Source organism: Brugia malayi, assembly GCF_000002995.4.
Source record: "Brugia malayi strain FR3 genome assembly, contig: Bm_v4_ChrX_scaffold_001, whole genome shotgun sequence".
NCBI classification, from domain to species: domain Eukaryota; kingdom Metazoa; phylum Nematoda; class Chromadorea; order Rhabditida; family Onchocercidae; genus Brugia; species Brugia malayi.
This window is the reverse complement of record NW_025062479.1, coordinates 12,299,048-12,370,145: the sequence shown is the minus strand read 5'-3', so window position 1 is coordinate 12,370,145 and position 71,098 is coordinate 12,299,048. Positions and strand designations below refer to the sequence as shown.

At 35.5% G+C, this 71,098-nt stretch overlaps 11 protein-coding genes and 1 non-coding gene across 27 annotated transcripts in view; 4 read left to right on the top strand and 8 right to left on the bottom strand.

Annotated features, from left to right (window-relative positions):
* Positions 1-1,160, bottom strand: part of Bm2587 (Uncharacterized protein) — a gene marked incomplete at both ends in the record, with an annotated part of 6,218 nt that extends 5,058 nt beyond the window's left edge. Inside the window, 3 exons of the mRNA XM_043074608.1 lie at positions 133-297; positions 635-922; positions 1,010-1,160. Of these exons, the coding sequence (XP_042930542.1) occupies positions 133-297; positions 635-922; positions 1,010-1,160 (604 nt within the window). The remainder of the gene's footprint in view (positions 1-132; positions 298-634; positions 923-1,009) is intronic.
* Positions 1,161-2,897: 1,737 nt separating this feature from the next.
* Positions 2,898-7,985, top strand: Bma-ptr-15 (Uncharacterized protein; the record flags this gene model as incomplete). The annotated part of the gene is made up of 13 exons (XM_043074607.1): positions 2,898-3,056; positions 3,320-3,469; positions 3,791-3,961; positions 4,057-4,263; positions 4,521-4,717; positions 4,892-5,149; positions 5,278-5,404; positions 5,561-5,665; positions 5,735-6,031; positions 6,244-6,459; positions 6,637-6,798; positions 7,115-7,315; positions 7,680-7,985. The coding sequence occupies 13 exons, from the start codon at positions 2,898-2,900 to the stop codon at positions 7,983-7,985; spliced, it is 2,556 nt and encodes an 851-aa protein (XP_042930541.1).
* Positions 7,986-12,684: 4,699 nt separating this feature from the next.
* Bm4600 (Uncharacterized protein) lies at positions 12,685-13,976 on the bottom strand (the record flags this gene model as incomplete). 2 transcript variants are annotated; one of them, XM_043074606.1, is made up of 5 exons in its annotated part: positions 12,685-12,771; positions 12,906-13,065; positions 13,264-13,384; positions 13,517-13,686; positions 13,972-13,976. In XM_043074606.1, the coding sequence occupies 5 exons, from the start codon at positions 13,974-13,976 to the stop codon at positions 12,685-12,687; spliced, it is 543 nt and encodes a 180-aa protein (XP_042930540.1). The 2 variants fall into 2 exon arrangements, with proteins under 2 accessions (XP_042930540.1, XP_001897634.2); XM_001897599.2 differs by lacking the exon at positions 13,972-13,976 and having other exon boundaries at positions 13,517-13,673.
* A 3,846-nt stretch (positions 13,977-17,822) lies between these two features.
* On the bottom strand, positions 17,823-21,406 carry Bma-pdk-1 (Uncharacterized protein; the record flags this gene model as incomplete). 7 transcript variants are annotated; one of them, XM_043074602.1, is made up of 13 exons in its annotated part: positions 17,823-17,966; positions 18,063-18,215; positions 18,585-18,740; positions 18,787-19,056; positions 19,147-19,312; positions 19,384-19,501; positions 19,576-19,738; positions 19,905-19,978; positions 20,053-20,164; positions 20,277-20,360; positions 20,422-20,547; positions 20,803-20,882; positions 21,328-21,406. In XM_043074602.1, 13 exons carry the CDS (start codon positions 21,404-21,406, stop codon positions 17,823-17,825), a joined length of 1,725 nt encoding a protein of 574 aa, XP_042930536.1. The 7 variants fall into 7 exon arrangements, with proteins under 7 accessions (XP_042930536.1, XP_042930535.1, XP_042930534.1 ...); XM_043074601.1 differs by having other exon boundaries at positions 18,522-18,732; positions 18,794-19,056; XM_043074600.1 differs by having other exon boundaries at positions 18,585-18,732; positions 18,794-19,056.
* Positions 21,407-24,402: 2,996 nt separating this feature from the next.
* On the bottom strand, positions 24,403-26,502 carry Bm6852 (Uncharacterized protein; the record flags this gene model as incomplete). The annotated part of the gene is made up of 6 exons (XM_001897602.1): positions 24,403-24,594; positions 24,689-24,825; positions 24,965-25,165; positions 25,449-25,668; positions 25,767-25,853; positions 26,230-26,502. The coding sequence occupies 6 exons, from the start codon at positions 26,500-26,502 to the stop codon at positions 24,403-24,405; spliced, it is 1,110 nt and encodes a 369-aa protein (XP_001897637.1).
* A 1,635-nt stretch (positions 26,503-28,137) lies between these two features.
* Bma-lep-2 (Uncharacterized protein) lies at positions 28,138-30,316 on the bottom strand (the record flags this gene model as incomplete). The annotated part of the gene is made up of 8 exons (XM_043074599.1): positions 28,138-28,249; positions 28,331-28,526; positions 28,688-28,845; positions 28,956-29,216; positions 29,296-29,443; positions 29,656-29,741; positions 29,869-30,031; positions 30,283-30,316. The coding sequence occupies 8 exons, from the start codon at positions 30,314-30,316 to the stop codon at positions 28,138-28,140; spliced, it is 1,158 nt and encodes a 385-aa protein (XP_042930533.1).
* A 2,508-nt stretch (positions 30,317-32,824) lies between these two features.
* On the bottom strand, positions 32,825-44,897 carry Bm3169 (Uncharacterized protein; the record flags this gene model as incomplete). Of its 5 annotated transcripts, none has more annotated exons than XM_043074597.1 (22): positions 32,825-33,122; positions 33,279-33,449; positions 33,655-33,953; positions 34,053-34,253; positions 34,441-34,516; positions 34,846-35,094; positions 35,310-35,526; positions 35,656-35,893; positions 36,008-36,139; positions 36,219-36,346; positions 36,430-36,518; positions 37,631-37,734; positions 40,167-40,317; positions 40,444-40,545; positions 40,945-41,018; positions 41,329-41,473; positions 41,571-41,723; positions 42,029-42,108; positions 42,259-42,343; positions 42,520-42,624; positions 43,257-43,423; positions 44,874-44,897. In XM_043074597.1, the coding sequence occupies 22 exons, from the start codon at positions 44,895-44,897 to the stop codon at positions 32,825-32,827; spliced, it is 3,288 nt and encodes a 1,095-aa protein (XP_042930531.1). The 5 variants fall into 5 exon arrangements, with proteins under 5 accessions (XP_042930531.1, XP_042930530.1, XP_042930529.1 ...); XM_043074596.1 differs by having other exon boundaries at positions 33,832-33,953; XM_043074595.1 differs by having other exon boundaries at positions 36,017-36,139.
* A 3,016-nt stretch (positions 44,898-47,913) lies between these two features.
* Bm17978 (Uncharacterized protein) lies at positions 47,914-48,337 on the bottom strand (the record flags this gene model as incomplete). The annotated part of the gene is made up of 2 exons (XM_043074593.1): positions 47,914-48,101; positions 48,241-48,337. 2 exons carry the CDS (start codon positions 48,335-48,337, stop codon positions 47,914-47,916), a joined length of 285 nt encoding a protein of 94 aa, XP_042930527.1.
* Positions 48,338-48,497: 160 nt separating this feature from the next.
* Bma-mir-5866 lies at positions 48,498-48,602 on the top strand. The gene has a single exon (XR_006228150.1). It is a non-coding gene; the product is annotated as a pre-microRNA Bma-mir-5866 (primary transcript).
* A 1,398-nt stretch (positions 48,603-50,000) lies between these two features.
* Positions 50,001-52,284, top strand: Bm8569 (Uncharacterized protein; the record flags this gene model as incomplete). Of its 4 annotated transcripts, none has more annotated exons than XM_043074590.1 (7): positions 50,001-50,018; positions 50,447-50,586; positions 50,790-50,888; positions 51,055-51,182; positions 51,363-51,484; positions 51,601-51,699; positions 52,174-52,284. In XM_043074590.1, 7 exons carry the CDS (start codon positions 50,001-50,003, stop codon positions 52,282-52,284), a joined length of 717 nt encoding a protein of 238 aa, XP_042930524.1. The 4 variants fall into 4 exon arrangements, with proteins under 4 accessions (XP_042930524.1, XP_001897641.2, XP_042930526.1 ...); XM_001897606.2 differs by having other exon boundaries at positions 50,001-50,030; XM_043074592.1 differs by lacking the exon at positions 51,601-51,699.
* A 1,239-nt stretch (positions 52,285-53,523) lies between these two features.
* Bm18578 (Uncharacterized protein) lies at positions 53,524-57,496 on the top strand (the record flags this gene model as incomplete). Its single annotated transcript, XM_043074589.1, has 11 exons — positions 53,524-53,690; positions 53,812-54,024; positions 54,133-54,361; positions 54,746-54,960; positions 55,106-55,252; positions 55,679-55,860; positions 55,929-56,076; positions 56,326-56,437; positions 56,556-56,741; positions 56,925-57,093; positions 57,357-57,496. 11 exons carry the CDS (start codon positions 53,524-53,526, stop codon positions 57,494-57,496), a joined length of 1,908 nt encoding a protein of 635 aa, XP_042930523.1.
* Positions 57,497-60,809: 3,313 nt separating this feature from the next.
* On the bottom strand, positions 60,810-64,652 carry Bma-mdl-1 (Uncharacterized protein; the record flags this gene model as incomplete). 2 transcript variants are annotated; one of them, XM_001897608.1, is made up of 4 exons in its annotated part: positions 60,810-61,211; positions 62,272-62,416; positions 64,205-64,412; positions 64,559-64,652. In XM_001897608.1, 4 exons carry the CDS (start codon positions 64,650-64,652, stop codon positions 60,810-60,812), a joined length of 849 nt encoding a protein of 282 aa, XP_001897643.1. The 2 variants fall into 2 exon arrangements, with proteins under 2 accessions (XP_001897643.1, XP_042930522.1); XM_043074588.1 differs by lacking the exon at positions 60,810-61,211 and adding an exon at positions 61,548-61,571.
* Between the last annotated feature and the right edge of the window lie 6,446 nt (positions 64,653-71,098).

Genomic DNA, 71,098 nt, shown 5'->3' with positions numbered 1-71,098 from the left:
TTATCATTTACATATTTTGTTGGGCACACAGATTCCCTAGTAGATCTCTCTTGCAAACATCTTCTCGAGAGAATTTAAGTTACGTATAAACTAATCTTTAGTCGATACAATCAATTAAGAAACTAAACTCACGCCCGGATCGCTCACAGCAAACCGTTTCCTCTCGAGAAACTCCAATGTGACAAAAGAATCCTTTAGGGCACTCCATTGAATTTGGTGGATTGCACATCAGTGGTCTTTGGTTAAAACCCTTTGCTGGCTCACCGTATTTACATGGATTTATATCTTTTCCATAGGCTGTAAATTATTTCTAAAATTATTTCGAATTTTTATACCACCTATTAATTTAAGTTTCGAACGCTAATTTTTTGATTTATTTTTAATTTGAAAATTCTGCTGGCAATTACCACTGGCTGACATTTCATACTTTCCGGTTAGATGATGAATTATATTTTTGCACATTTAGTGTCATCGTACTGGAAGTAATTTCTTTGGATTTGATAGATGGTGGAAAAGAAGAAGAATGTTTTTTCACATTTCAATTGCTTCTTCTATCTAAACACTTCTCTGAAATAACATCATCAACTGTATTTTTCCTGAATGTGTGTAAATTGTAAATTCTGAACAGTCGTACCAGGGGATGAAGAGCTTGGAATTTCAAATGTGGCCAGTGAAGTGAAGGGTGTAGTATCTGTGATACGAGTAGTCTCCAGAGTTGCGACAGCAGTAAAGGTGGTAGTGGTGGTAGCGGTCATTTTTGAAGGTACTGTTTCGGACGATAGAGATGGTGATGATATGATGGCTGCTGTTGTTGATGGATGAGTTAATGAAGCAGTTTTTGTTGTTGAATCATCGATATAGTTCGTTTTGATTAACAAACGACGAGCTATCACTGATAACGGTGATATGGTCGATGGTAGATCTGGAAAATTATGGATAAATGCTGCTGATTAGACTGCAAATCATTGCTAAGAGAAATATTAAAAAGTCTGTAATTATATCACTGTACTATTCTGCCGCGATCGATATCTTTCTGGACATGGACGATAAATATTGAAACAGCCTGTCTGAATCACGATATGTTGTGGAAAATTTGGCTCGCCATGTAACATTACGCTAGCACATGCGGAAAGCAATGTATACCAAAGAGAATACGACATATCTTAAATTAAGTATACATAATAGTCTTGTAGAAGCAGTTGGCTTACATATTCATTTCTCTATTCCTTTTCGCTTACGACAGGAGTCTACTTAATACGGAATAAGAATGCTGCAGACGTTTATCGAACCAAAGCTTCAGATAAACTTAATAAAATCAGATTCTCAGCAAAATATTTCGGCAGCCTGAATCGTTAACCCGATTTATCTCATCAGCAGCTCTACGGAATTCAATGACTTTCAGAGATAATGATTCGTTTCGTTCTAAACTTTTACGCTAGAGCTCATCAGAACGAATCTCTTGAGGCTAAAATGTTCAAATCAAAATGATTCAAATTTGAAACTGAAAAATATTCACCAGATTGTTTAAAGCAATCAGTAGTGCTCACGAAGACTGAATGGAGAAGAACTCATGGCAAACTGATTGTCTTGCTACTGACCGGCTAACTATCGAAAGACAAAAATGCAGGGGCCATACCTTTACCTTCTTAAAAATGTGTACAAATAATGATTTTTTAATATTTACTTTTCCGAATAGTCAACTCTTTTTGCAGTTCATTTTACCCATTCCTCACTCACGCCACTTCTTTCCTTTAAGTGAAATTAGCAAAAGGAAAGTGGCAGATGTGAAGAAATTTCTCAACTGATCCGCAACCCATCTTCAATTCCGTTCTCTTCTCTCTAAAGAATACATCCTCTTCTTCTCATCCATTTCTTATAAGCGCAAACATACTTGGAGAAGGAGAATGGCGATTGGACAAGTGATTCATTGAAAAAGCACTTCATATCGTGGCATGCTGTACCCGGAAAATTACTTCCGCTTTGGAATAATTAAATGAATAAAATGAATATATATATATTTTTTTAACTTCTTCCCCTACTAATGCTTTGGTAATGAAAGTGACAAAGTTCACTTCTGATGACATTTCACCTTTGAACTTGACTATTGTTGGGTGGACATGTAGCACTGCAACTAATCCATCTGATGTCACAAAAAGAGTTTTATTGTCCTTCCCACTTTCTTTTCCCGGCGTACTTTAAACGACGATTCCGTTGCAACTTAATTTTTCTATTAGTTTGTTGAAAAATACTTTGCAGTAATGTCTTCTATGGCGATTCTTTTAATCTGCCATGAAACGTAACATATTATTATTATTTTCAATGCATGTGCAGTGCTGCTGTGACAACGATGTGTTTTTCCTTTCAACTGTAATTGCATGAATGTGTGTGTGTGTGTGTGTGTGTGTGTGTGTGTGTGTGTGTGTGTGTGTGTGTGTGTGTGTGTGTGTGTGTGTGTGTGTGTGTGTGTGTGTGTGTGTGTGTGTGTGTGTGTGTGTGTGTGTGTGTGTGTGTGTGTGTGTGTGTGTGTGTGTGTGTGTGTGTGTGTGTGTGTGTGTGTGTGTGTGTGTGTGTGTGTGTGTGTGTGTGTGTGTGTGTGTGTGTGTGTGTGTGTGTGTGTGTGTGACAATCAATTTTCCCATCAAACACTGGGGACAGGCCAGTCGAGACTTGCTTGACTAACTGCCAATGATATCAAAACAGGTAGCAAAATGACTGCTAGCACTATCTTGTCCTCTTCCCTTCCATCTATCAGTTGACGAAGTTATAAACAACTTATTTCTTCTCCATTCTTTCATAATGGATAATGGCCGTAGTGGCAACAGATTTCCCAACAGATGACGAAAATGTGGGTCATTTATTAAAGGAGTGTGGTAGTGTCGCAGTAAGTGGCAGTTTTTATGCTGCTGTCAAATCCTTTCGGGATCTTCCAAGATCATCTTTCCTTGCTTTTCTACAAGTATGGTCTGATTGTGAGTTATAATCCACGGCCATTTGTGCTAATACCTGTCGTGATCACCTTCTTACTTTCCTTCGGTGTATTTACTATGAAAGTTGAAGTTAGTGTTTCTTTTTCTTTTCGGTTGAATGGTAAGACTGTCTCGTTCAGTGTATTCTGATTAAAACACTGGTAATTCAAAACGGATGACCTGAATTTCTCCCCGAATGACCTTTAAAAGTGTCGCTTTTGCAATTCAATATATGCCAACATTGTAGATGAAACTACTTCCAAGTTAGAACCTAATTCCAAGATTTTCTTCGGATTTGCTGATAATTTTCATAAGAATCTACAAAATATAATATCTTTATTGACATGTTACAGGATGATCTCAGGTTTTTGTATTCGCCAATCAACTCTCCAGCGCGACTTGAATACAGCATACACAGGGCATTTACTGGTGATTCCGTCAACAGCACATATGTGGCGGTAGCTGTTGAACCAAACAACAATTTACGGAATCTGTTGAGAAAGGTTGCATCCAGAGTTTTGAATTGCAATTTTTGTAGTACCATGAATACAACTTAACACTGTCAACAGTCTTTTGAATTGACAAAGTTTAAAAAAGAACGTTGGAGGGTGAGTAGTATTGGGAAAGGGCATTTTTGGCATATGTAGCTAATCACATATCAGAAACAAAAACGCGATCGATACATGAGAAGTCTTTTAGTTATGCGCTGCCGGTAGCGCTTGCGAAGTGGTTCTGCTGGAAAAAGCGTTAAAGACAAATCATCTCCTCTGAGAGCGAAGTGACTATTATGTGTTAGTGAAAATGATCGAAATGAACCTTTTCAGGAAATTGCTACCGAAATTCTGAGTCTAAATGAGTTTGTTCTAAACAATTTAACTGTTAACTTAAATGGTCGAATTTATAATTTCGGAAAAGACATTTGCATACGAACAACACTTTGTCCACTCAGTAACACCATTGTACAATTTTTCTTCAACGCTTTCTGGAATGAAAAGGTTGTGCTGTTCTACATTGTTTTCATGATTCTTGAAATTATGCCAAGCAAAGGTTTTGTCGCACTTATTGTAAACAATCATTTTTTTGTTTGCAGTTATGGGATGATCCACGGGTACGTTTGGATTACCCGTTTCTGTACTTTTTCGACAATAAGTTCTTTCTTCCACTTCATTTGTACGGTGTGAAACTTGGAGGAGCGAAAGGTATTGAGTCGATCGAAATGATACATCTTCATTATCCCATACCATCTACAGATCATGCAAGTTCTATTTGTTATTATCAACATTTTACAGATTATTTTGTGTCTGAAATACAAATAAGGCAATAAGTGAGTTTGCTGTTCATAGATAACATTGAAATAGGCAAAATTTGAGAGCTATTTTTGAGCAACAAGGTATAACTTGAAAATGTGATTTTCAGCGTTGCTGATCAGAAATCGAAGATAAGGAAAATAAGATAAAAGAAGAAGAGAAAAGGAATGAAGAATTACTAATAAGTTTTAATTTAGATTACTAAAAAATTATGGCATAAGAATAAAATGAAAGACGGAAACTTCAGGAGACAGCCGAAGTAGTTGGCGGTGCACTGGAAAGCGCGTTGAAAGAGTATTTAGCGGTAAACGAACAAAGTTTAATCAAAACATCTATGTTCAGCTTTTCAATGCTCAAAAATGAGATGAACAAAAACGCGCTTTACACCTTCCCCTTCATCTCACTCACTCTCCTTCTGTTGGTCACTTTCACTATTCTCTCTTGGTTAGTTTAAAATGACGAGTTTACTAATTGCTAAAAATGGTTAATAAGATTACAATACTGATTACTCAAACAATTCCTTAATCAGAAAGATTCGTAATACAGAAACGCCTAAAATATAATAAAAGTCTAACGAAACTTCCAGAATCATGACAACATGATCTATATGTTTTACAGCATGACAGGTGACTGGGTCACATCCAAACCACTCGAAGCACTGATGGGTGTGCTCTCCTCATCTTTTGCAATTGTTAGTGCAGCAGGATTCATGTTCCTTATTGGAATACCTTTCGTCAGCCAGGTAACTGTGATGCCGTTTCTAGCACTGGCTATTGGCATAGATGACACGTACGTAATGCTTGGAGCATGGCAAGATACACGACGTAGTCTTCCGCCATCCAAGCGAATGGCACTATCACTTCAAGAAGCTGGCAGGTATATAAAGGCAATAAATTAATGTAGAGCATTACGAGCAAACTTGTCTGAAAATGGTGAATCTATTGTTGGAATTCAAAAATGAAGCCCAAAATTCAGATTGAAATTGGTGTTTTTGGATATTGCAGTGCGATAACAGTAACATCGATCACTTCAATGCTTTCCTTTGGCATAGGTTCATTCAGTACTACACCAGCAATATCCATATTCTGCCGATTCATTGCCATGGCTATCATTTTCGATTGGATTTATCAGGTTAACTGCTTCCGGATGATTAACATTATGTTTTCCATTTTCACACTTTCGCCGACTTTTCTTTTGATAGAATTAAATCGAAACTTCTTTATTTGTAGCTGAATTTTAAAATCTGTATCCTTTGAATTGAACCAAAAATATTTCAACTGTCTTAAGGTGACATTTTTTGCGGGTATAATGGCACTTGGTGGCAAGCGAGAAGCTGTCGGATATCACTGCATATTCGTTTGGAAAAAAATGCCAAAAAAGATCGTTGAGGAGGTTTGTTTGCTTCTCAAGATTTGGAAGTCTGATTTATTTCGACATTAATCTAAAAGCAAAATAATTCAGTCAAGACGAAACACAATGTTTTCAATAACGCATACATTATTCGCGGATTATATTGCGCCATTTCTATGCCACAAAGTAACGCGCATCACCTTAATCGGTATTTACGGACTGTACATCTTTGGCGCATTTTATGGATGTTCACTGCTACAACCAAATTTGACGCCAAGTCGTTTGCTAGTAGATGATTCGCCACTGACTCATTATTTGAAGCTGGCTGAAACGAAAATATGGTCGGAAGGAATGGTAGGCAGAGTCTATGTGAATAATGCGCCCGACTTTACTGCTGATCCAAAACAAGTATATCTATTGAGTAATTCAATTTCTTGCAAGAAATTTGTAACATATCTAAAAGCAAGTGGTATTGGCCACTTCTAATAAACTGTTCAAGGATTGAGAATACATGTCCGGTTTACATAGCTTAAAACAACATCGCCAATGAAAACAGATCTCCAGAAACTTTACCAAAAAATTCAACATTCAATCCACTCACTATTTATTTCTACATTTAGATCGATATTATGTTACGATTGGCAGAAGATTTAGAAAACACTGCCTGCTCACTGGGGAAAAATTCTACTCAGTTTTGGCTTCGAGAATATTTGAACTACCGACAATTCTTCGAAAGTAACGATGACGACTTTTATGATATTCTTGAGTCATTCCTCAACACATCCTTCAATTCACATTGGAGTGCATATCTGTCTTGGACGCAACATCCAATAAAGGTGACTCTAAGGTTTCTTCCATCAACGAAATCCAGTTTATTTGCTGAATTTATTCAAACGATGTTAATTATGTCACTTATTTGGCTCTTTGATAGGGATAAAAATCCACTGAATGGAAAAGTTTAACATAAATCTCCAAACCTGCTAAAGAAAGCTTTTCAAATACAAAAGTTTCAGCCTAGCAAGAGATACGTAAACCGTTTTTTCTTCACAACCGCTTTCAAAATAAAAGACTGGAAAGTTCGTACTGCGTTACTGTTACAATGGCGCAACATAACAAGTCATTATGCAAAGTATGAAGCTTTGGTGTTTGATGAAAATAATTTTTACTCAGATCAAGTAAGTCATTCGGAAAAAATTTTATGAAAATGTGACATTTTCTTAGGTCCAATAACTAAAAATTTCGCGCAGATTCTCCTTCATCAGAAACAGATCCGAAAGTAGAAAGTAGCGTGAGGTTGAGAATATTGCTGCAGTACACGTTCACTGATTCGCTGAAAGTGTCAAGAGCTAGTATGTTCGCTTTATGAACGTGATTAATTGCATTAAGAACACGACTACCATATCTTCTTTTCTTTTAAACTCTGAAATGCTGCTAAATCGCGACAAATTTAAAAATTCTAATTAGTGGCTTAAATGTTCTTTCCATTTGCAGATGTTAGAGCTCCAGTCAACAACCTTATCATCATTGGGTACTGCAATACTTGCTATGATTATTGTGTGCGTTTTGTTCATCGCTGATTGCACCATCGTATTTTGGGTTGTTTTCGCAATGATTTCAATGGATGTTGGCATTGCTGGCTATCTTTCTCTTTGGGGAGCTGATTTGGACCCAACCACTGTTGTTAATATTCTGGTTTGTATAACCAAAGTTACGATGTAAAATTATGTCTTCAGTTCACATTCTGCATAAACCTAGAGCAAAACTATCCAAATAATTGGAAAATACAGGGTAGACTAATTTAAAATCCTTCATCAAATCGCATGCTTTGCCTCATATAAGCTTAAGTTATTTCTTTTCGGCATTTTATAAAAGTGACAAACATCATAAAGCTATTATTACATTGTTACATGTAGTTACAAGTATCATCTGTCTAAAGTGGACATTACTGGCTTCTCGGTATTGACTACCACGATACTATTGTTATTTATAAACAAAAATTTCAGCTTCTGGTCATAAATCATTTATTACAATCAGTGGTTTCCATATTTCATTGTAGATGAGCATTGGTTTATGCATCGATTTTGCGACTCATGTTGGTTATAGAATCTATCGCAGCAAGTGCCGGAATCCCGATGAACGTATTAGAGATGCATTGGGAGCTGTTGGTTGGCCGGTGGTGCAAGGCGGTACTTCAACATTTTTAGCTATTATTGTAATGATGCTGGTACCATCGAATGTAGTGCGCATGTTTGCGCGTACATCCATCCTTGTTGTTCTTACGGGTCTATTTCACGGAATTGTTTTGTTACCTGTCATCATCAGGACATTTACTTCTTATCCCACTTGTAAAAAGAATTTTTGAATAAAGGAGATCCTTAAAACGGTGACAAATGAAAGTATAAGAAGTTGAGTACTATAAACAAATTGAGAGAATCAACCAAGTGGTTGCAAATGTTAACTTTCATATGGAAGAGGCATAATTAAAGGAATCAGATCGTATCCCACCGCTCGTGGTTTTATTTCTGCTACTCGTTTTCATCTAATATCACAGTATTGGAGTCCTGGAGGTCCACCGTCAGAAAAAAAAAATTTTGTTATGTTTGTTTGCTATAATCAACACAAAATAATTTTGATCATCTGTAACAGGAATTTGTATCAAAGAAAGACAGTTGGATTCTAATACCGACGACCATAATATATTCTCGAAAGATTGTCTAGAGCATAGTGATTTTTTGGTTACAAAACGAATGAAGTTCTAGATATCTAGAACAGTCTATAGCTTTTTGACAGTAAACCAAACATTTCGAAAAGTTCTTGGAACCTTCTAATTTAACCCGCTACATGCTGCAATTATACCCAGAACATCATTTTATATCTAAGATTTTTAGTTCTCTTTCAGAAGCAACTGAATAATTTTTTGTTGATCTTGGTAGCTATCGGAATAACATAACAAGGAGAACCAACTGGAAAATCCGAATCCCGGAAGAAATGACAAAAATCAAACCGCAATCAATGAAGAGTTCAACAAAAAACAAACAGAAAACGAATACAGTAATCTCCATTTTTAATAACACTTCCGGTTTAGTACATCTGTTTAAGTGTAATAACTCGAGGAGTAAAAAGCAATTAAAATATTCACAGGAAAACATGAAGCATAATACGAAAATTAACAAAACGTATAATTATTTGTTACTAATTCATTGACTTGACTTCAGCATATATGAAATTACTTTTCTTCCACAACAAAGTATTACAAATATGTGAAAAGTGTCCACCTAATCTTTGTAACTTAATAAAGAAAGATATGTTTTTACTCCTCCAAATATTTATTCCGTGAATAAAGAATGAATATCGCCAGTGTCAACTGATTGACGTCACCAGAATTCAAAAGCCTAAAATTCCAGTACCAATATTTCATCAAACAAAACAGACAGGATTACTCAATATTAGACAGATTAAATATTTCATCATCCATTGATGTCCAATTCCAACCATTCATTAGTTTCCACTTATGCAAATGTTGTGCCAACCCAACTTATAAAACTTGTCTCATCCTCTCAAATATCAAACATCGTTCCTTATGTTAAAATGTTTTTTCACAATGGTAAAAATAGCTGCAGTTGCATGACAGAAAGCAATAATTAATTACCAAATTTTAAGTGATCTGTCCATCTGATGAAGTTGATCAGTGATACTATCAGTAGGCATATAACATGTGAATTTATTAAATGCCAAATTAAATGCTTGAAAAATAATCAGAATCTCATTCTTCAAATGTTAGTCGTATACTGTGAAAACGAAAAATTACAACGAATATGTAACGCATAGGAAAAAGGGAGGTCAACCTTCACTTTAGTGCACCGTTGTGGACGAACATTCGGTCCTGAATCATCATTTCGCAATCACAAGCAAAGGCATCATTCTCATCCTTAAGTGTGAGGATTGTGCAGTTCTTCTCCAGTAGGTATACACTGCGGAAGTACAAGAAGAGCTGCCAAACAGAATTTCGTTAGTTTGCACATTTAGCGAAATTTTGAAATGGAAAGCGCGTGAAAGAAAGCAAACATGGAAAATTTGTGACCGCTGAGTGACAATACAAAAGAAAATTCACAATTAAACTTTTTGTTGCAACTACACGCGAAAATAACTAAACAGCTTTTTGTGATCGAAATTATTTGAAATGGGATTTGGTAAGATTCATGGGAGTGATATTTTTATGGTTTATTAGATTGTCGGAAAAGCGGAAAAAATATTTATTACACATTAAATGTTTAGAATAATGTTAAAGATTCATTTCTATGAACCAATTCGTTATTCCTTTGTTATTTCTCATTTTTGAAACAGCGAATCCTTTATCTAAACCTCAAATAGTAAATATACATCTGTCTTCATTATAAATGTTAATTTGCTAAGCTAACCCACTTCCTATATCTTTAAAAATCTTCTCTAATTAGTTGATAAAATAGACACGATCGGTGGCAGTCTTCTCAACCTCCTATTCAATAATACCATTTATTCCTCCGCTGTTTCGATTATTCAACTGCATATTGTCTCGACGCATTTATAAAGAAAATGAACAATATCTGGGTTGGTCTTGCTAGCAGATAAAGAAATAACGAATAACAAATTCAAAGTAAGTCAAATGAACTTAACTAACCCAATCATCAACTCTTCTGACCAAAAAGTTACTTGAAATTTATGGTAGATGTTGACCAATTTGCTTAAAAGGTGTTGGCAATGCTAACAGTAATCCTTCAAAGATACATCAACAAACTTTGTAAATATCGATAGAGAAATGCTGTATTGCTCTCTTGGCTAAATTCATAGATTTTCTAATTCGTGAAAGATATGCATTCCACCTGCTAAGCCATACTGCGACTGTTCATTTATTGTAGCTGAACAAAGCAGCATCTCAGAAATTTTTGTGGTCAGTTTATGATCTGATTTTATTCTCATAGTTGTTTATTACTAATTTATCATGTTTATCACTGCTTTAAAAAAAAGTAAATTGACCCTTGAGAAATAAATGTAGCAGAATTTCCGACGACTTCAGATCTCCTTAAAAGCAATTTATTAAATTCATAATACATTAAAAATTTTTCCTTCCATAATAAGATATCATTCATCAGTATTCACCTATATTTACGACTCAGCAAAAACCTGAATTTGAAAGACAAAATTTCTCTTTAAAATATCTGTTCAGTTAAACGATAAATTTTCGCTTAGACGAAAAAACTTTTCCTAATTTTCCGACATGGGAAAATTAAAAAAAATAATAAATCGCGAAGACTTCAAATCTTTTTAAAAAGAGTTTATCTACGAAGGGAATGAAGGGAAAATGATTGAGATAAGCTATATAATAAGAGAAATTTCGCTCAGCATTTATTATTCTAGAAATTGATAGAAAAGCCTAGCACTTGATATCATTGTAAAAATCCTGCAGTAATTTAAGCAAGGAAATAATTTAAATTATATTAGATTCTGTTTTAAATAAGTGCTAGTACGATTCTGAAAATTGCAGTTCATGAAAAAAAAAATTTTTTTTTTTTGAACACAATTGACATTTTAACTTGTAGTGCATATGATCTGCTCAGATCCTGACATTGTCATTTGACAACAGAAACAAAAAAAAAACTTTTAAAATTTCATTTTGGATTAAAATTTAAACGGGGAAATTGACAAAAGTGATTAGTAACAATTTCAAGTTATTTTTGACACTGAAATTAATTTTTATTATAAATTTAAATCTGGATCGCTATGACAATCCTACAAGGAAATAAATGTTAATTTTGTTAAATTATATTTTAATTAAGTGCAAATCTTCATTTAAAATATCTTGAACTTAACTGACTATCTTATCAATTACTTAATTGATTATTTAACTGATTAATGAATTGAAATTTTCTAATAAACATTTTAGTTTATTAATGAATGAAATGGATAGTATTCACATAATTGAATCTGATCCGATTTATCACACTCTATCAACACGATACAAATAAAGAACGAAGAACAAAATGCATTCAAAATTCTCATATTTGCAATAAGTATAGCCTGACGACTTTTAACACCCATTTTAGCGCCAGCATGTACGTCACATATTGGACAAATAGCAATTGAAATGCAAAACTTTTGACATTTTCATATTCAGAAAGGAAGAACGGAAGTTGACGGTTCGTCCCAAAAATTCAACAAATATTCTTTCTTTCACAGCGAGCAAAATGACTGCAACATTGCGACAACCGCTGCGAATATACTGGAAACCAGTTCTCCTTCCTAGAAACTGAACAACTCTCTTTTCTATTATTGAGGTCAACGTCGTTGATCCCTTCCTGTTCTTCCTCTAACTTCACCATCTACTCCTGTTTCTGTTACAGTAACCATTCTGCGTCTTTTGCATGCAGAAGGATGGATTGGTCTTACATTCGACATGCAATTTTAATCAGGCCACCTTGTTTAGTAGTCGAAGCTCAAAGTATCAGTCAAATTTGCTAGTTACTCTTATCCTTTGCTATCAAATTTAGAGCTGATGGCCAGTAACATGGGTAGTTTGAATCGATGTATTGTAATATAATGAGATTATATGGTTAAATTAAGCAGGACGATTTAATGAAGAGTAGTGTGCATATTAATAGCTTTCAAAAATTCCATATACTGGTCATAATCAAGGAGAATGTATTTCAATCTTTGTTTGGATTTCAAGCAGTTGGAAGCTTTGTTAAGGACAGATCTTAATGATGATTGATGCAGTTCAAATCATGTTTGAAGTTATTACGAATCACTGCAAGTGACAAAATTTTAGAACAGAGTCGCTGGTAGCACATTCAATGTTTGTGAAAAAGAGAAATCTCACAAAGTCTCTGTGTCACTTGAACCAATGTTATGGATGAATATAAAGTAATGATTTGAACATAATCCGATATGCATTTCGTATGTCTAATTGATTCTAAGATATAGGCAATGAAACAACATTTCTAAGGTGGAAAGCTGCCACTAATAAAAGTAGAAAAATGCGCAGTTTTTTATTCACCAGCATTTTATGAGTTTGATGTATGTACTATTCACATATTGTCCCATTCATCGTAAGCTGACGTAACTGCGGACGCCATTTCCGCACTTCCTCCTTTACCTTTCTTGATTATGGTACCCTGTAATTTCATATATAAGATCCATCATCTTGTTGCAATATTGCTGTCAATACAACTATCACCAAATGATGCGTTTGGTTCAAATTCTATTCTACTAGTTCCGGGTTTGTAATTTCAGGAATCAATAAAACCACCTGTTCACGATCAAACTGCCACGTTTCGTAGTCACGGAGGGCAATTTGTACATAACTTGTCACATAATGCTGTTCTTCCGTACGCTGGTACTTTTGCAAAACATCAAGTGCTAAATTTTTTAGTTCAACCATATTCAGTGCTTCACATTCAGCTACCAATCTAAATTTACAAATGTTTGGTAATTTCAAACAGAGTGCAAAACTAATGGTTTTTTTAAAAAGACAATGTTGACCTTGTTAAACGATGTCTCGGTAAGCTTGGAAATAACAGCTTAAGACAACACAAAACAACACCACCACGTTTTTTCATGACAACATATATATAACCCGTCACAAACAATAAGTTTTATCAACATACTTTGCTAAATCATCCGGTTTTGCAGGTAACGCTAGTGATAGGACAAATTTTTCTTTCTTTAATCGCAAATATGCAAGGATATGTCGAAAAGATTTTGGATCACGATCCAGGTAATAGTTGCCTGAAATTCGGAATACTGGTGAGGCATTAGCACATACGTATAAACATATTACTCCTGTTTGAGAACTTCATATACTTGACAAATGTGAAGTTTTCGAACGGTGTTATCAAATTCAAGTTCATGCCTACCAACCTCCTTTGTCGGTAGCAATCTGTTTCACAGTACCAGGTTTAAACCATTCCGCCAATTTACTTTTTGGATCTGCCAGTAGATCGGTGCGTCGAACTGTATATCGCTTACCGCCAACGTTGACATTGAGAATGTCATCGGTGTGTCGGTTACGGGCCATTGCCGGTTCTCTACTGAAGTTGATCTGTTTAATAAAACTATTGTGTGCAATCGTTGTAATGAAGAAACGAAAAGCTGGTATAATGCCATGCAATAACCATCCCATCAGTCTATATTCTTCTGATAATGAGACGCATAATGAGCATTGTAGAATTTCTACTTACAAAAATGCAACTTTTAATTGGCAGAAAGGCTGGACTCGTTAGGTAGTGCTTGACATTACATGTAGTAAAAAACTGCATGTTGGTAGATGAAACGAGTTTTGAAATGAGTTCAATAATGAGCTCAAATAGACCAACCTCATATTTGGCGTAGAAGTCTTAGAATCACAGTTGGTATAAGAGGTTTAAGTGAAATGTTTGCATGGTTGCATAGCAGGAATAGTAGTGGACAACTCTAATCGGTGGCAATTGGTGGCATAGAGGCAGTGTGCTGACTTCTGGAGACAGCAATTCAGTGGAACAGAGTTTCTGATATTTGAGACATTGAGCCACTTGGCTGGTTGTGTCCAGGGAAGTTCGTTCAACCAAAACCAGCAAATATTTTTTGCTTAACCAATTTATTTTTGCATTGATAGTCTCTTTTAAAATTGTCTAAAAATAGTTTTTGAGAGCTTTACATTCCATGAAATATATGCCCTTAAAAGATAAATATATATGATGCATTCTCAATATGTTCCGTTTATAATATGAGCAAATTTAGTGCATAATTTTTTAGCAAAAAGTGATGGAAGACTGAAGCTGTTGTTGCCTAATGGTTAGTTGGCTACAAATTTTTGAAAGCAGGTGATTCTAGCGATTGCAAAAATAAGCTGGTATTGAATGAGAAGTCTTTGACAATAATAGGGCAATTAATAGGAAGTGGGAAACAGCTAAAGTGAACTGCCGTTGGTAGGTCCAATTCAATTATTGGTTGAAATTTGAATGCTGTTATTGTGAATTTGTGGAGTTGGCATAGTGTAACGCAGTTTCTAGCCAATATTGTCTAGATAAAATGTTGGGGACTAGCTCGCGAGAACCCAGAAAGAAATGCTAGCTTTTAAATTGTCAATCCCGACAATTTTAACCAAATTTAAACGCTGAAGAAGTATGAAAAGATAAGTGGTCTTCTCATATTTTAGGTTTGCGAAGAATATTATAAATGGATTGCTTGGATAGATTCATCACAGATTCAAACAACGACAAAAGCTCTCTCACCATATTTATGAACAATTACAACATCATCAGAGCAAGGAGAAATTGATGAAGTCGCAATGGTAGTTGGTAAACTTCCACACAATGGCTTACCCTTTTTTTTGTTTTCGGATTAGCTGTATTATAAGTGCAGCTACTACTGCAGCCAAAATAAACTTCCCAGAACAAGACACTTTTACATATAAATCTGTTTCCTGTAAAAAGAAAAGAGAAAACATGTGATGTGACTTGAAAAATACTGCCCAAATGCTGCATCTGCAACGGTAAACTGTTCCTGCGCAACAACACCTTGGACAGTTGCTGCACTTGGAGTGCAGTGCTTGATCACATCTCTACTTGATTTAGATCACTTCTGTAGTCTCTTTCTGATCACGACTTCGAAGCATCTCCATTTTCTAATCTTCCATTCCGTATTCTGCTTTTTCTGTCTTGAGGATAATTGCAACTTTTATCGCACCACCATTCATAGCTAAGAACAGCAACTGATATTGCAAGTTAATGTTGGAGTGGATGTATAATTCAGCATTTCTGTGCTAAATTATTTCACTCTATCCAAACTAACAGTAGTGCAATCTACCTTGCCATTGCTGTCGCATGTGATGATAGCAGCAGGATAGCAAGCATTGCAAATGTGTGATCGCTGCATACCAACCAACCACTCTACCATATGCTCTTTCTAGCGGTAGGTAACTCCTCCATACATTCACCAAATTCATCAAAGCATTGTGTCCGTCCCTCAGCGTGTACTTCAGAGAGCATTTCTGAATTGATTTGTTCTCCCCTTACTTTCTTCCGTTCTATAATTCTTTATCTCAATGTGTTTTCCGTCACACATCATCCGTTTTACCTTAAAGCGAAGGAGAAATTTGCAATCTTTATTGGTTGCTATCATATGAAGAATGACACAGCCTGAAGTTCTAGGTGCATCTCACGTTTCATTACACTACTTATGAAAGCACAGTGACTTGCTCAAAACATCACATTTCCCTCATTTTAAACGAATTTCTATAAATTGACTCAAAAAAAATCATTAATCTCCACTGATTGTTGTTATTTTATGCTATTGAAATGTTCACAGGTTATTGTGTTAAGCAATTCTTCTACTTAGATTTTTCGACACGCACCACATGTACCATCCCAAGGTTAAATAACTATATTTCATTTTTTGGAAACTTTTCCACAAAGTGATGAGCATTTGAGCCACAATACGTCTTTCTAAAAGATCTTAGCTGATTTCAAATTCGGGACATTTCGGATTTTTGGGCATGTACGTGCGATGAGTTCCCTCTGTTTCATCCCTTGACACATCCTCAATGACTTTGAAACTGTAATGTCTTGAAGAGAAAACTGAAAAATTCATGATGGTTGCGTGACTAGGTATTACCATTGGGTACCAGTAACATTGGCTCCCATAAACAGTAAACCTGTCTTGCCTACCCACTCACTCCAGCAATTCGGCATTCCCATCGTTCTGCTTTGAATTCCCCACCACTGTCTCGTCTTCACTGACAGCAAGGTCAATTAGCTGCACAATTGATCCGATCACTGCACTGTTATTGATTTAACACCAATACTCCTCTCCTTTTCAGATAAAATGGCTGCGTTTTGTTCCACGTATTCGATCAGCGATTCTGCTAGGCTTTCTTACTACAATTTTCTCTTCTAATGTCCCTACACTATCTAATCATGTCCTTACCGAAAGAAACTGGGTACTAAAGCCATTTGTGGATTAAAATTTTAGGCCAGAAAAAGATTTGGGAGGTACTGGATTACATGTCATGTTTTCTCTGTAGAACTTTACACTTCCTAACACAATTTAAGCAATATACTCAAACACCTAAGTAATGTAGAAGGAGAGTACCCAATTAAGGGCATCTCTGTTTCATTGCCCCACTACTTTTTCCTTTGCTTAAAAACTTTCACGGACCAATTCGTTCACTTCACTGTACGGAACTTCAATATTTCGCATCTACTAAAACTCCTTCCTTAAATTAGATTTTTCGTGTTCATGGAGAACACCACGCGGAAGGAAGTATTTTATGAAAATTATTTCTCAAAAATCTCCCATTCTGTTAAATGTGAATGTTATCTTACTTGTATTTAATAATGGGTTGAACAACTTTCTACTGCAGAAAACTCCATCCGTTCAATAAAAAGTTCAATATAAAACCATTCATGTGACGATAGACTGTCATAATTTCTCGACAAATTCATCTACTGCGTCTCTTAGTCTAGATTATCGGTAACTAAATAAGCACCTTAAATGCAAGTTGACTGTTAGTTGGTTCTGAGCTTCATGTTGCCCTGCTTGACCACAACGCAAGAACGGAGAATTTCATAACAGATGACGCTAGCTGGATTAGGTGAACTAACAACAAAATAATTTCGGAGCCCCTGGAAAAAATGTATTGCAAACAATCAGGGAATGCTGGACCTAAATATGTTTGTCAATTGGTTATATGTTGTTTATTAACATTCATAAGTAATATTTATCAATTATTTATTAATATTCATATTCAAAAAACCATAACAAACATAAATGCCAGGAAAAAGCATTCTTCCTACTTAATATATCAATAAATATCAAAACTTCAGTGAAGCATCGACAAGATCAAAAATCTGTGGTACAAATAACAGGTATCTGTTGAAAGACAAGAAAAAAGGGATGCAAAAACAAAGATCTCCTGCTGGATTTTATAGATAATCAGATAACACAACAATAAACAACACCGGGAATATAAGTAAAAAATACTTATCACAATTTGACGCAGAACGTTTTTTTTTTCGTTCTCCCGTGTATAACTATACACAATCCTTCAATCATTCGACGCACAAGTTCTTTATATATATCTGAATTTCACGTAATGTCAACCGTTCACTCCGAATCATACCAACTTTGAAAATACTGTCTTCAAAAAAGTAGTATAAAACGGTCGGCAAACACCTAAGTATCGTTATCATCGTCGCTTAGTGTTTTTCGTATCTAAGCAATCCGATTCTTCTGGTAATTCATTTAGATATTGTTCACGCAAAGCTTCTATTGCTTTACACCATTCCAGTGCATTTCGCTCCGGATCAAATAAATAATAAGTACGACTTGGCTGAAAACATTACGAGTCAAAGTGTTTACAATATTAACTTCCAACTCATGAAGGTTATTATTCGTTTCCTTCACTAAAAAAAAAGGAAAAACAAACTGTATGCACGAAGAAAGTTCGAAAATTCTTTGCTTCAACTCGCAACTTCCGGCAGAACGGTATTTTGCCTTTTAGTTCCATACTTATGGGATCCACATAAAATATGTGTGGTCCTTCAGTCAGTAAAAACATTCTTCTTCTAGCAAACAATCCCTAAACGAAGTTTCAACACACAAATACATGAAATATTCTATCCTAATTTATTTGTTCTTCTATTTCTTCAATAATTCCTTAAATTTAAACTAAGAGGTCAAGAGTCATTTCCAATTCCAAATCACGTATCAGGGAATTAATAAGTAGAAACAATAACCGCATACGAAGGTACTCCCAATACATATGATCAATTCAAAACGTGGTGACATGCGACATGATCAAACGTAAACATTTGTGCATGAAAATGATGACGGGCAACAGCACAATGAAAAAAACTATGCAGTAGAATCACATAGAATCACAAACCCCACTTTTCCCCCTACCAGAAGACAAAGATAACGCAATTACTTCAGTACAGTTAAAACCAACCTTTTTTTTATCCAATAAACCACTTTTAATGATCAAATTGCCTTCCACAAAACGATGGTATTTATGTTCTTTTCGCTGAATGTTGAGTTTTTTTTCACGCAATCCAGCTAACTCGGGTTCTTCTGTTTCCAAATTACCTTTATTTTGACTAAAAAACTTTCATAATTGTTGAAAACTCATATCTTCGTCCGTCAATAAAAACAACAAACCTGGGGGAACAGAAGTCTTTTAGAGAAAGTCCTAGCAAGCGAGTTACTGCTGCATCATCAAGACCGGGTTCTATATCATCTGGAAAATGGTAATCGCTATGAAAAGCTGGTTCTCCACAACTGGCGGGCAAATATGGCTTAAAAGGCGGTGGCGTTTTTGTGATCAAATTGTCCCAATCAACTGTGGCAAAATATGGATGCGAACGAACAGCTTCACTACCACCTGTCTCTTCAGAACCAAGACGTTTATTAGGATCGGACACCTGGAACAAATACAGAATAATATGCTTATCGAAAGGGTGGAAGCAATGATTTATAAATTAAGAAAAATAAATCTGGTTATCAAAATATACCAAGAATTTTCGAACGAGATCTTTGGAAAGGTCAGGGAACCCTTCAGGGAAATTGTAATCCAGCTTCTGAATCTTTTGAAAAGTATGGTAATCATTAATAGCACGAAATGGTGGTAATCCAGAAACCATTTGAAAAATTATTGCACCCAAAGCCCAGTAGTCACATCTGCAAAATATCAAAAACTGAGGATCATAATCCTTGGTTGAGTCATTTCATTCAAGCACAATGAAACTAACGATGGGCCAACTTCTCCATCCACCAGCACTTCTGGTGAAAGATACTGAGCAGTGCCAACGAACGTTGATCGACTACGATAGTGTTCTTCCTGAAGAGCACTTTTCGTATCTGTTTCATCTGTAATTTCAAAACCAGTGAAGAAATTATGTTAAACAGTTTCCTATTCAGCATGTACTTAATATTTAACTTACCTTTTTCTGAATCAACAAATTTCGCCGTGCCAAAATCAGATAACATTATGTGCCAATTTTCTCCAAGCAAAATATTTTCTGGTTTCAAATCCCTGTGAATAATGCCACATTTATGGAGTATGTCGATCGCGCATACAAGTTCAGCCGAATAAAACAAAGTCACCTGTAAAATTATATATCAAGGAAAGGAATGAGTGGTTTCTGTGAATCGAATCACAACATACTATGAAATCATACCATAATTTGTAAATATTTTATTTTGTTTTTGGACACATCACTAAAAAAAAAAAAATTCTGCTCACATTACATATACAGGAATGGCAACTTACATCTTCATCAAAGGAACCAAGGCGGTGCAAATATGTCAACAAATCACCATTTTTTGCATAGGTCATAGCAAAGTCTGTAAATATTTCTTGAATAAATAGCATGCAATATGTGATAAGTGATTAAACAGTAAATACTGCAAGAACTTACAAAGACGAGTGGGATCCTGGAAAGTACAATACAAGGATACGAAATATGGATGTCCGCCATGCAAATAAGTCAACGAAGTCATTACGTCTTTCTCACGCATAACCGACACAACCTTTAAAGTAATCAACTATCTTTGATATTCATGCAAAATCTATATCATTTATCAGTACTCTGCAGTAAACTTTCGTTTGTTTTCCCATTAGTGAAAAATCCCAAACGAGTACCTTATCATGTCGTCGAATTAAGTCTTTGTTGAGCACTTTTAGAGCAAATTCCTTTCCACTGGATACCTCACGAGCACGATACACCTGTAAGCTTAGAATAGTTGCAGTATATGCGACATGTACGTTGAACATATGCTTTCCTTACCGTAGAAAAACAACCTTCGCCCAGTATTTGTAAAAAGAAGAAGTCAACGGCACTTTTCTGCACAGGCTGCATACCATTTTTTAACATTTGTATCATTACCATTTGCGAAATCGAAGACTTTTTAATCTGCAAAAATATAAAAAAATATCAAGAAATCTACCACTTTTTGAGAAAAAAAAGAATTAATAATCATTAGAATGTATAATCGCTTTTCTAAAAACAGTTTGATCGATAGGCACAAAAATAATCGTTAGCCGTACTCGTATACTATATACAGTGTTTGAATATGGTCCTAGGTAATTATTCGCTTATGTTAAGAACACGTAGCCTGAATCCGGTAGTTAAAGAGATGCATTAATAAAATTAAGAAAAGTAAAAAACCTGTCTGCCCACAGGCATATCTTTGCTGCACATCACTTTATTGTTTTCATTCGCAAAATGAACAAACACATTTGCCGTCACTGAAAATTGTCCAGGACTAAACCTTCAAACTGATTTTAATAACTTTTCTACCATAAAAGATCTGATATCCATTCAATTTTACACACATGGTACGATTTCTGCTATGATGAAAACAGCAAGCAATATGATGGTTATCTCGGAAAATTGTGTAACTCAAATCATGTGTAACATAAGATACGTGCGAACTAGACCTCGAATAATCAGGATGGAACTGCTAAGTGCTTTTCCAAGGACATTTACAAAATTTACAACATCGTTAGAAAATTGATGAGAATATTTCAACATAATAACTGCCTGAAATAAACCTATTCTCTTATCAATGTGCACTAAGTAACTATTCCCTCTTCCCAAATAATAAAATTATTTGTGTTATTGAAAAGAAGGCACATAAACAGTCCATTTATGACATCAGCACTGTTATTACAATTGTTCGGATAAACAAACCACTGGTGGATGGAGAATCACCAGCAGGTAAGTAATTGAGTGCAGCGACTACCATCAGATTACCGGAATACACAACCATCAGGAATCATCGGGTTCGGTATTCCTTCTTTGCATTTTCCTATGCTGACTTCATCCTAAAGAAATCTGAAAACTGGTTTGTTAATCATTTCTCAAGACGTCGGCTGCTCCAAATTACGATACACGCATCTACCTTTTCCCAAATTTCCCATAAGTTAACACTCCATACCAATGCATGAACACGTACGCAATCATCGCTACGGCAATGCACCGAACGTAACGAACACTCCTGTATGAGCGTTACGTTCACAAACTTCGAACAAAGCTATGCACGCCCTGAGCGCATGACTAGGAACTAATTTGGATGCTTTTTCATGCTCCACTTCAAATCCCAATATCTACCAAGTTTATCATTCAAGTTGAAAATGATGGATGGTGAATGCAAATGATTGTTGCAAATGCATCATGTGCCTACACCAAATTGGCACATTAACTCGACTAATACTATTTTGCTGCAGTCATTAATGATTAATAATTTGTCGTCTTGGTCGCGTAATCTTAACTTGCTATAAGTTAGTTTTGCGCTTTGATGGAATTTCAATCTCTTATTGTAAATCATACTTTGTTTATGCATATTGCTGGCAATATGAGGGAGATCACCCTTGTTGAAGGGGGCTTTGTGTGTTTTTACCAAGCACTATCGGTAACAGGTTTCGAAATAAAAATAGCTTAGAAAGAGAAAATATAGACATCCAGGTTGAACATGATATGATGGAAATCGTAAGAACTTAATCAATAAAGAAAAAGTAGGAAATCAACTGAAATTTTGAAGTGAATGATATATTGTTGATTAAATCATGATCATCTTTCTTTTCTTTTCCTAACTGCTATAAGGGTTTCTTTTATCAAACCAAATTTAAGCATGAATGTAGAAATGTTTTGTTTTTAAGAATAGCACACTAATCCGATGTTAATCAGTTAAGGCAAGTAACAAAAATGTTCCAATTTGACCCCTCCCCAAAATAGATTTGTTATGATATTTGCTCTTTTCTGTAGTTTAAGTAAGTGTTAGCACAGCTTATATGATCGTCTTATCTTTTCATCCGAACTATGCCAAGAATTTGTCACAAAAAAACTCCTTAATATTTGTGCCCAGTTGTAGGACTCTTCCTATTAAATTTACATGAGTTCTTGTACTTCTGAGATGAGGGATGAACTGCAATCGAACGAAATTTATGTCATGAACAGATACGTACTTAAATATTTTGATTTAGCTATTTGCTAATCGAAATGCTAATCAAATTATAATGAAATGGACAAACTGGTAGAATTTTACCGTCTGAAAGTGTCGCATAATCACAGAGAGACAGAATTTCAATACAGTTTTCACCTGCATTAACACACTAAAAACATCCATCACCCCCCTTTTATCGTTTATGCAATTTTCGACAGAGGTCTGAAAAAATGAAAGTGTTGAAAGGTCCCTCACCTATCCCTCATCTACGGTTTTCTATAATTTCTAATCATTTTATAAAGTCCTTCGTAGATTAAGGCCCTTCAATTTCAGGAGAGTTTTTAAGCCATTTACTCTTGCAAGAAAACTTTTTAAACGCTCACTATTTACATAACAAATAAGGGCTTCAAATTTAAAGTTGGAAGTCTTAAATAGAAACAAACACATTCCAGAACCATTGATAAGCAGCAGGTCCTGTTAAAAACTATAGGACCGTGTCGCTCTTCTGTATTGCATTTTTCTTCATTCAGAAAGGCCACTGAGTTGCGCTTTCGACTCCTAGCAAAAATAATTTTACTAAATTTGAACCAGTATGTACCATAATGCTATGCTTAGAAATTGAAATAAAATATTTTACAATAAACAGAAATTATCATCAGCAATTGTCATATATCATTTGTGCAGGAATAAATAACTTCGACTCAATTTTTTTTTTTTTTTTTTTTGGGAAGTATTCCAGGCAGGCCCGTTTGATCGCTAACTAGAGAGATGTATATGATACAAAGTAAAGAATAGAGAGAATTATGGTAAAAGTAGTCCAAAGCAATAAGGAAAAAGAAGAGTTGTTGAAATATGCAAAAAAATTTTATTTGGTAAATAATTAATACATCACTACGAGATAAATAAGAAATGCAGTAAATCTCAAGTATTATGATACTGCAACTCAAAAACATGGCCACCTTCAATTTTAAAGAGTATTTATGTTCTTCTTCAAATGAAATAACTCAAAAATGCTCCTTTACAATTCAGTGTTTTTTTTTTTCAGTGCACTATACGGGAAAAACATTTCGTTATAAGTGGTATATTCACTTATTTCGGTATAAACTACAAATAGTAGTTTGACCTACTTATACATAAAAACAGTACTTGAAATTCTAGGAATTTTATTACTCTGTGCAAATTTTCCGATTTATTTCAAATATTACAACGTTATATTTTTAGTTATAAGTTGCTATAATTTGATAAGTGCTGCTTTCGAAGAAATAGGCGTAGCATAATATCGAATAAAAAAGTCACAGATGCCTGATTCAAATGATATATTCCTCCCATTGTACATTACCTTTTCTTTAATCCACTTAAGAAATACAAGGATGTCGCAGAAAAGAGAGTTATTTTAATGATCTTTCGGAAATGATTAATCTCTGAGGAATCAGTGGAACAGCTCAATTTTTTTTCATCCTGAATCACCATTCATGTAAATATAGGCTGAAAGGAGAGAGACCTGAGATTTCAAGCACACCCTAATCAATCATATTTGATTGCAACTGGGAACTAGTATAACAGGATTGCAGTAATGAGACTTTCATGTTCCACTTTTTTCTATTTTCCTTATTTGGTTGAAAGAGACGAAATACTCAATTCGCGCTTCAAAGCCAACCACTCTGCGAACCAAATTAGACCACGTAATGAAGCCACGGAAAAATTTGCAAGAATAACAAGGGACGTCATGGCTGACAACAAATATTTCTTTTAATACTTAAATAAAGCAAGATCAAAACTGTGGTAAATTCCTATCACTTAAATATATTCTTTGGAACGGAATATTACAATGGAAAGGGTAAATTTCTCTGTTGTTCGGTGACCCGTTGCAGAAGTGATTCCGCACTGTGTCTCAACTCAACTTGTGTTTCACGAGTCAAAAGAAAAGATTTTACTGAGGTATATACTTCTTGAGTGAATTCACACCGTCTTATCACTTCCATATTTTTCATTATCTGCAGTATCATTGCCATTTTCTAAACAGTTTCACTTCAAATTATATCGAGAACGAGTAGAGTTAAATAGAAACAAATAGAAACAGATTTTATGAAGCCACCAGCATAATTATACCTGTGATTGGTTTGTGTCGATCAGATCCTGGCATAATATCCCATAAAGGACTTTCAAATCGTTATCATAAAAAAGAACCGAAATGAGGTCATCTGACACACAAAAAATGTTCATCAACAATTTAACTGCACGCAAATCTGAGCAATGAATCCAAGGTAAAAATAGTATGAAAAGATTGAGGATTGCATATCCAGATAATGGTCAGCGTTTTTTGGGAAATAAACAGCCAGAGTTTACAGCTGATGATTTATGTTTGGATCTAACTGTGGAACTTACCTTTATTATCAGCTCTACACCGGTTCAACTGTATTGTGAGTAATTGACCAAATGTAACTGGGGCATTTTTATGCAAAGTCTGAATAACAGTATTTTCATTTGACTCGAAATGGGAATTGAATGACAAAATAAACTGGAAAGCATCTGTGCAATCTTTTACTATCGAGACTATCTTTGTTAGAAATTCTAAATTCAAAGCATCTGAAAAAATGTTTGTAAAAATAATTTGCGAGGAATTGAAAAAGCTGCATCTTCATTCTCTTTTTGCTGGAAATATTAGTAGCTATCTCATTCCTGAAAGTTATTAGATTCAAAACGACTTGAACTTATTAAATCAAAGTGATTTAAAGTCAAAATATCGAAATAAAAGTGATCTAAAGTTATTTAAATCAAAATGATTATTTGAATGACAGGCAACACCATGAATATAAGGAAAATCTGTTCGAAAAAGTGTGAACAAATACGATAAAAAAAGGAAACTTACCATAATGTGACGTAGGAAATTTTTCACCAGTTGAAAATAATACAGAAAGCAACTGCAAAGATAATATATCAAGTTCAGTAAGTGGTAAAGAGAAATTATTTTGTAATACTAGCAAAACCGGCAACTGTCCACAAAGTAGTATTGTTATGACTGATCGGTCCAACAAGCAAAGTGAGTGGAATGTCGTTAGCAGCTCGATGCGTACTGATTTCTTTAGCTCCTAAAGCGAAGCAATGATATGATATTCCATTTAAATGAGTTTCCTCTTAATTTCTAAAACTTACTTTTGTATTAAACCGACTTATAATGAAAACCTACTATTTGGTAAAGTGAAACGAGCTGCTCAATGAAGATATAATCATCCCGACGAAAACGTTTCATGAGTACTCCAACATCAGCTTTCTTCTGTAATTTAAATTTCACGCAAACAACCCTAACCTTTTTTTTAAAAATCTTTTAAATATTTGAATAATTAAATTGAATTTGAGAGGGACTGAAATTCCTATGTAACCAAGGCCACAGACCAGTGCTGTATTATTAAATTACCATAAATCCAGAAAAGTGTTGCAAAGATTTAACCATCAAAGTTTTGTCATTCCGAATAGACCAGTCTAGCTGCAAAACATTGTTGAAATCAATATAGATAGAACATTCCTCTTCATACTACATTTCTACTTCAAATTTTATTTAAAGCTGTACAGCTTTTACAGTTAGTTGATGGGTGGAAAAATAGTAGTATTGAGAACAACAAAAAACAACTGTAACTCTATACTATGCATACCTGACCTTTATCCTCAATATAACTTGTTAAACTGACAATGACCTGTTCCAATACCCTCGCATCATGGCAATTTTCCACGTCGATTATATAGTCTTTTTCCAAAGCACTTTTTATAACACGAAGACCATATATATCGGGCAAATCTCGCAGTAAAGCACTCAAGATGATTGATACAGTATTTATACAGACCCCTATAGGAGCATCAGTCTGTTCCCGAACGACATCAACCAGCTCTCGAGCTTTTTCCTTACTGTTCAAGATCGGGACATACATGAACCACTCTAGCTCTTTTGTATTTCTAAGAAATGTTGAAATAATCTCAGAAAAGAAAAAATCCACATTATGTTCCAATTCTGTTGTACTTGAAGTCTCTCTCACAATTAATTTACCACTTTTTTTTGAAAGACATGTTCGCACTGAGCTTTGAAGATGATCATTGACCTTTACTATCTTTTTAACTTTAACATCCTATTTGCAGTCGACATTTTTGTCAAACTACAATACTTCCTGAGGAAACCGTGCAACGTCCGAAACTGATTGTGAAAAAAGATGTTCAACAGTGAATCACATTCACTATAACCAAACAACTCCAACACTCACGTCAGTTAAATGGAAGTTGAATTTAATTCTTGAAGCATATGTATATTCCTTCCTTAATAGATGGATGAAAGACAGTCGAATTGGCACAGAAGCTGTTAAAGTATTACCAAAACCTATTCATACTGCGTATCATTTCATTATCTCAGATTCTCACGCTATCACCTCATATTCGCTGTTGAAAAAGTTTTCGAAAATGATATATACATTAACACTAAGGTGTATCAAAGGCAAAAAGCATGAATTACTGACATCTGATAGCCTATTCATCACATTGTCATTCATTTACCACACACAGTCCATCGAAACAAATAAAATAAAAAAAAAAAACTCTTTACAGAAAACTGTTTTGATATGACCATAATTGACACAATGATTACAGAGGTGGAAGTGAAAATTTCCAGGTTGAAATTAATTCCAGTTGGCAGATGGTTTCTATCAAACGAAAGAAATAAGGTGTTCCAACTACGTCAAATTTCTTGCAACCAATGAAGCTATAATTAAACTAAGATATAGAATCAACGCCAGTTCAAACGGATTACTACCAGTCGTATAAGGTTAGCTCTTTTCTCATTCTCCAAACTACTAATAATGGATAAGCCTATCCATCTTGCTTTGCTCATTCACCTGTATAGTTGAAGATTCCACAATCCGAGAAAATCATTTCTATATTTTTACCAGTAGTTCGTTAAAGTGTAATGTAAAATATAATTTGCTTGAAGCTTTTGGAAATATATCTCAGCTTAATATTATTTGTTGCTATCCCATTCAAAGTTAGAAAACACTGGAGAAGTCCTACCAAAACTTATTTAAAAATACAAAAGAAAATGTTATCCCAACCTGAAAATATGGACCCCAAATTTAACTGAGTAACACTTCATTCATTAGAAACATTAAAAACCAGTAACAAATAATGAGACGTTAGTTTGGCATAAGAAATGAACAGAGAATGAGCCGGAAGGTACGTTCCAGATACCTAAAGATAGCCTCGTGCAATATACAGTCACTTTAAAGCTCCTATAAAAAACAATTAATCATGATTTATAGCTATGCTTACATTATTCCTGATAAAAAATTACAAATCGAAAATGCTATACAGAACCCAATAAAAAATAGGCAGACTAGTAGTTAAAACATGCAACAGGAACAGAACTCAAATACACAGTTGGTAAATGGATGTTGTTTGCATAAAGTATAAAAGGAAAGAAGCAAACAGAAATTTCATGACAATAAGCAATACTTTGAATTCGATAAACATTCAGCACTGCAACAGATTGGTACAATGAATGCATGGTAGGAACATAGTAGATTCTAGACGAGATTGAACGCTTGGCTAATAATGCCCTGTGTAATTCTCGAAAAATCATCTTCCGAGTCTGAATCAGAAAATGACCATACTTCGGAATATAACGGGCGTCTCCGTCTGCAAAATGCCACCATCACCTTTTATGAACATAAATTGAAACAACGCAGTGAAGTAACTATATGCAGCAAAAAAAAAAACCTTTGAAGAGTCCGCGGACTATCGCCTTCCACAATAGTGCCATCAGGCAGTTCATGTTTGTAGAAACACTTATTGCCAAATGGACAGTCATCGATATGCCCTTCTTTCACATATTTGCACTGTTTCCGTTTTGTATTCTCACGAAATCTAGCAATCAAGTCATTCTTATCTGCTTGGTCTTCGACCCAATATGTGGCTGCAATATACACACATAAGTTGGGCTTTTCTCTCCCAAAAATATGCAAAAAAGAAATATTTAGTTGAACGTTAGTCTAAATGTTCCTAAACATTGCTATTAAAAACAATCTTTTACTAAACATAAGAAAAGACTTCCTCAGCAGAGTGAGGATAACTAACCGGGAACGACGAAATCTGAATGAGTGCGACATTCAGGACAACTACGAACTGTCTTCTTCTCGAAATGGTCATTCTGATTTCGGCGCCACTGCCTAATACAGTCTAAACAAAAACAATGTCTGCAGCCTTCCAGGATTCCAAAACGACTCTTTCTTTCTCTAAAACTATACATATTCTCACGTTCACAAATGACAAACAGGAGTGATTATATTTTTATTTTAAAATAAGAAAGTATCTCTCCCTTTCCAGTCCCAGTAAGAGATGAGACGCATTAACTTGCCTAATATTTTCCATACATATACCACAGATTTTATCAGCCGAGCGCGCTTCAGCAAAAGCCTCCTCCATCGCAGCTTCATGAGCGTCTATACATTCACGTCGATGCTGTGCACGCTGCTCTGTATCTGTTGGATGTAAGCATGGCACATTACAAAGATCGCACACATCACCATGTACGAACTGACACTTGTCACCTTTGTCACAATCTCCGGTTTCAAAATACGGACATAATGGTAGCGAACCTAATGAACTGAAACCATCTCTATATTCCTTCATTTTATTTTATAAACAAATAATTCAGTCTTTGCAAAATATTTTAGTTCACCTACCCTGAAGCGACGGTATTAACTTCGCTTAATGCCAACACTTTCCAAGAAGGAATGAATTCGGTTGCATCCACGGAAAACACATGACCGCTTCGGTTTACTGTTGCTGCTGTTGTTACTCCTTCACTATTACTGCAACCATTTTCAACCACTGGAATGATGAATAATCAAACTATTTCCTATGTTACGCAATCAGTTATTAATGAAGTTCATCAACTGCTCTCTTGGTAAAATCTCACGCACCTTAAACATAACTATTTCTTTCCTATCGTATCTTATTTCTTAGTGAATGTCTGACAATTATAACAATGCATATCCAGATTACTAGCCAATTTTTTGAAACACCGTTGGGATAAAAACTACCTTTGGTTGCGTTAGGACTTCCTGTCGTACGAGCAACGCTTTTCACTGCTTTAACCCCATCCAACGGCGGTCGCTTATGGTCATACCTGAAAACATTTAAACGATTCCTTTGGCGTTTTGGTGGTTTAATGAAAGCATTCTAGCCTCAACCCGATTCAGCTGTAAGAGCTATAAATATATCAGTTGAATTAAGAAACAAATGAAATATTGTACCTGCAAGAAGTACCAAAATCACATTTTCCTATAAGGTAGTAACGGCACGTTCGATCCGGTTTCGAATTACGATCGTGAGAAAACGGACATGAAGCACCTTCGCGACAGATATTATTTGCAAAATACCGACATAAAATTTTACTCGTTAGAGTGGTAGTTGGTGCTAAAAATAAAAAAAAATGTATTTATGCAGAATTCAGCAACAAAACAACTCCCCAATCCCTATACCCTGAACAAATGCATAAATGGTCAAACTTTGCTTAACATGTTTGATACGTAGTGCAGACGAGACGTCGAACTTATATAAAATTTAATGATGAAAACAAATGATAATTAATAACAAACAGCACTAGTATAGTTGTAGAAGCAGTCGACTTTTTCATCTCTCCCCAAATCTATCAACGCTGGGACAACCTACAGAATTTGGAATAAACTCTCGGATTCTCATCTGCAAAAAATTATAAATTGAAAGCTTACCGACAGCCATATACTGGGTGTTCTGTCCCGTTCTTCTGGAAAAAAAAAAAAACATATATTATCGACAATTTCTTGACCATGTGTCACAATATGTGCATGGAATCACCTAATAAATACCCGTGTACCTAGTACTGCAATACGCAGACAAAGCTCACCATTCTCACACAACAAAAAGTCGACCTCATCATTTAATTAATGCATGTGTGCATTGTCCTGAAATGAAGCCAGTACGATCCAGTATTGTCTACCGGATGACTAACTTGCATGCAAATTTAAATTGCCCGCAAATCCTCTAAGACATATCAACTATCACCACGAAGTGCAGCAAAAAAACAATCGAGTCCTTCCCACTACCCAACAACGACACCACCAGCCACCCTGCCTGATATTTCTGTGACGCTGCACGACGGTTAGTAGCCAAATTGCCAGAACACTCCCGCGCTACCAACACGGCCGCGTTGCGAGCACTCCAGTGGCATGCAGCATTGTGTATTGCGTTTTTGGATCGGTGCTTTATTTATTGGGAGCAGTAGCCAAGGCTTGGATCTATCGTACTTAGTGAAGAGAAAAGAAAACGGGGACGACATCCTTATCCTTATAGTTAAGTTGTAGTGCAGTTCACTATTGATGTCCAGTGAAACTGTGGTATTTTCTGATTGTCATCAGTGTTTGGCAACAAACATTTAACTGGTTTTTAAGAGTTTTACTTACCTCTTTCTCTCTGTTTGTGCATTTGGTATTATTAATTACATATTTCTCGGTGTGTGACCACTCTTACATTTTTGTTAATTTCGCCTGAAATACTTCACGGGATGTGGTGGTGGCAGGAACGACAGCTTTTTCAGTTATAGATTTCCCAAAAAGGTTTCTTTCATAACGGAAGTATTTCCGTAGCATTGTCTTTCACCACACATATACACACATACACAATACGAAAGTGAAACCTTAGATCTACTATAATTTCAGTCTTCAGGTAACATCATGCAATAATGACGGGTGCGTCTACAAATCAACTACTTTTACAAACCCCAAACTGAGTTTTCTAGTACTCCCTTTGAATTCATGCTTCTGTTGTAAAACTATAGCAAGTTGTGTTGTTGTAAAACTATAGCAACCTTACATATATTACGAGTTCCGATGTATTACATACAATTATGATAGCTGTATCTGACAATAGCCCAAGCTCCCATCCCAACACATGACTTCAAATCCCGAGTTGGGCTCACTCCACCTCCAAAAACAGCAAATAACCAGAGTAAAAGAAAGGAAAACTAACAAAATCTGGAAAAAGAAACAAGACATCAAGATGCCGTGCGTTTCAAGTTCTGAACTCATGTCCTGATATTCCTGTATCATCTTTACTGATTATCAAGTCACGTGATACCTCAGTTCCAACATTTACTCATGTGCAAAAAACAAATGAAACTCAAATTGACACATGTATTTTTTTTTGTAACATTCCTCATACAAAAAAAAAAAAAAGACACAAAATATGTACATATACAAAAACACTGCAACTGTCCGAAGGGCTAAACCTCTTGAGACATTTTCAACAAGTGCGCAGAAATGTACATTGAGTAACTGCTGTGCATTGCCATACATGCAATCATACATAATACGGGATTGTTTGTTTCCCATAAGTTTTTTTCCATTATAAGAAAAAGAGTGAGTTTAATATTTCAGTAAGAGAATCTAACAAAACGAAGGAATTGGAGGCATTTGTTCTACAGATTAAATAAATATTGTGAAAACAAGCACATCTGCAAATACCAGGAATTTGCAAGAACAAGCTTTTGTCACCGGAAAATACTACCACGAAGAAATGCGAATCAATTAATGGAATACGAAAATAAAGAATATGCAAAAAACAATTCTACATCTACAGGAATGTTCATTTTATAGCCGAAAGCGTAGTAAAAAAACCAACAGGAGATGATATTATTAAAAGTGCTTAAATGCCTAACAAGGGACGGGCACGTGTACTGGGTAGAAGTTTTCGCCTATTTTTCGAAAGAAGCAATAACAAAAGTAATTCAAATAACAAAAGAAAATTGAGGAAGCCTTCAAACCTACGGAATATCACCTGTAAGCAGTAGTATTACTTTCTGTCATTAAATTAAAACCAGAATGCAATCATACTTACTGCTTTCACAATGTCTCCGACATCTAATGAGATATACTTCTTTTTATCTTCTCATTTTTTTTTTTCTTTAAATATGTCATTTTATTTTTTTAAATACTAGTGATTCATTATAAGGACTTAAACTCAAAACTCATTCAGAGGAGATCATCAAACTCATTACGAACCTACAAAGAATTAATGTTTTACATGCTATCATTCCGCCATCTGTTATACATGCTATCATTCCGCCATCTGTTATGCTACACTGTTAACTAGTTAACACTAACTGATTCCAACCAGTTTTACGCTAGACGAAAAAATTAATGGAAAAAGAAGTACAATTAATAAGCATCATATTCAAACAGCTGTGGCATTCTTCTTTATTCCATTCGTTTTGTCTTTATAATAATTTTTCAGAGTATCCATTCGAAGTTCCGTGGGTGCTGTGGTTACTTTTCCCAGTGGATTCCTGACACCAATTATCCCATTTCGTATAGCAACTGGATAAGCAGGTGGTGGAGGGCGCAAAATTGACGAAGATCCGATAATCTGAGCCACATTTCGCAGTGATGTCATACTGTGTTCCAGAGTGTTGCACTGCTGTAACGGTGAACGTTGCTGGTAGTGATGAGTATCAGCTGATAAAACAGGTTTGCTAAAAATAATCTCCAATAAAAATACTTTAATAAATTAAAATTTTCCGCATTAGATTTCGAAGAAACATCGAAAAGTAAAATAATCATGATGGATGAAATGTAGAACATCTAACGAATTTGAGAAAAAGATACATTTCGCTGACAAGAAAATATACCTGTTTTCTATACTAGGACCAGAAACTGGAAAAGTAGTAGTGAATCGAGGAGTACTCAGAGGTGTACGTCGAGTAACTGGTTGTCCAATACAAACTTCACGAACCATATCGGTGACAGCTAATTGTGCTGATCGAAGCTGCTGATATCCCATGGAACTACAGGATGACTGCCTATATATATATTGAACAAATGAAAGGCTGCAACTGAAGGCCATGAAAATTACAAATACAACTATATTCATTGTTGAAATGGATTTCGAATACCTGATATGCAGAACAAAACTCTGTAAATTTGGGTCAAACTCTTATAATAATTACCAATTTCTTTTTTCTTTTCAGGAATTAATTTAAGGAAGATGGATTTCAAAGAGGAAACCTTTCCTTCATAGCTCGTCTGTCCAAACTTGCTGTTGTAAAACCATCATTATATGACCGCGATGTCGGAAGTACTGCGTAACGCAATGGGGTTTTCCCATCATTCAACAATAAACCAGCAACGGGTGGACTACTACAACCACTATTTTGATACGTCTCCAACGAGGAATTTACCAACTTCCGTCTAAGGTATGATGAAGATGGGGTCTCATCATTCTGCTGCTGTTGCTGAATCATCGCTTGTTGACTTGTATTATTATTTTTTCCTACTCCTACTATACATAAATCTCGGTTATTTTCCTGAAATTTAGTTCTCATTTTCATTAATTCTCATCCTTGCCACTAAAAGACATGTTTGAAAAAGCTTCACCAGAACCCAATTTTGAAAAAAAAAAAAACCTGTGCAAAATAGTCTTTCCAAGAAGGCTGTTTCAAAGCGGTTCCGTAATTTGCAATGTTTTTTGAAGAACCACTACATCCGATGACTGAATAATTAATTCGAGATTCATATTTATCGTCACTCTTAGCAAATGATTCTTGTTCTGGCAAATCGTGATCCAAGAATGCGCGCTCAAATCGACCTTTGCAATCAGAATGATCCTGCATATGATTACTGAAGTGGAATCCAAAAAATGCGGCTCGAATTCAAAAAATAATTCTGAAGAACCACTACTGCACAGATTTTATACGTACTGTGTTAGTAATGTTGTGTGGGTTAGAGAAACCATACAGAACTAACAAAGCCTTCAAAAAAATCTACTACTTAATGACAGGATGAGCAACTTACATTCAGTGTAGGGAAATTCATTTCTCTGTAGGAACTTTTGTAAGAGACACATGACTTATAACCAACATTTTCATATCTGAAACAATAAATTAAGCCTATACAGAATTCAGAATTAGTTATGGCAGACGAAATTTTCATACAGACAATTCTCCAAGACAGATTAATCTGCATTTTAACATAAGCAAGTTATTAAGTTATTTATAAAAAGCGTTCTCATATTAGTGATGTATCACTTAACAGTCTTCTATGCTACGAAAAATGGAAAAATGCTTATTTATATCGCAACTGCAGACGTTTCACAGCACAGTTCATTAGCTTAGCTTCACGTCCGGGTAGCACAGAAATGAGAGTGATCCTTTCTGATTTACTTTTCAAGAATTCAATTTTCCTTTGTGCTTGACTTACATGGGTATATGGTGATTTTCAGTGTTCTTGTTTTTCAGTTTCTCCCAAGATATTTCACGTTCTGGAAGAAAATAACAAGTACGATGAAGTGGAGGTGGTATACGCTTTGAAGTTCTAGAATCAAAAGGCGAATTTCCAAACGACAAGCCACTTTCGCTGACACCAGTAAAGGAACTAGTATTGTTACTGATATGAGCAGAATGAATGCTGGAGCAAGTTGATGTTGAAGGATATCGCTGGACGCACTCCCTAAACACAGTAATGAAATTTCTAAATTGCAAATATGAGTTTAAATTTGAAATTCCGGAATACCATTTATGAACTCTCTTATATCTCTTACTATTTCTAACGAATATCAGATTCTTTCCCATTAATCTAGATCTAGTTCTATTTGCCGTCAATCATAATCTCAAATAAAATCAAAACACAAGAGCAAAATTGAATAAAAAAAATAAAGATTTTACATGGATGCTCTCCTCTTTCCATCATCATCACCATTATTATTATTATTATTATTATCATCACTTGCTTCCCGCCGTTCATTTTCCGCGGAGTTAAGCAAATCAGGAAACGAGCCTCGTGGTGTAGCTGGGCAAGATTTCGTAATCAAGGAATTTGAATCATTTCGAGTACCTAACGAAGTCGATTCGATCTGATAATCTGAACAATTTCGCCAAGGTCCTGGAAATACTAATCTAGATTAATAAATTAAATCAGACAATGAGAAACGATAACAAATCGGTGATGGTATAAGTGATAATCACATAACTATGAGCGTAATGAGTAAAAATAATTGTGAGGATAAATAACCTTTACTTCCAGGGATATTACGGACAGAACTGCTGACATCAGGTTTGCTAGCCGAAAGTCGGAGCTGTGTAAGACCGAACTCGAGTCCCCGCAATTTCTGAGTTGCCGCTATTAAATCCTTTTGGCGTTTTTTCCTCACCGATTTGTTGGTTGTTTTATCTTTAGCTAGACGTTCTGCTGCAGCAACAATTTTTCTATGTAATTCGACATCCGCTTCCAGCATAGAAATCCTATCATTCTAAAGATAATTATCATGAAAGTTTACTTAGAATTTAGAATTTAAGTGTAGAACATTTCTACATTAATCTTCATATTACAACAAAATCTTAATAAAGTGACACAGAAAACTGACACTATTTACCGGTCTCTTAAAAACTTCTTCACTGAGCGAAAAAGATGTTCCAACACGTCGCTTCACTTTCGGCTCCTCCTCCCCTGGCATTAGCGTCTTATAAATCTCTTTTGGTAATTCACCCGTGATTTCCTATAAAAAAGTGGTAATTAGAAGTACGACAATGAAAAAATTCATATGTAGCGTAAATTGCTGGTTTATAAGTATTTACCGCTTCCTTGATGCATAGTTCCCGTAATTCGTCAAGTTTTGCCAGAAGTTTTTCTTCGAGTTCGTTTTTTCTTTTCTTCAGCCGTCTATACATTTCAACTTCTTTTTGCTTCTCTTCCTCAGTCTTCTCTACAAATAATAATTGAAATGAATCAATTATAAAGCACAACTTAGAAAAATAATAAAAACTTCTAAATCTCATATCGCGCTACCTCGATTTTGGATATCGTTCAATGATGACAATGAAACAAGAGAACCATCGGATACTTTTGCTGACGGCATACCATTCGACGATAATGAACTGTAATATGAATGACGCTTTAATAATAACACTTCTGAATGGCCAGAACTATTATTGGTCAAAAATTCAAAAGCGTTAACTTTATGTTACAAAAAAAAAAAACTAAGGAATTTAGACTTGTAAATGAAAACAGCAGGAAATGTTAGAGTGAAAAAAATGATTCAGAATGAGCAAACTATTCACGAATAAAAAAAATGGTCAAATAATAAATTATTAGTCCACAGAAGCAGCGATGAAATTAGCTCGATTGTGCTGACGATTTAACTGTGGGTGAAAACCCATAAATCTCACCAATATCCAAGCAATTCTAATCTGTTACACTGCTTAGCATATTGACACATATATGTATGAGAAGTTCAAAACATTGCATCCCACTGGAGATGAGTTCACCAAATACACTAAGCTGCACTGTTAGTTAAATCTCTATTCCTTTTGTCAGTATATCTATCGGAACTTTAGGATTTTATTTGAAATCGGCCCTACAGGACAGCAAGCTCACAAAGCAAAGCAGAATTACTATATCACCAACTCTTTCCTAGAAACCCTTAGAAGGCTAAATGAGGGAGTTAGAGCCACAAATAACTTCCGTCATTTTACTTACTGGCTGCAAATATTCTCTTTTCGCCGAATGAGTTACGTCCAATTAAGCTTCCACTAACAGAGTTGGGATTTTCATGAATCGGCTTCTACGGCTGGTTTCAGTTCGTCATGAGTTCTTTTATCTCCAAGGTTTACAATGCATGAAAAGAATTTCTAGAATTAAGGATGTATGGATGATTCTGTGTACAATGCATTAGTAGACGGCTGTGGTTCACAGTTACTGTTGCGCATGCTTCAAATTCCAATGGTGAATTTCCGAAACATTCGTTGCTATTTCGGGAATTCGTCAAAAGTCGGGAAAGGGAAGCAGTCAAGAAGTGGAAAAAAAGTTATCAAATGATTTGCACAGATAGCGATGGTAAACAAGAGAAGAAATCCTACAGCAAAGATGCAACCATCTGCTTGCTTTAATTTGACACACGTATTCTCACAAATATATGCTTATTTCGGTGAAATATATTGGTGAGGGTACTGTATGTCACTAGTAAGTAAGTATTAGAGAATAAGCTTACTTCAAAGAAGGCAGTGACGATGCAACAGAAGAATGGCTTATTAGACGACAGAGTTTCTCGCCCAGTTGCTTCAATTCAACTCCTGGATCATTCGACACAATCCTCTGAAAGTAGCGCACAATTATCTATCCAAGCTCTAATTATAGCACCGATCTTTAAACGCTGCAACACAAGTGCCCCTCCTCTCACCCTGTCTTTTCCTCCCTTCCACTTGTCACTGAGCAATAGGATACAAAATTCGTTGTAGCATTTCTACGATTATGCATTCCTTATTAGGAAATACTTCAATCAGTTTCTTAACCTACAAAATATAACTAACTTTTTTTTCGGAGAAGCTTTCTTGATAAACGAAAGAAAACTGTCAACTAGGGATAAGATTAAATGCTGTGAAACCAGTTTTCGGCAAGTGATAATCATTACAGCAATCACCTTATCTCTTCCCCTCTTCCTTTTCCTTTGACTCATCCCACCCTTATTGTGGTGAGAACTCCTAAATTAACGCCAATTCAAAAGTTGAGGTACTCGAAAATGAAATATGAGAGGAAAATGTGGAATTAACTCAAAAAATCCGTAGGCACATATACTTTGCCTTTCTCTTCTCCTTTTTCTCTCTCCCTCTCCTACACCCAACTCCCTTCCATTCCAAGAAGAATTACTGACAACTAATGACCCCCTCTGGTATCGAAGTAAATTTGTCGTGTAACTTTCCTTGCATGAAAGTGCAATTAAATAATTTATAACAGCCTCAAAGGAATGTAGAAAACAGTTACTGCAAGAAATATGGTATACGAAACGCTTCTTGCAACAAACTTTCGTGATAAAACTGGTGACTTCTCCATTCACATATACAAAGAAATGAAAAGGAAAAAAGAGATCTATTCAAATGTCTATAATACCAGCATAGTGATGGATAAGAAGAAATTGACAGGAAGTGACGCAAGGAAAACATCAACTGTCGAATCATCAGACATCCACCACAATCAGTCGACTATTATTTCAGCTCACGCAAATGACCACAGCAAATAAGAAGACATAATATTTCAATCTGATTGTTACGGAATGAATTGTAACCAAAATAAAATGGACCACACCTTCCGACACAACAGTGCACCGATGAGTTGCCGTCTTATTGACTATCGGCATGATGTACCGCCTGCTTACGTGTATGTGTGAATGTTGTTGATTGAGGGCCAGCAAAATCTCGTTGAATCAAAACCATCCACTGCAGCGTGCGATACAGTGCGATGCGGAATGGGATGGTGTGAGTGCGTTTATGTAGGCTGATATTGTTTCCAAATATGGTTGTTTGTTATTCTTGCAGATGACTCACTCTTATGACTAATTGCGCGCGATTGCAAAAGGATATCGACTTATTGAGGATGTTCGTTAACCAGACAAATATACCCTACCTTTTTGCCAATTTTTATTTTGAATTGTTGCATGGTTATATATGTAAAATGTTCACTTAATCCGGAAGAGCTGTGCTACTGCAGCCCAACATAATTTTTGCGATCGTAACTATTCCAAGGTGAAAGGCTTACACTAATATCAATAATACAAAATTTTCCAGTGCTCATCGTAACCTTTTCAGTACTATCATGATCAGATGAAGATCTGCATTCTGGACAAGTACTGAAATTCAGAAATGTGAACAGGCACTACTCTATATATATAAGCTCGATAATGTAACATGTTCCCAATCAAATAAGCCGACAAAAATACGACACGTATAGCATTACTACTAGAAATTAACTAGCACATTTAATATGTACATTTGTCTAAAAAAAAAAATACCACATTATATTATGTCATAAGTTTCTAGGCTTCGCTGTCATAGCTTGAAAGCACTTCGCTTGATTAAAGTTGTAATCATTTACAATTCCCATTCCCGCGTTTACTTGTGGATTAACACTGGATACTACAGATGATTATTCCTCCTGTCTCAATTACTAAAACTATCTTAAAAACACATCATCTGAGAAGCAATAATCATCAAGAATACTCGAAAATTAAAAGCTGAATTCAGAGATTTGAGAAAAAAAAAAGTATAAGGAAGCAATCATGATTTCAAGAAAATACAACAAATGGTACTTGATAAACGTGCAAGGACTTAATTATTAATATGGTAAACAGTGAACACTTATTTTAATAAAAATGTGAACGGTAATGACGGGACGGATAGATAAAACGCAAAACAGATGTAAAACAGGAAAATTCATCCACTTTATCTCAACGTTAATAATGTACGGTTTAGCTCGGAGATAGAACCATTCAATGTTAGCATCCACAATTTTATCTTTAGCATTTTATGATGCATGCGAATGCATCTGCAATAGTTTTGTGAATTGAATATCGACGTAAGATTACTAGCCTTCTTGACGAAAAGAAATAACAGTGGTAATAAGCACAAAGAATAACCATAGATTTAAGATGACTTTGCAAAAATCAAAGGATATAAAAGCATCAGCAAGATTGTGCCTGAAGAACTTCATTTCATTAGTTTTAAAAAAAATATTAACTGGGAAGATGCACTCACCTTAGCACTGACACATGTTCGCTGGTCTAAATAAAACTGATGGAGTGCAATTGCTGTTGACCAAATTGTTTTGCACAAAAAGTTAGTGTCACAATAAAAAGCATGCACTTGTATAGCAGAAGATGCAACTGATCGCCTGGATATAGACACTCTAAAAACAGCCTAATCATCCCCAAAAGTAAGCGGATTGCAAACCGACACGTGTATTTGGTGCACATTCCTTGAAATTAATTGAACTAAAATTCTGTTACTGACGAAAATTCAAAATCAAACTTACTGAGTCGTAGGATCTCTCACAGCTTTTGCTAGCTCATCATCTGAATCTAAATAACCCGTACTATCCAAAATACTGTTTGCACTACCAGATGATTGGATAACCCTAAAAATTTTCAAAATTAGGAGTAAAAAAAAATCAGAAAAAGACTTTTATCCGTACATTTAAAGAAATGAGAAATAGACGATAGATACACACATATTTCATGAAACCTTATTTCAGCAAAATCAAATGGCAAGACAGAATTGTGATGAATGAAAAAAAAAAGAATACATAACAGTTATCTTCCTAACAGTAGTGTTTAGTATTGTTGTATTAGTATCAGTTGAAAAATAGTAGTAGTAACTTTTTGCTTTGATGTGTTTCAGGTAGCAATAAGTTTTCATTTGATATTAAATTTTTTTTTTTACAAAAACAATTAAAACATCAGAAGCCAGTCCTTTGCACGAAAAATCCACAATACAAAATGCATAAGAAGTAAAGTAATATATGTTCTAAACCAACCTTGTATTCCGTACTTCGATGGAAAATTTTCGATCACGATAATAAAGATTGTCTAACAGAGACCAATTGAAAATCTAAACAAAGTGAGAGTAATCGAAAAGTTAGGCATCTACTTGCATAATGATTTTCATATTACACTACGTCATCACGCTTTTAATAAAGTTACGAATGCATTATATTAATATCATTATGCTATGTTACCAGATGTGTACAGTCACTGTGGCCCAGTACTGATAAAATGGGAAATTTCAGATATAATGCTAAGAGTTTTGCTGGGATGGAGAAAAATTCCGGGTTAATTATTAATGACTTTCAAACTGCAATATTGAAAAGTTAAAAATGCTCAACTATGAATTAACAGTTAGCAGTAGATAGGTAAAAAACCTTTTTTGGTTTGGATATGTCGGCTGGATCATATTGAAATATTCCCTTGTTGCTGATACCAACAGTCCACGGTTGGCCAGCTTTATCGCGCACTTGATAAAAATGACATCCATGAGTTGAAGATCTTTCTGCAGTTTGTAAAAAGCTGCAAACAGTACCTATTATTCATTCATGTATCTATGCTAAACCCATCATCACTTATTTAAAACATAAATAACAAGGCGTAAATAAAAGCTGATTACTTTAGAATTGCAACTCCTTTGGGTACGCCAGTGAGATCTTTATACATTTCGATCACATTCTTTTCAACATCCTCTAATGATATATGGTATGCGTGCAATATTCCATTTGGAATTGGTATAAGCTCGGTTAGTGAACATCGTGCCTTTTCATCACTGAAAATGAATGTTGTTGGGTTAAATCGGTTGCGTTTTCTTCTATTTAATCCGAAAAAAAAAAAAAAAAGTTGTATCCGAACTTTTATTTTAATTCGAGATCTGCTTCAAAAAACAACAGATTAATGGACAAATAGTACTCATGCTCACTCGCCATTGCGAAATCCACCTTACGTCATGTCAGCAATTTAATTAGTAAAAGAATGTACTGCATAGCATAAAAAAAGTCGTGAAGCATTCAACATAAAACGATGCCTTTTAAGAACTATTATATCCTAAACTGGAATATGATACTCAAACACTACCTTACATAATTGCCACAGTATATTTGTAGGAAGCTGGATGCAATTTTATAGTATTCCAGATCTGTGAATTCCAATAAACCCTGGAAACAGTTTGTAGTATTCAATGCAAAAACATCCAAAAAAAGAGAAGTTAGTAAGAAAACTATTTTGATTTGTATTTAACAACTTTAGCACTGAAGAAAAAAAGTTTGATTAGCAATAGAAATGTAAGAGCATAATATAGAATTTACTTTAACTAAACGCTTGGCTGTCTCCAAAAAATAGAGCTCAATAGCTGATGGATGACACAACGTGAGTACTGAATCAACAAAGAACCTAAAAAGAAATAAATGCATAGTTGAAAAGATGATAAGTATCATTTTTGCTGATGGAAATGACATAGCTTGATTCAGAAACGTGATTTCTGAGAAGTTTGTCTTCTCTTATTCCACATTACGATTTACCATTAAAACATTTGCTTTATTAATGTCATTTAATTTCAAAATCCCTACTTTACGCTATGGTGTAACTCCAAGACGGCATGTAACTGATGAGATTTTCGTGGGATTTCATATTCCAAAACCCGTCTATCCGTGGGCAACCAGTGATACTGTTCGCTAAAAATATTGTAAAGTCCATGTAACAAATGCAGTAACAGGATATTCAACATAATTCATTTCCAGCAGTTTTCCATAACAAACTACTGTATTCCTTACTTATTAACCTGTATGCTGTTATCAAACGGGGACAGGAATTCCCGATTTCACAATTCTTTTTTCAGTCTCGCCAATCAAAAGTTCCGTTTCCTGCACCAACCAGTTCTCTTCTATTGCCAATTTCGATTTGACAACAGTCATATTTAGTCGCTAATGCTTGATGCACCTGTTTGTATGGATCTCCTATTCATTTTAGTTGTTTACATCACTAACATGAAAATCACGCGGTAAGCCGGTCTCATGACTATTTTAGCCAATAAGTCAGTCTTCCAATGGTTGTGGTCCAGTTCAAAATCTTCTGACAGAGACTTATGACGCTAACTCATACGGTGGTTCGCGCTGGCTGATATATGACAGTCTTCTCTCGACTTACACAGAGCTTCCCGGCTGGAATCCAGTATAGGAAAACGTATGTGGCACTGAGAGATATCGCAACGTAACAACGGTAGCTTCTTTACAGATGAGAAAAGCGGATAGGATGCTGACGACCGGAATAAGTTCGAAGAAACAGGCCAAAATAAGTACAAACTTACAGGTGGTCCACATAAGCTAATCCGAAATACTTCTTGTCGGCATCTTTCAAGGCTACATGACTGGCAATAATATTTAACAATTCATGAACAAATAATCGTGGTTGAATAGTAAGCTCCAGTTGTTGTCCATCCAGTAAATATATTATGGATCGCTTACCATCATGCATCTGCAATAAACTCGCTTTAGCACCCTAAGGGTAGCAGCATTGATCATTTGTCTCTCTTTACATAATTAACACAGATTAATCTGTCCATCGATCGGATTTCAAGGTCCGTAATAGCAAGACACTGAAGTAATACATGATCAAATCGTCTGTTGGTCTGCTTTATTCTCCAAAATATACCGTAAAGATATTTGCACCCACTACAAAATAAAGGGATTCCCAGTACAGTTCAGGAAGGTTTCCACATATCCTATCATTCATCGCCCAACAAACGATCTTTCTCAACACAGCAATTGAGATAGCAAATGACAGCTGCCAACATTGCTTTATTTGTCTATTGGTCAAGGAAATGACAAGATGGACAGAGTAGATCAAACCGAAGTACAACGTGCAAAGAGAGGAGATCGATACTTCCCTTCACACCATGACACAATAAAGAGTAGTCTGAAAATGTTATGAAGGAGGGAGAAAGAGAGAGAGGAATAGAAATGGAGACAAATGCTGTGGTCGGTGACGACTATTGTGGCATTGACCTTTGTCCACTGTCCCCTTTTCTGTTATTTCCTTCCTCTCCCCACCTTCTCCCGTACTTTTTTCTTTGGAAATCCTTCCTTGAGGACTTTCTGGCCTTAATACTGCTAATGACACACACACACACACACACACAGACTTTTTTGTTGATGCAGCAGAAATGAACTGAAATTAAATTTTAAGTGGTAGCATTGTAAATTACGGTCTAGGAAATTATAATAAACGGTCAATTTTACCTGTAAAGACTCGTACTTTGAACTTTATAAAATCAGCCGGATTCTACCGGACTGAAACGTAACGATCAGGAGGAAAAAGAGAAGATTCTTAAATGAAGGAAAAAGAAGCAAATGAGATGGATCAAGATACCTTCTATTCGTAATTCGTCACAGCTCACTATTTGCTACTAGCCCTTTTAAGCATCGCTTTTTGAGAAATAGCTAGAGTAGAATCTTTTTCTTCACGACTACATTTGCCAAATCTCAAATAGAACACACAAAAAAAAAAAATGGGTACTCAATTTTGCATTTAAAATCAAAGTTTTCTTTTACGTGTTAGATTAATTGCAGATTTGAGTAGTTTTCATATTATTGTAAATAGAGGATTTGATTTGCGAGTAAAAATGGATGAAGGAAAAATTATGCCGAAAACTGGACTGAAAAACTAATGGTGACATTGAAGGACCTCCCAAAATCGGTTCCTCTTGAATGGATGAAACAAAAAACGCCCGAGTAATGAATTTTTATCGTCTATTTTTAAAACAGAGAGAGAATAAGGAGAAAATGTATAATATATGAATACAATATGTAATTATATAATGGACATTTCCGTAAGGCTCATTACAATTTCCAAGAGTTCTTTATCTTTATTATTTCTTCACTTGGATTAATTAGATTAAAAAAAAAAAAAAAAACAGAGAACTTACCGAAAGTCTCTGAAATCGGCCCATGAACAACCGGTGTACAATAATTCGTACAAAAAGTTGTAAACCGTTTCTGTGTGAGCAGTGAAAGGAGTAGTGTGATACGTTGGAGGTGAAAATCAGTTTCGGGTAATTGATTTCAAGAGGTTGCTGGTGTAGAAATGGCAAGACGAGGTGAAGGAAACGGAAGGTGGAAGGGAGAGATGGAAGAGGTGAGGTTGTCCATACACGATAGCTGGTTACAACTACATGTCTACTCCTCACCAAAATGACAAACTGTCGATGAGACACGAATGAAATATTATAATTCAGCGGATGGAACTGTCATTTTCTTCTCTTAAAATCATCTTCTTGTTGTGCAGCGGCTAGTCGGTAGTAAATCTCGATATAACCAAACGAAATCATCTGTGCATCTGTTACGGTTAGATAGTCACTGCAATAGGTCATTTCCTTTTCTTGGGAAGTACTACCTACTACTGCAGGGAATCAAACTTAATGTTTTGTAGGTGAATGAAAAGAATAGTACGAATCTTATTTTACTATAAACAGAAATATTTGAACTCGCTAAAAAACTGGATTGTTGAGCAGTACATCGCTTTCGGAATTTGTTTCCAGAGATGCAGTAGTACGGTAAAAAACTCAGTTTGCATTTGCACTCGGTTGACTTCATTTTAGACATTTGGCTCATAATAAGTTCATTGTTTGAATGAAATCCACTAAAAATCACTGTTGAATACGGCTCCCTTTGCAGTGCAGTTATAATTTCTTTTTCTTTTAATTTTTAATCTTAATGGGAAGAACTTCTATGTACAGGAAGACGATAAGAGGAAAACTATTTACGTATGACTAGGAAATGAGAGGAGTTTGAGGTACAGAATACGACTGGGCTGCAAGGGCTGTGGAATTAATTGGACATAAGAAACAACAGTGTTGCTGGTCTTAAAAACGGAATTTTATTTTGTTAGCATTCTGAATTCACTGCGTCCTTCTGATTCTGTCATAAATAAGAAAAAAGACTTAGCAACAACATTTTGCTTCATTCGGGTTGAAAATTTGCGAAACCATTTATTTTAAATCCCTTCCCTGCTATTCAAAAAAGTGTGACAGTATTTGGAAACTGCTTTAAATCCATTACAAAACTTTAAAATTTATTCACATTGTTCTCTCATGACGTGAATGATAGATTAATAGCGGTAATGAACAAAGCAGAAATCTAGAATTAACTTTTTATATTTGTGATGGTGGTAAATGGGATCTGATACACTGCTTTAAACTCGTGAGTGGTTTTTTCTTGTGGTGGTAGACAATTGTTGCCAGTGCGACAGATGACACTGGCAACAATTGTTCACTGACAGACTTGAAGAATTTGAACAATATTTTTGGATTATCTTTATTAGAGTCACAATCAGAAGAGAAATAATAGTGGTAGTAATCCAATTGCAGAGATGATGAAAATGCAAATGACAAAATGCTGTGATTTGAGAGCTAAGGCCATGACCATTTATAGATTTCGAAGCTTTTCCAAGCTTTTGTGAATGTCCTATTCTCAAGCACTTACACATAAACTAGCTCCGTAAAAGTTTCCTCCGAAATGGATGACACATCCCATTTACCATATAGAAAAGCTCTAACTGGAAAAACCGAAAACTTCACAGGCACAAATATTCATTATAAAGGTAACGGGATTCATTTTTGACTTCTCAGACAAATATGCATCTTTTTCAACTTGCGCTTTTTCCATCTCTGCCACCGTAACTTTGAAAAGATGGTGCAGCTGAAGGTTATTCTTTGTTGGTACTTTCATGTCGGTAGCTTAAGACCTAAAGTAGGAATGGCAGTGATGATTGGATTAAATTTTCAGACAGAAGAGAAATTTCGAAAATATTGAACTGTCTGTTAGGCTATCATATAGGTCAAAAATTGAGCTGCCATATCAGTCAAAGGAACAGTCAAGCGAAGCGTTAACGGGGAAGGTCAGCAAAATATTCACAATAAATATGAATTAATAAAGTTATTCCAATAATATGATAATATAATGCCATGTAATTCCTATCAGGGACAAGTGATAACAGTATGTAGACTGCAAGTGTGTATTTCAGGGAATCTTAAGAGTCGTTTCATTAAAAGAGTCCCTTACGAGTCATTTTTTTTCCAGAATTTTTCGAAATCAATATTTTTTCTACATCAAAACTCTCTTTATAATATCAACGGATGCTAGGAATGGTTATTTCAAATCACCTCCCCATGTAAACTGATCTTCATTTCAGAATTTGACACATACCACAACGTTGTCGGAAAATGTTGTACGTTTTTTTAGCATATTTAGTGGACAGTTTACTTTTTCAAGTTGGCATGAAGTGATTCCATGTGAATGGTTTTCGACTTCACTTACTCACTGTTTCACTTCCACAGATCCCGGCTTTCAGAACAACCACATAGAGGACAATTGTCACCCTGTCTGGTTCATCTATCTCAAGACACTGCCACATTATTAAAGAGTTGAATTACTCGGCAGTTTCTCGAAATCACTGACTGAGGTCGCTCTACAACTAACTTCTTCGTAAACGTAGCTGTTCACTTACTTTCATACCGCCCTCTACCTATGCGTAGGTGGTCGTATGCATGCTAGCAATTTCCATTATACAACTTTGAGGGATCTAGTTTCAGGTTTATTTGTTCACCGATAAATGAAATGAAAGACGAAAATGTATAAAAAAAGAATGGGAAAAAGGATAAGAATTTAGCCTTTTGTTCAAATCTTTATCGATATGATCTACCTTTTAATCTGGGAGAATAACACCCTACTCACTTTGTATTCCAGCCTGCCTGCAAGTAAATGCATTTTGACAATTGCTTGATGTTAACCAGCATGCACAGTGATCCTCACTAGATGACTACTTACCCCATCGCAAACGTGCATTATTGTCCGAAAGTAGGTGCAAGAGGGCAAGCAGATTTGTTTGGAGGCTTCTATGGGCAGTGAAGTGGTAAGGGATGTTGACGAGCCACGAGTGCAGCACATGTGACCAGTACCATCCTCCCCTCAGGCAGCTCTCCCCATGTCACACGTACACACGGAACTAGCACACTGCTCCACATGCAAACAGTAAAGTCTGCCTGGCCTGGTGAATATCCATCCATCCGGACGTGCCAGTGGCTCACTCAATTCTCCCGCCAAAAAGGATAGGGTTGCGCTCCAGCGGAGCTCGCCGTGACGGTTTAGGCGGGACCCTGCATGAAGTCTTCGAACTTGCCTCTCCCTCTTCCGCTCCTCCATTAGCAGCCCTACCCTCACTATGCCCACCCACCACTCTCCGGCCCTGTTGAACTCCTGTATTGGCGGGGAACTCCCCTTATACAACATCCTTACTGACATTACTCCACTCCTCATGCTTTATTGACGCTGGATTCATCAGTTTAATCATTTCTTCTTTCTCACTGCGAGAACCGATGTCAAACTGAGCCATTTTCCTTTTCCGGAATGGAACGATGAGGCAATTTTTTATTCCTATGATTACACGACCTATCCATAGACAAGTGTTGTTGAGCCTATCTTTGACCTCGAATATCGACTTCCGCTAATCTTCCATGAGATATACTATAATGACTGTACTGCCACTTGTATCCCTGTCACATGAAGTAGGACAAGTGAGATTGATTTTCACTGGTACCTTTGCAGTATGTAGTTACCATGTTGATCGATCTCCATTGTTCGTGTTCGTTTTACCCTTAATAACCGATGACTGGTGCAACTTCCCAACCCTGAACACTAGTTACCAGTCTACTAATATTCCACTGCTATTATTATACTGCCAGAACTAAACGTCTAACAAGTAGCTGGTATTCTTCTTTTGGATGTCCTCGCAGTACTTTGCTCACCAATTTATGATTATCGTTTTAGGTGTCTATATTAGATTAGAGATGAAATCTGATAGCAAAGGCAATTAGTTCCACATGTATATATCTCAATTGTGGAAGTTTCATCTAAGTCGACAGTGTCACGTGCTGCTGACGGGCAAAAAATGGGAGCCACTTGCTACTGAGAGCATATTGCTGATTTTATTGGTTTATTGGTTCAGATCCTGAATTTCCCACAGTGTATGTGACATGTCGTTGCTGTATCCAAGAAAATCTAATTCATTTGGTGTTGGTTCACTGGAGTTAGTTAGTAGTTACAGGATGCAAGATATGCGCATTAGTATATATATATATATATATGTTCAAGAAACTTTAGTCATGCGCCGTTTCGAACGAATTATTGGGTATGTGGTAACGCTGACAGCAGAGCAATGGATTTATGCAATTCACACATAGATAATTGAAACATTTCTTTTTTTGTCAGTCTTCATGAAGTTTCTTAAACCTTCGGTACTTTCTTTTGTTTGAAATATTTGAAGATGAAAACATTCTCTTCTGTGTCCAAGTTCCTGTGAAATCCTATTAAACTTCTGGCATTATTCTGGCCCATTAAACTATCGAATCAATGAACAATGTCAAAAATCTTGAAATTAATTCGAGAAAGTAGTGGCATCAGCCACGTGAGCAGCAGGCCTTCTCGACTGTCTCGCAAGTGCAGCATTAGCACAATGGTACCCGGAGGTACGACAGGTTCCGTTTGTACAACCACTTCACTACTGTCCGTGGAGTTGGGTGCACGAGTGTTGCACAATGGTTCAGTCAGAGTGTCAAGTCGTTTGGTGCTTTAAGTATTGGAAGTGTTTGCAGTTTCGTTAGTTCGCTCATTCTCTTTTTCTGGGTTGGGATTTTTCCTCTTCTGGAGTTTTTTGGTTTTGTCTGGAATTCCCAGTTTTTATTTCGAGTGATTAGAGAACTGAAAGGAAAAAGTAGTGCTTCATTTGAAGTGGTTTTGAATTATAGTTGTGAAGAACCGGGTTCGGTTGAAGTTCATGGGACATCTTACAATCGTTAATCTTTTATCACTACTTTCGTGAAAGTGGTCGGGAACTGTTTAACATGACGGGTGATGAGTTACAAGAACAAGAGACCTTGCGAAATAATTATTTGTATCTTTTTAGGTTTATTGTTCTTGGTTCTTTCTTCCTTTTCAGATGGATTTGGAACTTGGTAACGTTATCAGTGAGCTGTAGATAATCGGCCTGAGACTTCAACATGCTCAATAGCCCACGGGTTTCTTACTGTGTATCTTTTTTTTTCACTTTTGATTTTATAAATTTAACTCATCAGAGTCGTATTATGTACCTTCCAGTCATTCACTATCCATACTTATGCTGAATGTCTGCAGTAGGAAAGATATAGAAGTGTTATCTCCCTATTTGTCTATCGGTATGGGTATTTCATATGCATATTTCTTTAAATAATGTGCTTATTTATTTATGCCGTTTTTCTTTGTAATCTACTCAATGCTTTAGGTTTTGAAAAACGAAAGTTTTTTTTTTTCTCCTTGGAGCATGTTATTAAATAGCAAAATGTGATCTGATCAGACATGACAACGTCTTTATCAGAAGTTAATTGATGGTGAAAAATTCTGGTGGTATTAACTAAATTGCATGAAAAATGAAATTTCCAAGTTTATGTTGGATTTTTAATCATTTCAGCTTAATTTCATATATACTTTTATGCCAATTTTCAATTTGTTCGGTGTTGGGTACTGCCGGAATATCTGTCGCCGTCTGCTTTACAAGTCATTGTTTAAGCTGAATAATAGAGTGAACAGTGTTGATTGTCTAGTTGACACGTAAGTTTGTGTCAGTTTGAAAGATACATTAAAAACATATATAATACGGTCAATACATAAATATATTTTTATGATGAGATGCTTAAGGTCCTTTTCTGATCATATTTTTGTATGAATTTGATGGAAAAGCGTGGATCGACTTGTCAAGTAAAATTAAATTAAAGATTGGACAAATTGGCACATTTTCAGTAGTTGTATTTCAGTTGTGGAAGTGGTTTCAGCCTAAAAACGGCATCCGTTATTGGTTTATTATTTGGAAGTTTTCATTTGTCTTTGATGCGTTTTTTGGATGAACAGCATAAGTAATCATTTAATTTGCGATATATTTAGTTTATATTTTACATTTAATTTGCGATATTGAGGTACGGATGAAAAAGTATTATCCACTGTAGCTTTATTTTAGTCGTGGAAGTCACTTCACGCTGAAACAATTAATTGACCTATTCTTGCTTTTGAAGATGTTTTTAGTGCTGATGTAATATGCAATGGGAGAACCAATTTAGTGAGAACCTATCAACACCCCAAACTCGTCAAACAGTTTTCAGAAGTGCCAGAAAATCACAAAGAGAGTTATGTAGCACGAGTTTTGAAAAAAAGTTACTTTTTTGAAAATTTATTGTATGTCTATTGTATATTATTTTCATATTACATTTAGATAAGCTGCTTTTCGATGATGTTTACAGACACGTATTTTCTTTTCATACGTATTTTATTTTTTCAAATTACATATTGAAGTTGCAGTCATGTAAAAATCAAATAATTGCAAACGTTTTCAGCAGTGGAACGGTCACTGTTATTGTTGATATTGAGTGCTACAGCAAAAGTAAAACTTGCTTTGACCCATTATAATAGTGCTTATCATTTATCAAACGAAGCAGACCACACTACGAGGCGTACTGTAAGTTTGTAATTTTGAAAGTATATTTTTCCGCTGTTAGGAGGGCTGCTGTCTTTCATTAGATGGAGTGTTTTTAGATATAAAGGATGTCATTACTATTAAGAAATGGTCTGCAGGATTTTGTTGATGAGCAAAGAGAAGAGAAGAGAAATATTACCTTAGATAATCTGGTAAAAAATGCCGATGCACGAAAAGAATTGAATAAGATAATCAGAGTGAGTCAGTTTTTAAATTTTACAATTGTTGGTTGCGGAGATCTGTTATCGAACTGGAGAAGACTTTCGTATGTATTTGTAACAGATTAGGTTAGCAGGGAAAGAATCATTTGCGAATTCAGCAAAGAAATTAAAACAGAGCAATACAAATTATTAGAACGTTTTAGCATATGCCAAACACTGACTTAAAATTTCTGCAAATCATAATATAGGGTGAATATAACAAGTGCCTCTTAAATTATTTCAATGCTTGGTAAATGTTTTCATTACAGTTTTTAGTAGGACACCATCACTTTCAATTTTGGTTCTAGAGCAAGGGTAAGAAGACCGGAAATTTAGGATTGGAACTTTTGGAGAGTTACGAAGTAATAAAGACTAATAAAGGTATAATATTAGTAGAAATTCCGCTCTTCATCTTTCTGTCTCTTCTGTTTTCATTTATAATAGTTTGTTCCATAATTCTTTATTTTTCAGATAGCTAATATTGGACGTGGAGAAAAAGAAATTGAAGATCATCCATTATTTACTGTTGCGGAATCGACAGCATATTATTTGATGAGGCAAATGGATTATGTTGAAGCTTAAAACCAAAGTTTTTTATTTTTTTTGTAGAAAGGAGAAAGTGTTTCATTACCAGATACCGTTTCTTTTTATTTCGGTGTGTCTTGATTCATTACTCTGTTGAATGTGTCAAAGATCCCTGGATTATTTTGTTTCATATTTCATTCGTTCATTTGTTAAATGATGCATGAGTTTTCATTAGTTTGTAAAGCGTGATTAAATTTCAAAAAAAAAGTGTAGTGCACCTTTTTTCCACAGATCGTTAAAGACGTTTAGCAACAATTTTTTGTGCCAAATAATTGAGTCGGTCATTTTTCATAACAGTGATGTTTGTTTTATAAAAATGAGAAGCACACAGTGGAGCTCTTACACTCTTCTTCATGGGAGTGTCAATAATTCAAAACTAAGTGGGTTAAAAGTGGAAATGGTAGGAAGTTTTATGCTTCATCAAGAATTGTGGATAATAGTTTGTAGTATGGATGATCTTATGTTACTGAAAGAGATTCACGTGTCTGGAGCAATCGTCGTGTAGTGCAATAGCATTGGTTCAGCTTCGTAATGCATTTTCTCTGGTAGTTACTTTATTTTAACGAAAATGTCATTCTGTATTTAATGTGTTTTACGAAATTTCGTTTGTTAATCCACGAAGACTTTAAAAGATTTATGGTAATCAATTGACGATTGTATTTAATTTTAATGCAATCATACATTACTTCCTAATTTGTCTTCTAAATGCTTGACATAATGGAATAATTTGTAATAGTGATGCTGTTACCACAGTCCAGTAGCAACAACAGCACTACTCAACCATAGCTGAACAACTTTTTATGACCTTGCTCTTTTAAGTTTTCAACTTGAATTAAAGGGTAACAGTTTGTGTTCGGCAAATATCGAAGTTGTTTGTAGAAGATATGTTTAGGAGGTTCTGCGAGACGGTATGTCAAGACTAAAGTAATCGTTTCAAGAGTTTTCCAATTTGTTTTCTCATTATTGTTAAAATATCATCATTTAGTATATATTTGCATGTGTTCTTATGCTGATTAAATGGATTACGAAGTTTCTAAGTCAACAGAACGAATTCCATTGTTTTTGTATCGAATGCTAAAGAACCGATTGAATTTAAATTTGAGTGGTCTTGTTAATTACATCGGTTTTGTGGTCGCACTTTTATGTGGCTTCATTTTTGGGAAGTAAGTGTTTCCATCATTTGTAATTTTTATTGAATCTCGTGTTGGTGATGGGAGGATTAGCTATTTCAGGTATATGCAGGAGTTGCATGAGACGAAACTCTGGTTTTCGCATATCCGGCAAGTTGAACAAGAGATATCATTGAGGACAGAAGCTGGTCTTTATTATTCCTATTATAAGTTTGCCGTTCATCCAGAGATAACATTTAATAGCATAATTTATGCGCTGGTGCATGATAACAGGTAAGTATATTAATTCATTAGTTGTGTGCTAGATCTGCAAAGGCGTTCTAATAGGTTAGGAAACAGTGAATACTAAAACAGTTTCAAGACATCTGGTGAATTGCTGATTACTTAATTTCAGCACTGAATTCCCTCGTCAAATTAACGTATTCAAGCGATTCAACATTTATCAAGAGTTGATTCTCGCTGTTTTATATAAATTCTTTGCATCTTTCCGATTGTTTCGAGACTACTGTTTGCCGAAACCAATCCTATTTTATGTCTATTCATGCTTTACCTTTGCCGGATTTGGTGTGACAACATTATTTCTTCTTGCTTGGGCTGTAACAGGAAGGCATATCATTTTGTTTCATTTACTTTAATGATTTCGTTTTTTTTTTTTTTTTTTTTTTTTTCTGGAGATTTCGAAAACATCCAACCAATTCAACTGAAAACTTTTTAGCTGGCTATATGGATTGCTTGTTTTCACATGGATGCTTACAAACATCGATGATAGCACTCGAGTTTTCTTCACTGTTAATTTGCGAGAAAATTTTGCATTGCCATTTTTTTGGTTGCAAAATGCCTGCGTTGTTATCATGCTGCGACTCTCTGATGTTGCTTGCAAGAAATATTACTTCATCTTTTTCTTGTCCACCTTCTTATTTGCTCTATTTTGGCAATTTACTCAGGTAGAAAAGTTTTCTCTTTCGTATTTATTTACATGCCGAGACCGGTTCCTGGCGTTAATCTTGATGTTAATGCCGAAATATGGAAGGTAGTTTCTAGGACTAATGCAAGGTTGAGAGGATATGATAATGGGGACCTTCGTGATATATTATAAAAGCTCAATAAAATCATTAAGAGAAGAAATTGCAATTGAAGGAAGAGATTAAGTAATGAATGATGTTTGAAAGCTCTACTGCTTGATTAGATGCTGAGGTGAGGTGAGACTTCTTCATTACAATTCTTATTGTTGGCTGTATGCTTCTCCACCACTACATTATAATTAAGTAAGCATCTTAAATTTTCAAGAGAATATTTTTTTGGTACCGACAATATCACAACAATTACAGTTCATCTTAGTGCTGCAGTCGATATCTATGGTTGCAATGAGTCTGATTATACCTCGTCTGTCATCCACCATTATTTCATTTCTCTTGCTCCAATCACAAGCATTTTTCCTGGTTATATTAGCGCAATTTGGCCAGCCAATGAATATTGCTTCCATTTGCACAACCTTTAATTTAAGCTCCATTGTTATCCTTCATTTAACAACCAACATGAAAAGGTTTGTTGTACGTTATCATCCTTTTGTTGGCAGAGAGAATGGTACTGAAAACAGTCATGTATTTTAACATGCTTATTTTCAATATGTTTGTAGTATGTACTTGTTACTTGTGTAAGTTTTGTTTCATTTTATGACAAAATTACAGCAATCGAGTGAGTATAATATTTCTGAAGTCAGTTTATATCGTTGTATTAACACTGTTGTTAAGCTGGTTGATTCGTTATCTTGTGGGTGCTGAATCTGACACCCATATATGGACTTTTGTAAAAGCTAAAATTGGTTTAATTTCCAGGTAGTTACATTCTTTGGTATTTGATAAGTATTTCTGTTTGCTTTATTCCCTGCTTACGATAAATTCGTTTTTGATAAAGACAAGTAAACAAAACATAATTATATAGGAAGAATTTGATATAAAAGAGGCCGAGAAATGATAACAAAGTTGCCAATTCGAATACTTTGATAATATTGCATAAGTGCAAAAAATATTGCAATATTAGTAATTACATAAATCTCTTCATGCAGTATCATTTATTCTGGTTTTAACACTTAACAGTTATTTTGCTTTCCATTAATTTTAAGTTGAATGGAAGGGGAAGAAAGAACGTTCAATTTAGGAATCACATGAAATATAAAGATAGTAGTCTTAGAAATGCAAAAACACGCGGACTTTTATTTTTTTGTCCAGTACTGCTTGTTTTGAACATTTACCCTTATTTAGGTCCTCAGTACCCTTCGAAACTGCCTTATATTTGTGTCACGGAGCTTTCGCTTATTTGGATGGTGACTTTTTTCGACGAACATCGCTGAATGGTTGTTTTCCGTTGTTCATAGCGGCAATACTGATTGTTACCCTAACGACGATATATTCACTTACTCTGCAGTGCTGCGATCAAGAATCTGGTACTGTCTTTATTGGTTTAAATAGGATGTTGTTTTATTGTTGCTGTGATTTGCATATATTCTTGCAGCGCCTGCATTTATTGATCATTTTACACCGGAAACAATTTTTATCGTTATTCAGTCAATGTTATGTGGAATAGTTGCTGTTTTTACTCTCCGAATGAAGTACCTTTGGTTCCCACAAATTGCCCTTGTTGCCTGCATATTACCTGTGATGTAAGTAAATCTTCATTCTGGTCCATTTATTTACAATGTCATTGTGCGTGCTCTGTACGGTAAGTGTTGCTAAGGGCTGTATTTTGCACAGCTATGAAATGCGTAATGAATTGCAGTTGTTTAAAGAAATATTAGAATTTCGAAAATGTGAAATAATAGAAAAAGTAGCGTGAAAACAATAAATGCGAATACTTGAACAGTTATTTTACTAGGTGATGAAAATATAGAATGAGGTCTGTACTTCTTTAGGATTTCGAAATACTCGGGACGATTTATTGTTGAGATGGTAATAACAGCTACAATCACAACTCTGTTGTGCAGTCATTATGGTGTTTATAAGGAACAGTTGGCAAATGAACAGGTATAGATCACGAGTTTGTTTATGCATATTTCTTGCAACCATTCTCATTTTATCTTTGTTTCCGAACTATTTGCATTGAGAACTGAGCTGAGGGCTACGACCAAAAGTACTAATTCAGGAATTTTATGATCCCGACACTGTCGCGTTAATGGAATGGATCAAAAGGTCAACGCAACCTTTAACTTCATGGTCAGGAAGTATGCAATTGATGGCTGGAGTGAAAGCTTGCACGGGAAGATATTTGGCTAATCATCCACATTTTGAAGATAAGTGGTTGCGTGATCGGACATTACAACTTTACCAGGTTAAGTATTGTAACAAATCTCATGTAAAGTTTTGGATGATATTGCTGTTATCTCGACAAATTGAATAATATAGAAAAATAGTCATGGATGATAAGCAAATTGATTTCTTATTAGGTCTTAATTTTTGAATAGCCAAAGAACAGCTGATTCACCAGACATCTTTGCTTTAAATCTTTTCTCAGATGTATGGTCGAAAAACACTCACCGAAATGCATAAAATTTTGACAGCTCATAAAGTAGATTATATCATATTGGAAGACAGTATATGTCTGGCTCCCTCAACAGGATGCTCAACAAAAGATCTGGTGGATGCTGCTAATGGTGATACGCCAGAATACGTCATGCAAAATGGTGAAGCTTGTGTAATTATGGATATGAATTACGAAAAAATTGTTATACCATTTTGTAGGCTTGAGTGTATTTTCCAATAATCTACGCAAACTTGAATGGAGAAAAAAAAATCCTGAGAGACTATTTAGTCCGTAAATCTAACATAGAATGGAAGTAAGCGCATTTTACTATGTAGTTCCTAAAATCAAAAGGAAACTTATAAGAGAGTCAGTTGGATGACTCACAAATTTGGCGTTTTCTAACTATCCAATATTATATTGCAGAAATAGATCCAGAGAAATCATCGCTTAATTTGCGGTTCTGTGATCGAATACGTTATGCTGATAATGAAACAAAACATTATTTTAAATTAGTATTTGAAAACTCCACTTTTCGTGTCTATGAAGTACTCAATGGCACCTAACTTTTAATCTCTTGTATATCTTATATTTGATGACCCATATTATGATGAAAATTTTTTAGTAAGTTTGTAAATGTAGATTAAAGGATATTTTCTCAGATGTATATAATGAGGTTTAGGCTACTTTTACCTATGCAGTGAAAACATGAACATCTCTGGGGTTGCAAATGAAAGTTTGGATGCTTTGTTCAGAATTTCCAGAAGAGGGAAGCATGATTTATAATTGCAAGAGACTTCATTTAAACAGATTATCAGGAAATGCATTGAAGTCGAGACAGTATGGACTTCTTTGTCATTGTGTGTTGGAAGAGTTGTTAAATATAAGTTGAATTTCAAGAATCCATTCTATTCAGTTCTGTGTGAAAATTACATGATAGTTGTTTGTGAAAAAGGATCAACTACGAAATATAAATAGAGAATTTTAATGACTATTCACTTTCGTGTAAACAGTTGCTATTTGCAAAAATAATGAAACCAAACAATCAGATGAAAATTGTTTTCTCGTATTTAATATTATCTGATTTCTCAAACTACCGTTAATCCTCCTACAAATTGATACTGAATAGTGCAGTTCGACTACACTTGGTTGCTTGCGCATTTCAGTGGCTATTGTGAACTACATGGTTTTCGGATTAGGGGATATGACGATTCTGTTTTTTACTGCGAAATGCGTGAAGGTTATGATTAATAATTAATTGGCTCCTTACATTAACAAATTTATTTGTCGCTGTGTGTTATGAAATATAAGTTGCATTTCAAGAATTCTTTTTATTCAGTTCCGTGTGAAAATTACATGGGAATAGTTGTTCCAGGGTCGGTTGCCTGAGACAGGAATGGGAGTGTTAGCCGCGTCCAAAACTTTCTTATCAGCGATTGGTCGCATATACTAAGCAATTCTGATAACTTACATTTTGGATTGTTCAACCTGGATTCATTAAAATGTGCAAGGAAGTCATTACTGTAAATCGAGCTATGTAGCAATGTACTTTTTCAAAAACCATAGACTTTGTTAAACGTTAATTTCCCATATTTTCCTTGCCTTTTTACTTTTCTCGATGAATGAATGGATAAAATCAAAAGCACATGTTAGGCGTTGGTCCAGTGATGCCTACAAAAAGATTATATTGATGAAGCCCTCCAAATTCTCTTCATTATGTTCTGAAGTAATAATGAAATTGGAATAGTTTTCCGTTCACACAGTTAACATATAAAAGTAATGCCTAGGTAATTATTTTTAAAGTTCTAAAGAAAGATTGAAGTACAACCATCTCCACAAGCAGTTTTTTTCACTTATTTCAGACTGCTACAATCAAGTCTAACATTGTGTGAAGTGATCAAAGCATTTATTACATGAGGGATGAAGTAAGGATTAAGTAGTGGAAGAATATATCCATGTAACAAATAGCCGTGACGTGCGCATAATTAACTGAATGCATCGGAAAGATTAAGTTATCGTCCATCGGAAAAATGAAGAAGACTGATTGTTCATATAAATTTGTTGTGTTTTTGGAAAAACAAATTGTTGTGTTTTTGGTTTTTGGGAACAGTCGAAGCGTTGTTGTGTTTTTGGAAACAGTCGAAGCGAACTTTGACTGCAAGTAATAAACCGAATTGACTGGCTGATAGAGTGAACAGGTGAAAATACACATTGCGATAATTTTAATATATGTGAAAGAAAAGAAGATGCTGATGGGTGTGGGAGTATAACTAAGTATATTCAACAAAATTCTATGCACTTACCGATTCTGAATGTGGATAGTTCAGGTGGATGGTGGAACAGAAATCATGGAGAACCTTTCCTGTTTTCATCCGTGTTCCTGAGGAACGCTGCCACGTATAAAGCAATCTCGAAACACCTAGCAGTATAATTTCGATAATTTCTTGGATTTTTTCTTTGGACTCCATTTTGTCAATAATTGTTCCTTTGGCCATTTTTACCTTTGTCATACTCCATCGTTCTAATAATAATAAGGAAGATATAGCTTCTTCATGTTAAAGCGAAGAGTCATTTGTGATCACTAAAAAGCTGTGTGAAGAACAGAGCGGACGTTTGCATCACCATCAACCTGACAACACTGAAGGATTCGATGAAATAGATAAAAGATATAGGCTCAAATCTAAAGAGTCCTTGACATTTGAGGAGTAATGGATAAATCTGTAGTTATATAAAATCATCACTCAGTCAATCAACCACTTGAAACACCCAGCCAGCCAGTCTAAATGCATTTCGCCATTAATATTTCCTGTGACTTAGTGCGCCAACTTTCTACTTGCTCCCTTCTTTTTGTTTTTTCCTGCAGCAAAAAAGTAAAGGCACTCTGGTCCGCTGAGCATGAAGGAACGAACGAACAGAACAGTAAAACGTAAAGCATGTCCGTCACTTTATCCGTTATTCACTGTTGTATTAGTAATTTGATCCATTATTTACACTTATATATTTATCACAACCAGGATACTGCTGTTATTGTCGTTTAAGAGTGAAAGAAGGGATAAATAACGAAACAAATAAGGATGTAAAAGAGACAACAAAGACCTACAAACCCACTTTCATCATATCTTAATGTCGTCAAATTATGAAGTGACATGCGACACCCTATTATTAAATTTAATGTCCTTCCTGTTCTATTTACAATATAGGCTCTACCTTTTGGGGACGGAGTTCGAACTTATTACACACTCTACGGAATATTTTTTGAGCAGTCTGAAACAGCCTCTAAGATCTTTCCTACTGAATAAACAGTTGCGCAGTTTGCATGTCAGAATAATCTGAGTATGGGTGACGCGGAGTGAATCAACAACAATAAGACGTAACGTTAAATAATCTCCACACATTTAACCAAGTTTGGAGATCTCCAATTCATTGGAGAGCAGCATGGCTTGTCCAGTCTATAGTGCAACGTGTCACATTCAAGAACTTACCATGCTACTGTTTAAGTTTCCTTCACTACATTAGATGAACTGTCCGAACCAAAAATATCAGATTAAGCCGTGCAAAAACTGCAAAGCACCGACATTTAAAGTTATATTTCACAAACAACAAGAACGCTAAAAAAATTAAGAATATTATACTAGCGCACATGAAAAATAAACTACAGATACAACTATCACCACCCATCACTGTAGTTTAAAATCAGCAGTTGCTGTTCTTATGATTGCAAACAAGCATTTTAAATTGTTGGAATTGCAGTTCGCTATGACGAACTTATTGAATTCGAATGTTTCCGGAAAATATCACCAAATTCTTCTCTTTTAGAATTCAGATATATATAAGAACAGCAGCAGCAGTAGTAGTAGGAGTAGGAAAGATATCGCATAATCATAGGGGTTGCACATCGAGGTAAGGATACATAGAAATGCGGGGATAACATAATGGTAATGCTGGTAGCAGTCCATTCAAATACGGATCAAATGGAGGATATGGATGAACAGGAGAGCTAACCAGTGAAGAGTTACTGGATGAAAATGACAATTTAGAACCAAAATCCAAGCATGAAGTGTTGTCAGAAAATGTCAGTGAAGAGGAAGAAGAGGCAGATGATGACAGTACAGCACAATCGTTATCGTCAACTGCTGAGATTGTACTCGCAGTTTCAGAACGAGATTCTTGTGTTAGGGTCTTTTCAGGGTGTAAACCTTGAAACATAAGTTGCAAAGCCAAGTGACGTTCTTCTAGCTGCTTCCTTCGCTCTTCCGCACCTTTTACAAGTTTATCCAGTTCCTGAAAATAATCGAGAAGAAGATTCACTGTCGCATATCATATCATTTGGTAAACAATCTCACTGAGTTAACGCAATGATCAATCAAACACAAACATGTATTGAACAGGCGTTCTCCATTTCGCTACCAAATCCAATGGATTTATGAGCAAAATCACACGATATCTAGTACACCACCTCCTACACCTACCTCAGTCACATGTAAGGAACTGCAGAAGCACCACTGAAGTACTACTGGGCAGTTACGTGATATGTCCAACAGGATAGTGCTTACCGGCATATGTTTGTAGTATTGTAACCCGCGTGCAATGCCATCTTCCAAATACTACCATCAAAACTTAACAAGCTACGACGCCTTCTCTCTGCAGTTAATGCTTATGCACATAAATCTTTATTTCTAGAAAACATTATGCCACTTCTGCCTTACCAAAATAAAATTTTACTAACTAACTCATCATGAGCAAGGATTTATGACTGCTGAAAGAACAATGATTAAAAAAAATAAGAGAATAATAACCAGTACCAATTATGATAATAGTGATAAATAAAAACGATAACACAATAAGCTTGAAATGATAATAAATATGTAGTGTAATAGATAATAGCAACAATAATGAATAATGGTTAATAATAATTATTACTACCGTTAATAATTTAATAATAATAGTAATAGTAATAATAATAATAATAATAATAATAATAATAATAATAATAATAATAATAATAACAATAATAATAATAATAATAATAATAGTAATAGTAACAATAATAATAAATAATAACAGTAAATAATAATAATAATAATAATAAATAGAAATAAATAAATAATAATAGATTCTAAGAATGTTTTCTGGTGATTCGGAGAAAATAAGGAGAAAGGGAGAAGCTACAAGAAAGCAAAGTAACCAGCAGAGTGAAGCACGAGAGGGAAATGATATCTCTGAAGCAGTGATTTGGAAGAACGAACCATGCTTCAAAAATAGCCTTATTTTTTCATCTAAAGAAATTGCCACAATCATTATTTTATATTGTTCAACAATGAGAGGGGAACAAGGAACTGACCAAAATATAATCTCTAGCACGAGTTAATAAAGAGAGGGTTGTATTGCGGGCATTGTCGGAACTTGAAGGAACGATATCCTTCAAGTTATCCAAATATCCACGAAGATTAGCACGACGTGTCTTTTCCAGTTCATTGTGAGCGGCTCTGCAATGCAAATGCAATGAAGTGTGCTGAATACACGTTCTTCATCAACTATTTCATTCTGAATATCGAGGAACTGATGTATTTTCTTACAAGTGTAATATCAGATTAGATCTGTCACTAAAAAAAATTGCTTTACGAAGCTGCACAACTAATATAGAGCCTTCTTTATTAAAGGGGCAGTACTATATGCAAATGTGGAATCGAACTATTAATCTTGGAGAAATCACAGACATAAATGATTTAATAACTAGAACTGAAAGTTCCTGCCCACCGATCGTTTCTTGTGCATGGCTTTACCGTGCACAGCTGTACCATCGTAGAATTGCACGCATGTGGTTAGTTTCCTAATCGCATGCTACTGATGTATAACCTGTTACACAGGTTATACATCAGAAATGATGGTACAATGCACTAATTGCATCATACTTAAATTTCGGCGTTTATCCGCAAATGTAATAATAATGAAACTTTCGCCAATCGTCAAACCCATTCAGTCTAATCCAACTATTACGGAACCATTATTTGCAGATGCTTAGCATACAGTATATTATATTGTCAAAATCTTTGCAAATGATAACATCAAATAACTTTTATATCATTCCCCACGTTATCCATTCTTTGATTCTGACTGTTCATCATTTTTAAACTTATTTCAGCTTAGAAGGTGCGAAAAGCTCAGTAGTGATCAGGGCTACTGATCTCTGAACAAAACCAATCAGAGAATTCGGCAGACCTTCATACTTTTTTGGGTAACTTCTGCATCATAAGTTTGTTCCTTTGCAAGTGCTTTACACATAGTTACTAATTAGCTAACTTTCTAGGCAACTAGATATAAACAAACTTCGATTTCTTTGGATTAGAATACGATTAATAGAATACGACTAACAAGTTTTGAAAAAGTCCGGCATACGGATATACTGCTGAACTGAATTATTTTCCGGGGTAAATAAATTCCGTACCATTCTACAATAGGCTGAGTAAGCAAGAATTATAAACAAAAAAAGTTAGGAGTAAATTAAGTAAACGATAAGTCGGAAGAAGCTACGCAATTATTCCTGAAATCGAAATCAAGAAATCTCTTCAAGTGACAGTGAGACTTTAAGACTCCATTTAGCTACCAATAGAACTTCTGAGAGCGAGTAGTGAATCAATCAACTTCATAGTAGCTTAATTATCATGTACAAGTTCCTCAAATGTGTATGTGTATGCATATGATGTATACATGCATGTATGTATGAAAGTAATGTGGTAGGTTTTGCAGAGAACGAAGGGAGGACCGGTTTGCACACGTGCTATCAGCAGCAATGTGTGTGCAACAAAACACGTGCAGTGTAGCTGAAAGGACCGGATAAGAAATTGTAAACTTAAAAAGAATTGTGAAGTGTGCAGTCAACTGACTTATATTTGTGTTGTTTTGCAGATTTCAGACAACAGAAAATAAAGGTTGTATTTTTCAGTGGGATGTGAAAGGAAGTAAATTTTGTCTCAGCTTGTCACAGTAATATCGGGTTTGTCTTTCGACAAATCAGAAAAGAGTGAAATATTGAATGGATGCAGGCCATTTTGAGTTACCAAATTACACATTCTTGCTAGAATTGTCTCTTCAGGAAGCAATATTTTAAAGAAATATGCAGTAGATCTAGCGTCATTTTCTCAAACACACAGTTTTGCAATGATATGACGCCAACAGGAAAAGTATTACATATGAATGCAGGTCATCGCATGCAGTTAAATGTGCGTATTGTGTCTTCCAGTGCTGTATGTCCTTCTCAACATGGTAAAACTAACCTGCTGTGACGTGCATTGTTTACAGAAGGATATGGCCGATGTCTTTTGCTATATTCTGGTGGAGGTGTTTGGAAATGTCGTGGTGATGGGATTGATGAGCTCCGATCCGACATACATCCCAACGATGACGTGGACGCAATGGAACATGTCGTACTTTGTCCTAACACACCTTTAGTTACGAATGAATCGCCGCTGCTTTCGTCGCTAACTAGAAACGAAAAGGCTGTTGTTTAACTAGAAACCATCTCAAATTTAACCAAAACAGTGGAATTCTAACCGTAACATGTCTCGTCCTTCAGCATAACTCTTCTAAACTTTTTTTGGAATATAATGGTGAAAAAGGGTATGACATACTGAGGCAAGTATCCGGAACATTCCGTGCTTTCTCGATGTACTGCGCGGCGGATATAAGCTGTGAGAAGCAGAAAGGCGAATGTCTTCGATCCATAAAAAGAAATCACCCGAAGCTATAATAGAGTATCATCCATTATTAATGACGAGGATGATGGACTATTCATCCATGAATCATCATATCAATGTCTAACCAATAAGCTACAAGAGGAGAACGTCACTCGAGATTTCGAGGACGGATGAACAACAGCTATGCTCGCTATCTTATCGCACCGAGTAACTTGACACAGCCAACCAACTGCGTCTTCCGTACGTTCCCTGAGATGACTTTATTTACAAACTGTCAGTCAGCTGGCTTTTAATGTCCTCCTGACTGCCCAATTAAGGTTGGTGGATGGTGAGATACACACTTATACACACACACATACATATGGGAGTGGAGTAGAACGTGGTGGGTAGATAGGCTGTGCTTCTCGTGCCTCCCACGCCTACTGCATCTACAACTGCAATGGCGCTAGCAGCGCTGCTAGCAGACTGTTCGAGGCTGGTAGTCTTTCACACCTATATGAAGAAAGGTGGTAAAAGCGGGTAGTTCTTATATGCAGGCATAACAGGACGCTCCGGGTAGTGAATTGTTGTTTGACTCACTGCTGACTGTTTGGAGAGCATAGCAAGTGCTGCTCAAGTTTACACGCCTTTTTACATTTCAGTAGACCCGGACGATGACCCTATGTATGTGTGTGTATGTGTGTCTGTCCCTCTGCTCGTCTGTTTATGTGTGTATATGTATATATGCAGGCATGTATGTATATGTGTACGTATGTTGTTGTGGCACAAGTTGAGTAACCACTGCTGGTTCCAATCACTACCCCTACTTATCACTTTAATATAATCGCTATTTGTAGGGAAAGCTTGAACCTGCACTGGTTGCAAAAGGAGTGGAAAATGATTTTTGTGATAATAATAGTTTCAATATAATAATTAATAGTAATATAATAATAATTAATAATAATAATAATTAATGATAATAATAATAATTAATAATAATAGTAATAATGATAATAATAACAGTAATTAATAATAATGATAAATAATAATGAATAATAATAATTATTATTAATAATAACAATGGCGAGGAGATAATGATAAGGGTTTGGAGTGATAGCGAGGGATATGCTCACTGCACTGATATCTGAATGTGCAAATGGTTAAGCTATGCATGTTATCGGTAGGCTTTTGAGTTAACCGAAAGGGGCGGGTAGATGCGTGATAAATGACATTGATCATTAGAGGGAAGTGGGTGCTAAGCTCTTCAGCTTAATGGAAGTTGTTGCTGGTTGTTTCAAAATAAACTTACGTAAGGCCAGTCAGACACGTACGTTATGACAGTGGAAGAATGTAAATGTCGTCAGTAATTTGTGGAACTAGTTGAAAATATCGAAAAAAAAAGTAGGAAAATAAGAAAATATGCGATGAGTGGAGTTGATGAGAACAGCTATAACTAGGTGGAAGGGAGTGTGGGAAGTACCTCTTCCAGCAGCCATGCACTTCGTCTGTTATAAATGTGAAAGTGTGCGCATTGTCATTTCTACCGCAATCGCTGAAGTTTCTGAGGTGATGCTGAAGAAAAGTTAATAGAATGATTCTAACTTATTTAATGATGAATGTGGACTAAATGACATGTGCCAGTTCGAATATTTAACTCAGTTCACTATCTTCGATGCACATGTCACTACTTCCTCGTTGTTGAAGCCACGTGGATTGTAATATTGTAGTTTTAGTTTCCAGAGTGTGACGTTTTTTAACATACAGTTAGCATGTAGCCAAAACTGAAGTAAGTGAACCTTTAACCCTAGCAGACAACAGTTCTATCCCATCATCCATTGGTAAATTGTCATTTATTACGATTCTGCTGTCTACCTACGCCTTAGTAAATAAAGTTGTAAGGTTATTGACTAAGAACAACATTGCAAAACATGCACATTTCTCGCGAGTGCACGAATTGCTTAATCAATTAATAGTTTGCAAGGGAAATTTTGGAGAGCGTGTATGTATGTGTATGAGAGAGTAAGAGAGAGAAAGCTTTGGAGTCAAAAAGACGGAAGTCATCAGTGGACCAGAGAGGAGTTTTGAAGCGAAAACTTGGGCTAAAACTCGCGTATTTCCAGCGATAGGAATTACAGCAAAAGGTTGCTTCTTTCATTCGTATCAGTTGTAACGTTAACCTGACAGGTGTTGTTACACCTTGATGGGACGAGACCTCGATAAAATAAAAATGACGATCACTTGCAAAATGGGGACACTGTAACAGAATGACATTGCACGTCTGCATCCGTCAGTTTCACAGCTTCCCGAACATACTTATAATGGCACAAGTATAAATAATATTATCAAAATCGACCTATGTTTTCTCCTTTTGGATCTCCAGTCGCCATTTGCAGTGCAAGTGCAGTTGTTGTTTCCATATTCACAGTTTAGGTAAGCACGGGAATCTTAGATTAGTTTTAAAAGTTGATAGGTTGCTGGAGACCTGTTAGGGTAGTAATGAATTGGCGACCACTGCCTTTACGGGAAAGTTACTTATAAGCCTTTTGTATGTTCAACCGATTTCCTTTCTACATACATTCGCTCTACAGGTGTGACAAGGTAATTGATTGAATCATGTACTCATTTTCTATCTGATATTGCCAGTGTTACTTCTTGAGAAATGATACCCTTTGTTGCGACACTAGGCGTGACGTGATATTCTACATTTGTGTTTACGGATTTCTTCCAAAAAATAAAAATAAAAATGGTTAAAAAATAAAAATAAAAATAAAAATGCTTAGTCAATATTTCCGAAATTCTAGAAAATTGCGGTCAACGAAGTTAAACATGCAATTGGAACTTGAAGATCCACCGACTCGACCTATTTTAAAAGTGTGATTGGAAAATGCAAGGGCACCTTAAACTATTGTTCAAAAGTGATCTCGCACATAGGCAGTTTTCGGACATGAAAATGAAATCGGTGAGCACTGCAAAACAAGAGGACAGCAGAAATGTGATGCGGCAGTGGTTTTGAAATAAGGCATCAAAGATTGCGCCCATTCATTCCCAAAAATACGAACGACCATCGATGACTTTGATAGATGATGTCTTGTTCCTGTGTCTTAGTGACACACACACACATATATATATATATATGTATATATATATTTAGAGAGAGAGAGAGAGGAGTAGATAGACCGATAGATGGACAGATATATGTAGCACGGAATTCGAAGAGATTTAAACGCGAAGTGAACAGCAAGCATTCTTGAATCAGAAGAAGTAATTTGGTAACATTTGACTATGGGAAGCTCTCTTTCGCCTCTTACTTGGCATCTTTGACTTGGCCTGAAGCTTTAAACTGACTATCTGACCCGTTTGGCTTACACTATTACTCCTTCTGGACTTGTGCCACCGATGAGCCAATGTTCCTTTTTTCGGTAGGAAATGGCAAGTTTCTTCACATCACAAAAGCATCACTGATAAGATTGCTCAGCTTTCTTCTCCTCTCTTATACTTCCACCAACTCTCCTTACTACGACGATGAAATCGACTGAAGGATACATGTCCTCCGAGTATTTTCTAATATGTGAATGGCTTAAGTGTAGCGTCCCCACATCCCAACATCCATGGTCTCAGAAGAGATTAGCTGTGAAAGGTATAGCGAAAGCAGAAATTCTTCAAAACCTTCCTGAATAGCTGCGAAGCACAGATTTACTGTTTCGAATCAAGGTTAGCAATGGAGCTCTAAACTGCCTAACACTTTTTGAATTGTGATTGAACAGTAGTTATGCAGAAGAGAAATCATTATGCATTTGTAAAAAGGAATAAGAGAGATACTGAGAATTACTGCTGGGGCATTTGCAATTTCTAACTAATATGGTTAGATTATTTGTCGTGGCGCAATTGTAACAGTGCCTCTTTTAACAACATAAAGTGGTCAATGGCTGGCAATGAATGGCCTCAAATTATAACTTTTTTCAAACTATAAGCAATGAGTAAGCTAAGAGTTAGTCACTTATTGATAGGACAGCTAATTGTTTGGTGCGCTGCTGCGGTACTGTTTACATGTAATTCTTCCCTCGTTGACAAGTTACTGTATTGCATGGGCAAGGAGGGAAGAATCGAGAGGAAATGGAATTAAACAGGTTTCCGGAATGCACGTGAAATGCATTTCAGCCATCAGTTGTTTCATCAATTGTTTCCTTTTTTCCTCTCAGTTTTTGATTTTTTTTTTCTTTCCCATTGACTGATTCTCTACCATGAGCTAACTGGTCGAGAATCTATCATACGGGTCACTAACTGGCTGAATGGCAACCGATCGGCTTATTGTTTATGAGTTTTTATAACAATTCTTTGGTGATCTTTCTGCCTTTCTGGTCATCTCATAGTTTATTTCAACGAGAACTCTCAGAAAGGGGAATTTTTACTTTGCATCTTTCTTTCTCAGGGCGTAGGAGAAGGCATCTTTATATACAAATACTACAAAAAAAATGGAGTTCAAAGGAAAGTTGGAAGGTTTTCGATTTTCCGGACTGATGCTGTTACTGTTTGCTTCACTCAACATTGTATTTTGTTGCACAACAGTACCAAAAGATGAAGTGAAGTCAACATTTCCGTGCTTAAACTTACGTCAAAGATTGGGTAGAAAAGTACAGGAATTAAAAGGACAGCTGTTTTGTTGCCAGTATCCGTAACACCTATGAAATCAGAAAAAAACATTACGTGAATTTTGATGAAAATGGTGTTAAAGAAGAAAAGGAACGAGATGATGTTTATCCAATGCTACTTACCATTAAAATTCGCAATAAGCATACAACTGATTGTTATGTCATTTCTCGAGTAGTGAGAAGATGTGTGTGGTACGAGTTTAATATAAACTGAAGCTTATCGCAAACGTGTCATTTGTCAATTGATGATAAATTCAGTAAGCTGAAAATGATGTGCGTGATGTATTGACTTGTTTTTATAAAGTATTCAAATCCATCTATGTTCCACAATTGCAAGGGCAGCGAGATTCTCTCCCCCTCTGAAAAATTAAGTATCAAAATTTACCTATTCCTATCAATATTCTGAAAAATGGAACCGGTCAGCAGAACCTTGAAGCACAAAAGTCAGCACAAAACTATGGTTAGAGAAGCACATTGTTGCCTTCTAAAAACCTGTTTCATCAGAACTTTCAGGAAATGCTTTGTACAGAAGTTGCGGTTGGTTTCCTATGGAATATTCCGTCCCACCAAATGAAACGAAGTTCAAATCCCTGACTTCAAATAAGAAAAAAACGCTTTCAATCCCATGATATGTAAGTTAAGTTACTCGAACGGCTCGCAATTTTAGTTTATTTTATAATCTGTCCAAATTTCCATATAATTCAAATATTACATCGAGCTTCTTCGATTAATTAATCAGCATGCATTGCAAAATATTTTCTTAACTCAGCTTGTATATTACAAACAGAAAGCGGAAGAAAGCACATTTTGTTTTCAGTGAGGGTAGGATAAACCAAGCAGGATGAGTAAGAATACGGGAAATATTGGTTGGGAAAAGTAAGATTCTTCTTTGTGCTCTATAGGAAAGTGCTTACTTAATTAATTACCTATAAGCCATACCAGAGATTCAATCTGAAATCAATGCTTCAGTTGAATAATAATTCAAATCACCCTTTATATTGTTGTCGACAATTTATTTCACTTATATCAACAAACTGTTAACATCTTACAGAATTTGACCTCGGGGTCATCTCTGTCATTCATATTTCGAAAATTGATGAGGACCCAGCAATTTTATAAATTGTATAAAAAAGATTATTGTCAGAAATTTAGAGAAAACTGAAGCACAGAATAAGGATGATCCAATAGCGCTGATAATTTAGAAAAAATTTGGATGCACTTAGATACATTTATGGTTCATTGATTTGGTGAATGATGGAGCAGTTCAACCGGTACTGCAGGAATGCATTTAAGTGGCTAATTAAAAATGAAGACGAGAACTGTGATGAGCAAAAAACAGAACAAGGTCAATCCTATCTTCATTAACATGATGCCTTTCACGTGAGCCAAAGAAGTGAAATTTAAGACGATCATAAACCGAATTCGTCATCAGCACATTTATTTTTCACATCACAGTTTTGTATGTTCTCTTAATCCTTCGTTTCTTTGTTGTCCATCACGACATCGATATTAACAATCAGGTTTCCGGATGGCACTCAATCTTAATTAGTGACAGTAAGACAAAAAATCTCAGTACAGTATACGTGACACTAGTGAACGGATCTTAAGAATAAAGCCTCAGATGCACTTATTACCAGTGACCAATGCGAAGCAACTTTTCCTCTCTAAAATTTACCACCATCAGTTCTCCTTCATCGTCACAACACACTGATATATAAATACAAGCTAAAGATAGCATCCTGTCCAGTGGATTTCGCAACATCAGAGTATCACGATGGTATGGTTGCTTGATTTTCAGTGGTATTTCGGCGTGAGATTTTCGGAAGGATATATGCACATAATACGT